General features: G+C 35.8%; 2 protein-coding genes and 1 long non-coding RNA gene across 7 annotated transcripts; 1 reads left to right on the top strand and 2 right to left on the bottom strand.

Annotated features, from left to right (window-relative positions):
* Positions 1-17,975: 17,975 nt before the first annotated feature.
* LOC136218902 (protein ULTRAPETALA 2-like) lies at positions 17,976-24,607 on the bottom strand. Of its 4 annotated transcripts, none has more exons than XM_066006074.1 (8): positions 24,413-24,607; positions 23,208-23,844; positions 20,224-22,133; positions 20,092-20,119; positions 19,807-19,986; positions 18,901-19,122; positions 18,491-18,803; positions 17,976-18,400 (listed from the first exon to the last, which is right to left on the bottom strand). In XM_066006074.1, the coding sequence occupies exons 5-8, from the start codon at positions 19,922-19,924 to the stop codon at positions 18,226-18,228; spliced, it is 828 nt and encodes a 275-aa protein (XP_065862146.1). In that variant the 5' UTR covers positions 19,925-19,986; positions 20,092-20,119; positions 20,224-22,133; positions 23,208-23,844; positions 24,413-24,607; the 3' UTR covers positions 17,976-18,225. The 4 variants fall into 4 exon arrangements, with proteins under 4 accessions (XP_065862146.1, XP_065862145.1, XP_065862144.1 ...); XM_066006073.1 differs by having other exon boundaries at positions 21,997-22,133; XM_066006072.1 differs by lacking the exon at positions 20,092-20,119 and having other exon boundaries at positions 21,997-22,133.
* Positions 24,608-26,521: 1,914 nt separating this feature from the next.
* On the top strand, positions 26,522-29,406 carry LOC136218901 (uncharacterized). 2 transcript variants are annotated; one of them, XM_066006069.1, is made up of 7 exons: positions 26,522-27,087; positions 28,006-28,146; positions 28,231-28,344; positions 28,438-28,611; positions 28,715-28,830; positions 28,968-29,025; positions 29,130-29,406. In XM_066006069.1, exons 1-7 carry the CDS (start codon positions 26,617-26,619, stop codon positions 29,130-29,132), a joined length of 1,077 nt encoding a protein of 358 aa, XP_065862141.1. In that variant the 5' UTR covers positions 26,522-26,616; the 3' UTR covers positions 29,133-29,406. The 2 variants fall into 2 exon arrangements, with proteins under 2 accessions (XP_065862141.1, XP_065862140.1); XM_066006068.1 differs by having other exon boundaries at positions 26,523-27,087; positions 29,127-29,406.
* Positions 29,407-29,706: 300 nt separating this feature from the next.
* Positions 29,707-30,881, bottom strand: LOC136218728 (uncharacterized). Its single transcript, XR_010683914.1, has 3 exons — positions 30,698-30,881; positions 30,322-30,431; positions 29,707-29,808 (listed from the first exon to the last, which is right to left on the bottom strand). It is a non-coding gene; the product is annotated as an uncharacterized lncRNA (long non-coding RNA).
* Between the last annotated feature and the right edge of the window lie 41,208 nt (positions 30,882-72,089).

Below are 72,089 nucleotides of genomic sequence, written 5' to 3'. Positions count from 1 at the left end.
GCAAAGAAAGGAAAGGTTACTATCACAGACCTTGAAAATGACTATTATGTCATTAAATTTACAAGGGCTGAGGATTTCAATGCTGTTGTGAATGGTGGTCCGTATATTATCTCCAATCATGTGTTGGCTCTGAGACCTTGGGTCCCAAATTTTGATCCCCATGATTGCTCTGTTAACAGGATCCTTACTTGGGTTAGGTTCCCGGGCCTACCTCTTGAATACTACAGTGATAGGTTCCTGAACAAGATTGGTAGCCTTGTTCGGAAAGTCCACCATGTTGATAAGACTACCATTGGGGCAGTGAGAGGCAAGTTTGCCAGGGTCTGTATCGATATTGATCTCGCTAAGCCTCTTCTTTCTCAGTTCTGTATTCAAAACAAGGTCTATCATATTGAATATGAAGGTATACACAATATCTGCTATGAATGTGGTATGTTTGGCCATACCCTTGAGGGTTGTCCTAAGAGGAGGAAGGACGTGGAGGAGTTGGTGCAACCTATCATAGGTGAAGCTGAGAAGAGTCAAGGGGAAGTAAGGAGTTTTGGCCCATGGATGCTTGCCAAGAGGCCAGTGAGAAGGAAGCCATGGGCTAATGTTAATTCTAATCATTCACCAGATATCAGTACGAAGATGAATACTCTCCAGATTGCTCCTGAGATCAAGGTCAGACCCCCGGATATTAAGAAGGGGATTGAGACTGGAGTGGACTCAGCTTCGGGTTCCGGGTCAAGGTTCGGTGTTTTGTCTATGGAGGAAGATCAGGACTCGGATCCTTCTGATAAGCAGATTGATTTAAGCATGCCTGGTCTGGAGTCGGTAGAGCATGCCTCTAGTCTGGGTAATTCTATTAATCCTCTCTTTGTCTCTAATGTTTCTGCTAAAGCCAAAGAGATTCCCCAGTCTATCCTGTCAGCTGGGAATGGTTTGAGTAGGGAGGCGAGTATTCTACATCCTCCTGTTGATGCTCCTATTGGTAAAGCTATAGGAGTGAGTAAGTTAAACATGAAGAATCCCAAAGGGAAACCTAAAAAGAACCTTCATGGTTTGAATTCTTGGGGATAAAAGGGGTCCTTCTGGGACTTCCTCTAGGCTCTCCGGAGCCCCGAACAAATACCTGATCTAGGGTTTAGGCATGCGTCTGTAGTCTCCCCCTCTGATGGACTTCTTCGTTTGGAATGTTAGAGGTGCGGCGAGCAAGGCTACCTGCATTCATGTCAATGATCTCATTAAACAGTTTAACCCTTCCTGCTTTGTTCTTCTAGAGACCAAGGTCAGTGGAGCCAAAGCAGATGAGGTGGTTAGAAAGTTTAAGAATTGGAATTGCGTCAGGTCGGAGGCTACTGGCCGGGCAGGGGGGATTTGGCTCTTTTGGAAGCCAGGTCAAGTCAATATTGATATTGTAACTATGGACAGTCAATTCATCCATAGTAAGGTGTGTTACCCGGGTAATAAACCTTTCTTTATTACCTTTGTCTATGTTGATCCTATTTTGACTAACCGAAGAAGGCTGTGGGAGATCCTTCATTCTTTTAGCTCTAACATGGTGGAGGCGTGGTTGGTTGCCGGGGATTTTAATGACATTGCCCTCTTGAGTGATCAGAGAGGAGGGGGTAATCATTATGTGAACCGGTGTCTTAATCATAAGCAAAATATGGATATGTGCGGGCTTTCGGACCTGGGTGCTGCTGGCCACAAATTTACCTGGAAAAGGAATAGTGTGTTTGTTAGGTTGGATAAGGTGTACGCTAATGTTGCAGCGATTTATAGGTTTCCTGAGGTCAAGGTGCTTAATCTCCCTTTCCGTCACTCTGACCATTGCCCTATCCTCATTAATTTGGTCAAAGGGAATCGGCTGAAAGGTAATAGACCTTTTAGGTATCTGGTGGCTTGGGAGTCTCACCCCGAGTTTAAGGATTTCGTTGAAAGCAATTGGCATCCCCACTCTGATGTTCTCCTCGCTACTGAGGAATTCAGGAGGAATGTGGCTGTTTGGAATAAAAATATTTTTGGTCATATTATCAGGAGGAAGAACAAACTCTTGAGGAGAATGGAAGGTGTTCAGCGTTGCTTGGAGGTTCGTTTCGATCATAGCCTAAATGGTCACCTTAGAGCTCTTCAGAACGAGTTGGAAGCTGTGCTTAGACAGGAAGAGCTTCTGTGGTTCTAGAAATCTAGGAAGGCTTGGATTCAAGACGGGGACCGGAATACCAGGTTTTTCCACCTCTCAACGATCATTAGGAGACAACGAAATAGGATCGAGGCTATTAAAGATGCCAGTGGTGAGTGGATTTTTGAGGAGGAGGACATTCGGCGCCTTGCCCTTGATTTCTACAAGGACCTGTTCAGAGAGGAAGCTGTGGACCTAGAGAGTGCCCACTCTGGCATTTCCTTTCCTCGTTTGGGGGAGGATGCTATTACTGATGCTTTCCATCCTATTGAGCTTAAAGAGATTGATATGGCCTTCTCCAGCATCGGTTCCACTAAGGCTCCTGGTATTGATGGTATCCCCGCTAGTTTCTATCATAAACACTGGGACACTGTGAAAGAGGGTATATACAGCTTTGTGTTAGGTGTCTTTGGTGGTTCGAACGATATCAGTTTGGTTAATAAAACCCTCATTGTCTTGATTCCTAAGGTTGCCAAGCCTTCTTCCTTTCTCCAGATGAGACCCATCAGTCTTTGTAATGTCTTGTATAAAGCTATTACTAAGATTGTGGCTAATAGAATCCGGAAGATCCTTCCGGATATTATCAGCCAAAATCAAGGGAGCTTTGTTCCTGGTAGACAATTGATGGATAACGTTGTTATTGCCCAGGAGGTTGTCCATTCTATGAAGATTAAGAAAGGCAAGAAAGGGATCGTGGCTCTCAAGCTGGATCTGGAGAAAGCCTATGATAGGTTGAACTGGAGCTTTCTTCTGGATAGTTTAGCCAAAACTGGTATCCCGGAGAACTGGAGGAATTTGATTGGAAAGTGTATCTCCTCTCCTGTTTTCCAGGTTATGATCAATGGGGATATGTCGGATGAGTTCTCTCCATCCAGGGGTATTCGTCAAGGGGATCCTATGAGCCCCTTCCTTTTTGTTATTGCCATGGAAAGATTGTCTCACCTGATCCAAGAGGCGGTGAGCAAAGGGACTCTCCACCCTGTTTCCATCAACAGACATTGCCCCCCTGTTACCCATTTACTCTTTGCTGATGATGTCATGCTTTTTGTGGAGGGTAATGAGGAACAAATTAAGGCTGTGATGGATATCCTCGACTGCTTTTGTGAGGCTTCTAGCCAGAAGATTAACATCCATAAATCCCGTATGCTTTGCTCCAAGAATATGGATAATAGCTTGTGTAGAAGACTGAGTGAGATGTCTGGCATTCCCCTGACTCAATCGTTTGGGAAATACCTTGGGGTCCCTCTTCATAGTGACAGGGTGTCCAAAGCCTTTTTTAAAGACACTTTGGACAAATCTAACGGTTTGTGTGCTAGCTGGAAAGCTAATTCTCTTTCCCTTGCAGGTCGCCTTACTTTAATCCAGTCTATCAACTGCGCTGCTCCAAATCACATCATGCAAGCCTGTAAGCTCCCTGAGCCGGTCCTCAACGACCTTGATAAAATTAATCGGCGTTTTCTGTGGGAAGAGTCTGGGGATGGGAGGAAGATTCACCTGGTCCTTTGGAAGGAAGCCTGCCAGCCTAAGAGAGCAGGGGGGGTCTTGGTATAAGGCAAGCTAAGGACAATAATAAAGTCCTGTTAATGAAGCTTCTTTGGAGAATGTGGCAATCCCCCTCCTCCCTTTGGGTTCGTCTTCTGTGCGACAAGTATAGGAAAGATAGAATCTTTGGTGGCCCGAAGGATAGGGTTGTCAGCTGTTCCTTCCTCTGGAAAGGGCTTAGTGCTGTTTTTGCTGAGCTATGTACGGGGATTGGCTTGGAGGTGGGTAATGGGAGATCCATTAGTTTCTGGTATGACACCTGGATTGGTGACAAACCGTTGATTGAGGTGTGCATCGCCCCTCCGCCGAATGATCTCCTCTCCTGGAAAATTGCTGATGTGGTGGACTCGGAGGGAGACTGGATCTGGTCTAAGTTCGACTCCTTCCTTAGCCTGGAGACCCTCCTTAATATTAGAGGTGTGAAGATTAGTAATCAGGAGGAGGATAAGGATAGACACTGCTGGGCCTTGACTAATAATGGTTCTTATTCTTGTAAATCGGCCTATGAAGCTTTAACCCCTAATAGGGCTGATCCTCCCTTGGAAATTTGGAAGTCCATTTGGGCCCTCAAAGTCCCTTACCGCATTAGGAGTTTCCTATGGCTGGGAGTCAAAGACAGGCTCCTCACGAATGCAGATAGACACAGAAGGCACTTGGCTGTATCTGGTGCCTGTAGCAGATGCAGCGGCCATGTGGAAACCTTATGCCATGCTTTGAGGGATTGCCCGAATAGTAGAAAGGTTTGGGAAGGGGTCCTTCCTCACCACATCCTTCCTTCCTTTATGGGTTTCTCTGATATTGACTGGTTCTCTGAAGGCGTTAATGGGAATTTGTTGGCCAGTATGGAGCACGGGACTATTCTCTTCGCTATTATTTGTCACCAAATGTGGAAATGGAGGAATGAAGAGTTATTTGCTGAGAAGACTGTCTTTATTCCTGACCTGCGGTTTTACTTCTCGAAAAAACTCTCTGTTATTACAAAGAGTTTTGAAGGAGAGCCCCTGGTTCGCCCTTCCCCGGTTAAAGAGGTCCAGTTAGTTGGTTGGAGTAAGCCCAGAGAAGGGGTTGTCAAGTTGAATACGGATGGCTCCTGCCTTAGTAATGGCAGAATTGCTGCTGGTGGAGTTCTTCGGGATGCTGGTGGCGCCTGGCTGGCTGGGTTTACCCATAACTTGGGTACGGGCTCCTCCTTTTCTGCGGAGCTCTGGGGGATCTTGTCAGGCATTAAACTCGCCATTCGCATGGGTGTTAAAAGGCTTTCGGTGGAGTCTGACAATTTGGAGGCTATCAGCAGGATTTCGGATAGCCAGGCTGTTTGTCTTAAGAGTCAGAATCTCATTAAAGCCATCTTGAGGCTTCGTCCTGCCTTCGATTCACTTGCCTTCTCCCATTTATAGGGAGCAAAACCGCGTGGCGGATCGCTTGGCAGCTGCTGGGCATGGGGGGATGTTAGGTGTTTCTACCCTTTCCGTTCCTCCTTCTTTTCTGTTACCTTCTCTTCTTGAGGATAGGATTGGGGTCAGTCTTCCTAGACTGATCCCGGGTTAGGTTTTTTGTTTGTTTGTTTTTTCTCTTCCCTTCTTACCAAAAAAAAAAAAATCAAAACACTAAGGGGGCGTTTGGTTCACAAGGGGTAAGGGAAAAGGAATCAAGAAAGGGAAACTAAAGAAAAGGAAAGCAATGAGCATTCATACCCCTATATATGTTTGGATATGTTTAGGAAAGGGAATGCAATTGCACCCCATTCCCTTTGTGGATGTTTGGTTCAAATATGGAATCAAAACTATTTTTTTTAATTTCATATATAATAAAAAAAAAATTCAACTCTTTTACTATAGTTTCCATAAAACGTGAAATAACTTCATATATAATCTCAAACAATCCAAAAAAACGTCACTCACTTGCTACCTTTATTGATAATAATATAAAATTCATAAAAGTTAAAATTAATCAAAGAAAATGTATAAATATTATATTTAAAAAGAAAATAATTATTTTAAAATAATTAAAAATAAATATTAAAACTGAATAATATGATAAAAGAAAAAAATTTGGTCAAAATTATTTTTCAGGGTAAAAAGGTAAAATTAAATAATTATAAGGATCAAAAGTGAAATTAATCTAGTGATAAAAAATATAAATAAAAAAATATAAGGATTAAACAAAAATAAAAAAAGTAAAATTTAGTAAAAAAAAATATTTTTTGAGTAAAAAAATTAAAAATATATAACAAAAATGAAATTAATCCAAAGATAAAGAAATGTAAAAATAAAAAAATATAGAGACCAAAATAAAAATAAAAAATAAAATAGAGAGTAAAGTAGAATTTTATAAGGAGTGTAGGTTAGAAAGAGAGGGGAAATGGAATAGAAAACCTTAAAAGGAAGTGGGGAATGAGTTAGAGGAGTTAGGGGTAAACCCAAAACTAAAAAAAGGCAAAGGGAATCATTTAATTAGCAAAACAAACACCAACAAAGGGAATGAAGCCTCCCCTTTCCTGAAACCCCCAAACCAAACACCCCCTAACTCTTTTCTGTATCTTGAAAATAATAGAGAGGAGTGAGAGAAAAATGGAAGAGATGGGTTGAAGGAAGAAGACAATGGTATTTTAGTAATTTTATAAGAAATAAGGTTATATTAGTCATTCCATAAAGCGTGGGTCCCAATTTTTTTTATTTCTACATTGAAAAATACTGACGTGACATAGTTGACCAGCGTTGACCGGTCACAAAAACCGGTTGTACACTTTAGTGGGAGGTTACCTGAAGTTCCTACGGTTTAGTGTGACAAAATTTTGGTTGTACAACAAAGTGTGATTTGGGGTAAAGGTTGTACACCATGTATGTAATTTACCCGCTTAACATGTAAAAAAAATATCAATTTAGACATCGGTAACAGATTGGATACGTCATTCCTATAAGAGTAAGGATATAAAAGTAATTTTGTATATTATTAAACCATCACTTACCTTACCTTTTATCCAAACAAAACAAGTTATTTTATACACTTCAGTTACTTTACCTTACATTACCTTACTTTAATTACACTCCATCCAAACAAGGCCTAAGGTTTTCCATTCCCTTTCCTCTCTTTCTCACTAATTTGAATATCTACTTTCTTTATAAAATTTCATTTTAGTCTCTATTTTACTCCATTTATGTTTTTTTAATTTTTAGATTAATTTCACTTTTATTCCTTATACTTATATATTATTTATTTATTTATTCTTAAAAAATATTTTTGACTAATTTTTTATTTTTATTTTGATTTTTATATTTTTATATTTATATTTTTTATCCCTAGACTAATCTCACTTTTGATCCTTATACTTATTTTTTTTACTTTTTTAGCCTGAAAAATAATTTTGACAAATATTTTTCTTTTATCATATTATTCGGTTTTGGTATTTATTTTTAATTATTTTAAAATAAGTATTTTCTTTTTAAAATAGCATATTTATATATTTTTATTTATTTTATTTCAGTTTCTTCAGTTTCATCGTCTTTTGATTTTAATGGTTGAATAAATTGATTTTCATTCTTATATTTACATGTGATTAATTTATTAATATAGACACATGTATGTAGAGAAATTATTGTTAAAAACACAACTCTAGTTTATTACCTTATTTGAACCAAACAACCACAAAGGGAATAATGGGTATACCATTCTCTTTGTGGAACTGAAACAAACAGAGAATGGAATTCAAGGCCAATCTATTCCTTTCTCTTTGTTTCCCTTTCTTGATTCCATTCTGTTACCCCTGTGCGAACCAAACGCCTCCTAATTATCTTAAATTTATTAGCCCTAGGGATGGCAACGGGGCGGGGCGGGGCGGTTTTGCATCCCCCATTCCGCCCCCAATATTTTCGGTTGCGGTTTCGGGGAATCTCCAAAAAAATGTTCGGGGATTTTTTGACACCCACACCCGCCCGCACGGTTCTATACGGATTTCGGGGAATCCCCAATCCCCACATAAAATTTTAAAAAAAATTCAAATTAAAAAAATTACCCAATCCCCAAATTTAAAATTCATCATGTGTTACTGGTATAAAATATCAGTTTAGATCAGCAATAAAGCGAAATTATAAAATATTTTTAGAGCAAAAATAAAACAAAATTAAATTACTGATATAATAAAAAAAAACTTAACATTCAATATCAGTACTGATATAATAATAAAAACTGAGCATTCAGTATATACCAAGAGTAGCAATAAAATAAAATTAAAGTAGAGCAACCATAAAACTAAATTAAATTGTTGTAGATGTACATAATAGTATTAGTTAACTTATCACAATACTGATTATTTTTTTAATCACATTTAAATACTAATTATCTTAGATATATATATAATATTTTATTTAATTGATTGAGGATTTTGCGGGGATTTTACGGTCGGTTTTTCGGGGGCGGTTTACGGATCCCCACGGTTCGGGGATAGTAATACCCACCCCCGCCCAATTTTAATGTTCGGGGCTAAAATTTCACCCGCCCCCAGCCCCACACCCAAAAATTTCGGTTTTTCCCCGCCCTATCGGTTCGGATCCCCACGGTTTTCGGTTTTTCCCCGCCCCATTGCCACCCCTAATTAGCTCCGACTTTCATGCAATCACCTGTTCCTAACCCTCCATTGCCTCCAATCCAATCGTCGCCACCGCCAAACGACGCTAGTGCTATGGGGTCCCATCTTACGCCACAAGGTTCAAAAAACCGGTCTTATCGCGATATGGTTCAAGATGAATCGATGCAAGAGCAAGTCTAGTCTATCTTCGATTTGTGCTCTTCCGGGAAGGGTCGAATTGGTTGTGTTGATGGTAACCTATTATTTTCGGATATTACGATTGATTCTGAGCTGGTAGAGGAATGGTCTGCCGTATAGACTGATGCCTTAATTGTGAAGATTCTGGGAAGGAATGTCGACTACATCACGCTACGCAATCGTGCAACTGAGTTATGAAAGACGAAAGGGAACTTCACTGTGATTGATTTGGGTCACGGATTTCACCCCGTCACTTTTGACAAACGTTCCCATAGAGATTATGTGCTTCAGGATGGACCTTGGATGGTGCAAAGTCATTACTTGACAGTCATGACGTGGTCACATTCTTTTGTGCCTTCTCATGCTATTGTGGACTCCACCTTGGTGTGGGTGCGGTTTCCCGAGCTACCATTACTGTATTATCAGGAGGAGGCCCTCATGGTGATTAGGAATTCAATTGGTAAAGCGATTCGTGCAGATAAGAATACTGTTGGAAAGGCTCGAGGGACGTTTACCCTTGTTTGTGTGGAAATAGAATTAAATAAACCAGTTGTAGCTTAATTTTTCCTCAACACACTAGTTTACCATCTTGAATATAAGGGTCTGTATGTTGCCTGCACGAAATATGGTCGTTATGGTCATGGTAAGGAGACATGTGTTACCCCCGAGCTTGCTATAGGAAAATATGCATGATGTTCCTAACTCTGATAATTTGCAGAATAGTCTCGTTGGTCCTTAAATTGAAGTGGTTCCCCATGCCCAGGTTAGGGATACTAGTAGTTGTGCTCAATAGTCAGAAGAAGGCTGGCCTATGGAATCTGGTATAAGTGAGCCGTATGGTGAGTGGATGTGCGTGCCAAAGCGGAAGTATACACCCAAAAGTAAGAAATTGGATAACGATAAGATTACAGTAGATACTGGGGTGAAAACTCACATAAGTTCATCTACTCCCATCTAGTCTCAAGAATGCTAGCTCTCCGACTCAAGCTAAGTTAGATCTAATGCCCGGCTGCTTAGATTATCTAGCAGACGCCATTCGAATTCAAATTCCCCCAATGTCTTTGAAAGCTTTCTTAATAACATCTCAGACTCATCTATGGATGTGGAATTTGCTCGGAAGGGTAAAAAAATTCAATTCAAATTGATAAATTCTCAGGTAGAAGTAAATGTAGTCTTCCTGGGATTAGTTTGAAGGAGCCTTTAAGCTTTCAGGATCTTAATGTAGAGTAGGTAATGAATGGTTCATCCATTGTCGCGGGTTCGTAGCATGGGCTTCCCTCCTGGTCTGCTCTTCTTCCACTCACTTAATGATTTTGTCTTGGAATTGCTTTGGAGCCGGCGATAGTGCATTTCACCGGGCTCTTTGTCACGTATTATCACTTTTTAAACCTGACATTCTTGTTCTCTTTGAGACCCGTCTCTCCTCTACTAGGGCTGAAGCTCTCCATCGAAAGCTAAAATTCTCCAATGTTGAGGTTGTTGATACTGAGGGTTTCACTAAAAGGATATGGTTATTTTGGAATATGGCCGCAGTTTCTATTAATGTTATTTCTTAGGATAAACAGCTTATTCATGCTTTTGTGCCTTTGATGAGTGGGGTCGCTTGGGGATGTTCCTTTATTACTACTTTTTTTTATGTTCGGCCTTAAATGACCTTCAAATGCAAGTTTATGACTGATATGCTTGCGCTCCAAAATAGCATTGATTGCCCCTGGGTTCTGATCAGTGATTTTAGCTGTATTAAGTGCTTGGATGAGAAGCAAATAGGGGCCCCTGGAGTTCTGGATTGTTGCCCCATGTTAGCAAGATGGATCAATAAGATTCAGCTAGTTGATTTGGATTATATGGGATCGAACTTCATTTGGTACCGAGGTTGCATAGTCCAAACTAGGGTGGCATATCGTCTTGAACGGGCACTATGTAGTTCATAATTTAGGCTTAATTTCCCCGAGATTGTAATGTAGCACCTCCCTCAGAATCAGTCGGACCATGTGCCAGTCTTGCTTAATTTGAATTTCTAGTCCACTGGTTCGATACAGAAATCGTTCCACTTTGAAGTAACCTGGCTACATCATGCCGATTTTGAGAACTTTCTTGGGTCTATTTAGGACGGGTCGACATTTATCTTGGATGGCTTGATGGAGCTCAACCTAAAGTTGGTTGAGTGGAATAAATGGGTCCTTGGTAATATCCAGTGTTGAAAATAAAGACCATCATAGAATGGAGGGGGTGCATCACAGTCTCCCGGCTCGGGTTACTAGGGGATTGCTCTGGTTGAAGCGTTGTTGGGGTTTTGTGTCCTATAGACAATTGTTGTAGGATATAAACTATTTGTAAATGAATTGTTCATTACCATTTGTTTTATAAGATATAGTAAATTAAACTATATAAAGGCATTAATCTTTTTTCAGAACTAATTAAGTCAAATAAAAGAAATCCCAAGTTTATTTAAGTGATCATAAAGTGATCATACAAGCATGAAGTGAGTCTACACTTTATAATAAGTCAATAAACTTAAAACCAGCCCAAGTCAAGTAATATGTAAAAGGGGTTGACATATTACTGTTGAGACTTGCATGTAACTGTGTTTTCTGTCGAGACAGAGAGCCGATCACACAAGCTTTAGATATGGAGATATCTAGACAGTTACATGGATCCGGTGAAGGAGTTTATTAGGATTGGGACCTAACTTAAGGTAAAAGTATGGATAGATTTATCTAAGTGTCAACTGTTCATCTCATTGGTGTTAGTATGTATAAGTAATCCTCAGACTCAAACAATCATTAATTAGTGATTCTGGATTATGGAGTGTGATGCTTTGATTCTGTGCGAGCACGATCCACTATAGGGGAGGCCCTAGGGTGTGTGTAAGCAGGGTTGGGTATCATATAAAGTAATTGCAGGGTAGTTAAGGTTAGATTGAGCATTCGTCACTCTTGATAAGTAGGAGACATATCCAAAGGGTCACTTGTGGTGAATTGACTGAAATCCTTGCAAGGTGATAGAGTTAAGAGTAGAAATGGAGATTTCACGTAACTTATCTTTCAGAGTTAATTCCACCTGGACAAGTATAACAAACTCTTCATTATATGTAACATGACACGTTTCATGGTGAAGGATATAATTAATGAAGGATCGAATTATACTGGACCTAATATGGAAAGGTAAACGTCAGTATTCAACCTGACTTCTTATCGCACTGGGGAAATGTCTAAGGTTCTGCTAGTAACAGCCCTCAAAGTCATTCTGTTATATATAAGTTGAAAATTAATCAGGTTGAATTAATTCCAATAAATATATACGGCTAGCAGCGATAAGAACCTAATGGGTCGCACATAGGACTTGGAATCGGGGGACGGAATGGTAATTAAGAGAGAGGAAGTATATGAACCGAATTTTATACATTAGGGATGAAATACTTTAATTGATAATTATAATTAGATTATGATTATAATTAAATTATCTGATTATGGGATAATATTAATTAGAGGATTTAATGTGATTATATCTCTAATTAATTAAATCTCTAACATAAATAAATATCTAATTAGGATTAGGATTATTATCTATTTATATTAAGATATAAATAAAGATATATTTATCTAATTAGTAATCCTATTCGGAAAGGATTCTAATTAATTAAATTAAATCCCTAATATAAATAAATATCTCATTAGATTAGGATTATCATTTATTTATCTATATTAAGATATAGATAAAGATAATGGTAATATTTATTTATTTATTTATTTATCTATTAGTAAACCTATTTGGAATATGATTCTAATTAAGTGATTAAACCTAATGTAATTAGGGTTAATATTTGAAGGGATAATTACTAATTTGACCCAATCAAGGACCCCAATTTATATATCTAACCCACCTTGCCTCAAAGTTACCAAATTAGACATTTTCACCCATTTTGGACAAAACTAACCTTAGCTCTATTTGATGAATCGATCTTCTTCTTCTTCTTCTTCTTCTTCCTCCTCCTCCTCCTCCTCCTCCTCCGCTTCATTCGCTTCTTCTTCTTCTTCTTCTTCTTCTTCTTCTTGTTCTTCTCTGTTTCAACTTCTTCTTCAGTTCATCTTCTTCAATTTCTGATACCAATCGTTAGCGATTTTTGAGATTTTTGACAAATTATGTTCAATTTCCCGTACAAATGGTATATTTTTTGCTTATACGCTTGCTTTTCTCGTTGGTTTTGCCTCTTTCTTCATCTTTAATGGTATCGTTTCAATTTCCTCTATTTTCCATAAATTTTTTTTTCATTTTCGTCCATTATTGTCGCATTTGTGACGAAATTGTCGCATTTTGTCACAAATGCGACAAGAACTGTCGCATTTGCGACGAAATGCGACAGTTCTTGTCGCATTTGTGACGAAATGCGACAATTTCGTCACAAATGCGACAACAATGGACGAAAATGAAAAAAAAAATATGGAAAATAGAGGAAATTGAAACGATACCATTAAAGATGAAGAAAGAGGCAAAACCAACGAGAAAAGCAAGCGTATAAGCAAAAAATATACCATTTGTACGGGAAATTGAACATAATATGTCAAAAATCGCTAACGATTGGTATAAGAAATTGAAGAAGATGAAGAAGTTGAAACGAAGAAGGAGAAGAACAACAAGAAGAACAAGAACAAGAAGCGGATGAAGCGGAGGAGGAAGAAGAAGAACAAGAAGCGGATGAAGCGGAGGAGGAGGAAGAAGAAGAAGAAGAAGATCGATTCATCAAATAGAACTAAGGTTAGTTTTGTCCAAAATGGGTGAAAGTGTCTAATTTGGTAACTTTGAGGTAAGGTGGGTTAGATATGTAAATTGGGGTCCTTGATTGGGTCAGATTAGTAATTATCCCATATTTGAAAGACTATAAATAGTCCCTATACCTATGAATTTCGGCTATGGCATATTCAAGAGGCTAAGAATTTCTTCCGACTTCATCTCGTCTTAATTACTTTTTCGTTTACTCTCTCTTTGATCTCGTGTCGATTCTTTTAGAGGCAATCAATATAAATTGCTATTCATTGGTTGATTACCAACCATTTTATTTTTTTATTGATTCCATTATTCATGAAACACGGTTTCGAAGTTGTGGGCACTTCGTTTGTAACAGTAGATTGATCTTCAGAAAATGTACACTTGTTTAATCCCTCTTTGTATGAAATAACAATTAACAGATCTTGGGAAAAAAGAAATAGATAAAATTTTATAATTCTGTTGCGTCTAGGCTTGTCTATTTTCCTTCGGTGTCTTGCTTCATGAGTTAAATGCGGTTCTTCTATAGGAGGAAATGATCTAGTTCCAAAAGTCGCGAGTAAAGTGGCTCAGATATGGGGACATGAATTCCACCTTCTTCTATACGTTGATGATCATTCATGGGCGACGTAATAAAATCGAGTGCCTACGGGATGCGAATGGGGCTTGGGGTTGGGAAACTGTGACCCTTCAACATATGGTAACTACCTTCTATGAGAATTTGTATGCGGAAGAGAATCACTATCGACCTCATCTTTTAACTGTGTGTCAATTTCCCGCATGCTCTTTCGGCTTCCGTCATAGGTTTATATGCAAATCGTTTCTCTAGGGATAATATTCGGGCTGCTCTTTTTGATAGGGGGCAATTCAAGGCGCTAGGGCCCGATGGCTTCCAAGCCATCTTTTACCAACGCTTCTGGTCACTCCTTGGTATGCTATTCACTAACTCAATTTTACAGGCTTTGGTTTTAGGAGTGATTCCCCTAGAGTGGAATAACACATTTCTCATTGTTATCCCTAAGACTGAATCTCCCGAGTCAATTTCTCAATTTCGACCCAGAAGCCTTTGCAATTTTTTTTGTATAAGGTCGTCACCAAGTGTGTTGTGAATTATTTGAAACCTTTCGTCCGATCAATTATTAGTCCTACTCAGAGTAGTTTTCTTCCTAGATAATAGATTTCTGATAATATTATCTTGCTACAAGAGATAATTCACTCTCTTAAAAAGAAGAAAGGCAGTTGTGGGTGTATGGTTTTGAAGCTGGATCTGGAGAAAACTTATGATAAAATTTCTTGGTCTTTTTTGCAAGACACCCTCTAGGTCCTGGGTTGGAGGCGAGCCTTGTTTCTCTAATCATTTCTTATGTCTCAGGTCCTACAATGAGAGTTCTGCAGAATGGGGAGCCACTTAGTCCCTTCTCCCCGTCATATGGACTTTAACAAGGGGACCCTCTTTTCCTGTATCTCTTTGTCATGTGCTTGGAAAGACTTGGGCACATGATTACTGATGCAGTGAGCTGAAGGAGTTGGAAGTCGGTCAAATTGTCTCGAAATGGCCCAACCCTTTCCTATATTTTCTTTGCAGATGACATCGTCCTAATGGTTGAAGCTTCAATGGATCATGCACTCTTGATTCAGGAAATTTTTTGCGATTTCTCTAGCTGCTCGGGGAAAAAGGTTAGTCTTACTAAATCTCTGGTTTTCTTCTCCCCCAATATTGATGATACCGATTGCCAAAGAGTTTATAATATTCTCGGCATTGCGAAATCTCTTGATCTTGGTAGATATTTGGGTATGCATGTAGTTCACCAACAGGCTTCAAAGATAACTTATGGCTATGTGCTGGATCGAGTTCATGCTAAGCGTGCATGTTGGAAGTCTAAATGTCTCAATTTTGCTAGCAAATTGACCCTCGTTAAGTCTGTTACATCAGCTATCCCAAATTTTGCTATGCAAACTGCAATGCTTCCTCGCAGCATTTGTAGTAGGCTAGATTAGCTCAATCGGGGCTTCTAACGGGGATCTTTTTGGGGGGGGGGGGGGTGAGCACAAACTTTTTTCCGACCCTAGTGATGAGCCTATGTTACATTCTTGCTAACAGTTTTGTGTTGCTGAACTTTACACGTCACATTGTGCGGGATACGAGCTAAGACTTGGACCTCGTTTTCTACATTCTTTGGCTTATTCTAATTCATTTTTATCAAAATATTTTTAGATTTAATCTTTCTGGGATTTTAAAGTTCTCGTTTACCACGTTGATCTTCGATCGGCTACCAAGATCCCGATCGGCGACCTTTGACGGTTTTTGGGCAGTGTACAGTTAGTTTTCTTTGCAGTTTTATCCCATTTCCACTACTTAAGTGGAAATAAACCGACAAACGAGGGGGGGAACAGTTTTTAGTTCAAAAAGTAAAAAAAAAAAAGCGAAAAAGAAAAGAAATGGAGTGAAACCTAGTGAAACTAAGTGAAATTGATTGAAAGAAATGAGTTTTTACACAATTATTTACCATTTTAGCCACATTTGAAGGTTCCAACACCCAAATCAAGCATCGTTGCAAACTCATATAGTAGAAAAACACGTTTATCACAGTTGTTTTCACTGTATTTCAATTCCGAAGCCACTAAACTTCTAGAATTGGTCTTTTTGGGTTCATAATCTCTCATTTCATTGGTGAATTTGGGTCCAAGTATGTGAAATCTTATTTTTTGATCTTGTCAAATCACTGTTTTATAGGTCCGGGTTTACGTTTTTTGCAATTTGTTTACGTTTTTTTTTTGCACTTTTTGTGTTCATTTTGCTTTCTGACATGTAAACAGAGAATCTGTCTGTAAGTTAGTCACCGATCAGGGACATAGTCTTCGGTCGACGACCCTTGTTACCGATCGGGCACCTTGTGCCAAATCGGTGACAAGGACAAACAGACAGATTCATGTTTCTGTCCGGGTAGATTAGGTTTATTTCGGTAAATTTATTATTTCTGTTAAATGGCTAAAACCAACTTTGAGATAATAAGGGTATTTTCGTCCATTAAAGATATTAAAGAAGTTAGATGGATGAACTAAGTTTTGGACATAATTGCATGCTATTGCTAGATCTTAGGTTTGAGTGAGTCCTACTTGATCGAGTCTGGTACCGTAGTTAAATCTGAAAGACGGATCGTAATGTCCTACATCTAACGTTTATTATTTTGTAGGTTTAATAGATTTATTTTTTTGGGCTAGAACTGTGAAGAATACAAAATTACTAATAAAGCTCTCCAAATTGAACTCCGTAAAGTTGTTTTGGAGAAAGTCATTTATTATGGAGAATATTTTATTCTCAGAGATAGTACAGTTTTCGTCTCCATCCAGGATAAAGACTTCTCATTTAACTAATAACGAAAAAGGATTCATCATTAGACGAACTCTACAAAAATATATGGGCATAAGTCTTGACCTTTATTTCAAATCTTCAACTTTTAAAACCTGGAAAAAATGGCTAACCTTATAGATCAACGTGTTCTTATAGATAAGATGCAGGGGCCCTATGGAAACAGACAACTAAGTCACCGAAACATAAAGGAGAATTACCTGTGATGTAATCTCCAACATGTATAATTGAAAAAGTTGCTTTTCTTTTGAGTATACGTAGAGATAAGACCTATGTGGCTTACCTTGCTAGGTGTTTGAAAATGTTATCTTATCATCTTACCATTTCAACACTTAAAAAGATAAGATTCCTTACTTACTAGAAAACGGGATTCCAGACACCATTTTTCTGTGTACTTTAATTATTGTATCATTTTTTTCTTTTGAGTTCACAAACAACACTAAAGGCACCAACTTTCTTATATAAAAGTTCTTCATATTCAGAGAGCGAGAGAAAGCATGAAATAAACTTGTGTGGTTTTTTATATTATCTGCAAACTCTTAGACTCATTATAACTTACTTGCATTCTATCACAGTTTGGAGAGAAAAAGTTCATATTGTAAGACCCATAGAAGACTATCAAAGGCGACCGTAACACAAAAAATTCTTCAACCTTTGAGCATAGAAATAATCTATTTTGTTCTATAAGTAGTAAATTGGTATAGAAACATATTGTATATGTTTATATGATCAGTGATTACCCTCATCTTGACTGCTTTCATTTAGATCACAGTATTGGTAAGGATCCAGTAATAAGTAATAGGACTGTTAAATACTATTGAGAAAACTCTTTAGAGACATTCTAAAAGGTTAGAAAATTTGACTCTAAGACAAAGCGGTTTGAAAATTATTTTCTAAAAAAACAGAGCTCCATTAGACTTTGTTGTTAGTTCAAGTTATTTAAACAAGTACCGGAAATCAGAAGAAATTAAGAAGGATAGAGAAAAAACTTCACAAAGTTCTTACATTTCTGAGTGTGTTTTTATTTTCTTATTGTATATTACATTGTAATTTGAATTATGTTTATCCTCTTGAAGCACTTGGTAAGCTAAATGGTATCCAAGCTTTAAGAAAACAGAAATCAATGTGTTATTTACATAAAAAAAAAAATCTGTGAATATATATATGTAGAAGAAATAACAAATTTAAGAGAATAAATTTGGAACAATTGAAAAAAAAAAGGCTTTTTTTGTGGAATATTTGTGGTTTCACAAAAGGTATATATAAAATCAACCAAAAGAGTCCCCCATGTAAAGAAATACTTTGAGAATAAATTGGCTTTGAAATTAACTTTGTAAATAGCACCAATTAAGTCATTAATCCTACAAACAGTCCCAAAAATATGGCCACATATCATTCTTCAAAAAATGGAACAGATGAATTATTATAGTTCAATCCATATTCCATATTCCAGAGTTTCTGCTCAAACAGAGCTTACTGCAATTATGAAACTTGTGCTCATCAACACAAGATTTACGCTCATCAACAAAATCAATACATAAAGTTATCCATAAAAAGCCAAGTTTGAAAGTACATTCTTCAAAAGATGAGAAATACTTCTGCAGATTTCTGGGGAGCTAATTAAGGTTCAGCGTTTTGCATGAAATCAACACAGGTTCGACAGCTGCAGTCGACAAACCTGCACATGAGACAGCCAACACAAACACAAGAGGTGCAGCCCTTGCACGATCCAGTCCGAGGACAGCCTCTGGCCTTCTTCCGGCTAGCTCTCTCTTCCTTATTTTCACAGCTAATTCTGGAACAAACATACAAACATACATTCACATAATTATTCTATAATATATACGAAAGAATGTGATATTAGTTAGGAGATTTCTTAGCTTACTTGTTGTAGGGATGGTCCGCACACTTCCATGCTTTGTTGAGCAAAGCATCATGGTAACTCCTGCATTGGTCGTTGCTGCGGGGACGAAATCTGCGCTGTTTATTGCACCTGAAGCAAGTGATGAACTCATCGCGATGGAATTTTTTTTTGACCGTCCCGCTTGCCCCATTAGCTAGGTGGTTGTAATACTTGAACAATGGTGTCCTCCACAAAGGCACTTTCTTATTCTTCATTAGCACCCAGATATTGCTTTGCCACCTTCTCCTTCCTTCCTTGTCTGAATGCTTCTCGAATTCATGGGGCGTGACATTCTCTGCATTCATTCATTCATTCATTCAATTTTTACTATCATGCATTTTCACTCAATTTCAAGAAAGAGAAATAGAAATACATGAGGAAGAGAAAAATACTCTGTACACAGGCAGAAGTGCAATCACAGAAGAGAAGAAATTGGCCGTTAGCATGAACACGAAGTGTTGCAGTGGTGTCGCCGTACCTTTTGCTGGTGCAACCACACCTAACTTCAATGTAATCGCTTCCTTTAGCGTATCCAACCATCTCTTTTATTTTCTCCTCCGCAAATAATGTTTCACTCCCATTTACTACTCTTTCCCTCCCTCTACTGCTACCTTCTGCATTTGCATTTTTACATATAATATAAATTTGGAATAAGGAGGTTATTTTTGTGCAGGCTAACAAACAAATTAAGCAAAGAAAGATACCAAGTGAAACAGAAACTGCACGTATGCCTACATTGGCATCTATCAATTCATGCAAAGCCCTTCTTAATTTCAATATAAGAAAACTGAAATTAAATACAATGGCTTCCAACTTTCCACTCTATAACTTTCCAGTACGAAGTTTATTTTAGTTTGAAAGAAAAAAAAAAAAAACATTACTTTAAAATTTGGAAAAGAAATCCCATTTCAATACATAAATCTATCCATGTCACCATTGACAATTTGACTAGAAAAAAAAAAGATATAAGCTGATGTAGCAAGAGAGATTATATAATACATCTGCTCTGCATCATGTTTCGCTTGAAAGCAAAAGCATTCAGTTTTTCGAGAAATTTTACAATACTTGCTTCACCATATTTCGCTTAAAAGTAGCGTTAAGTCTTCCCCCAATCAGTACTTTCCACTTTGCAATTTTTGCTTTTAATTAAATCCCCATACCAAGATCCAATTACACCAAAAATGTACTCTAATAGGAATCACTTCAAAAATGTACTCTGCTTTGTAAAATGAAAACGGAGGCAACGTTTTAAACATTAAAAAATCATAAACATGAAAATAAAGTGCAAGCGAACAAACCTGTGTTGGAGAATGTTTCCTGCTGTAATCCTCCCAACTGAGCATGCATTTCATCTTCTTCTCCATGTCGCTCACTGTTTAAATCTAACAGATATTTCGTAGAAGCAGATATCTCCATCGCTGAAGAATTTGGACTTTTTTCAACTTCAAAATTGATTATCTAGGTTACAAACACCTTAGCTGCACAAAAGTTACAAATTCAATCATATTGAAGATTCAACTCATCAATTTACCTGCAAATAAAACTTATAAACAAGTGCCACATTCAAAATTAAACAAACTGACATTTGTGTTTCGACTTCCCTTCAGCCTCCTAAATAAACAAAAAAGAAACAATGAGCACAAGCAAGTAAAAAATTGGCCAAAGGCCCAACCGGGTCCCTAAACTATTAGGAGAAAGTCAATTAAGTCCTCCACCTTTCAAAATCAGCAATCCACCTCCTCACCCCTCCAATCTTCCTCAATGCAGTCCCTCAGTAGATTGGTGTTAGAGAGTGTATCTCACTCCTCCTTACATGAGACTGGAATTCTATTTGGAGCCTTTAAATAATGGTATTGTCTTCTTCAAATTCTTCAATCTCTTAAATATGTATCATGTCTTACGTGTAGGCCTTAATTTCTAACAATCACCTATAATTTCTACATCTTGAACCTGGCATGCCACTTTCTTCAATCTCCCTCACCACTACTGACTTCTAGATTCGAATACATGAGGCTTCAGTTGGTTATTTCACTAAGCCCTTCTGCAAATTGGTTAGGAATCACTTTGGGTTCCAGTTGTCTGTACTTTAATTATTGTATCGTTTTTTTTCTTTTGAGTTCACAAACAACACTAAAGGCACCGACTTTCTTATATAAAAGTTCTTCATATTCAGAGAGTGAGAGGAAGCATGAAATAAACTTGTGTGGTTTTTTATATTCTCTGCAAACTCTTAGACTCATTATAACTTACATTCTATCACAGTCTGGAGAGAAAGAATTCATATTGTAAGACCCATAGAAGACTATCAAAGGCGACCGTAACACATAAAATTCTTCAACCTTTGAGCATAGAAATAAACTATTTTGTTCTATAAGTTGTAAATTGGTATAGAAACATATTGTATATGTTTATATGACCAGTGATTACCCTCATCTTGACTGCTTTCATTTAGATCACGGTGTTGGTAAGGATCCAGTAATAAGTAATAGGACTGTTAAATACTATTGAGAAAACTCTTTAGAGACATATTCTAAAAGGTTAGAAATTTTGACTAAGACCAAGCGGTTTGAAAATTATTTTCTAACCAACAGAGCTCCATTAGACTTTGTTGTTAGTTCAAGTTATTTAAACAAGTATCAGAAATTGGAAGAAATTAAGAAGGATATAGAAGAAACTTCACAAAGTTCTTACATATCTGAGTGTATTTTTATTTTCTTATTGTATATTACGTTGTAATTTGAATTATGTTTATCCTCTTGAAGCACTTGGTAAGATAAATGGTATCCAAGCTTTAAGAAGACATAAATCAATGTGTTATTTAAATAAAAAAATCTGGGAATATATATGTAGAAGAAATAACAAGTTTAAGAGAATAAATTTGTAAGAATTAACATCCACTGTTAAAAGCAAAATTTGAAAGATATTGTACACTTTCAAGGAATAAAGAAAAAAAAATATGGTAAGGTTAATGAGTTAATCTCTGACAGGGACAATTACCAAGTCATCTTGAAAGTTTATACGACAACTATATAAATTTCCCTATTTTTCATATTTGATGTCAGGTCCAGTTCTGAAAAAAAGGCTTTTTTGTGGAATATTTGTGATTTCACAAAAGTTATATATAAAATCAACCAAAAGAGTCCCCCATGTAAATAAATATTTTGAGAATAAATTGGCTTTGAAATTAAATTTGTAAATAGCACCAATTAAGTCATTAATCCTACAAACAGTCACAAAAATATGGCCACATATCATTGTTCAAAAAATGGAACAGATAAATTGTTATAGTTCAATCCATATTCGATATTCCAAATTCAGAGTTTCTGCTCAAACAGAGCATACTGCAATTATGAAACTTGTGCTCATCAACACAAGACTTTGGGTTAATAGTTTAAGGGGTTGGTTAGGCCTTTGACCTAAAAAACTACTCACCAGAAGAAAATATATGAAAAAACAAACAAAAAATTAAAATTTTGGAGAGATCAAACCTGCTTTTGGCGCTCACCAGCACGTTCCAAATATTCTTCTTTGTCGAATTTTTGTTCTGCTGTTAAATTAGAGGATAAAACTTACGCAGTGCAGTCAAGAGGATCAAAGTTAGGCGCTTCTTTGTCGAATTTTTGTTCTGCTGTCAAATTGGAGGATAAAAGTTAGGCAGCGCAGTCGAGAGGATCAAAGTTAGGCAGTGCGTCAAAGTTTGAATTCTTATGAACTCATTTTGGTTCTATGTGATATTTCTAGGGGAGGATGACAAATGATGCTATAGCCTCTCACCTTTCCGCGTCTAAACAAAAGGCGGAAGTCCCAACTAAGAAGGATTGCATTACTTCCTTATGGGATTAGCAATGGCTTAATAAAAAAAAAGGATTCAAAGCATCAAAACGAAAATCTGTTTATATTTCTCCATTTGGAAAGTGGAGAGAATTAGCAAATTTAGGTAGTTGTCAGAGAGATTAATTTTCAGATTTGTAGGATATTAATATTCAGATTTATAGGATATTAATTTAGGTAACTTTCAGATTCATAGGATATTATAGGATATTAATTTAGGTAATTTTCAGATTTGTGGGTATTAATTTTCAGATTTCTTTGAAAATCTCCTACAAAATCACTGGTCTACAGATTCAGAAGAAGTAAATCAATGACAAAAAAAACAGCGACAAGAAATGCACAACGATGAAGCAATACATGCTTACGAAAAGCATTCATAGTGACATACATCACAATTAAATACCACAATATTTTCTTTCCATTTTAATTAGACAAAGGGTGACTGCCTAATAAACTGAATCCTTTCAGAACATATACCATCAGTGATTTCTATTTAAGGTCAAGTATTCTTCAAATTCAACCAGCAAAGGAAACCATTACTATTTTAGTACAAACGATTCAATGCATTTTGAAAATGAAATTCATAACATCTAGATTCAAAATTAAGATAATAACGACCTAACAGTAATGCAAAAGGGTTGATGCTTAACTAGTAGAAGAGTATATATATTTTGGTAATAAGTGTGTTTTTTTGGTTTATGCTTAACTAGTAGAAGAGTGTATATATATATTTTTATTTTATTTTATGCGCCTCGCCTTGAGCCTTGAGCCTAGGCTCCAGGAACCCTTGGCGCCTTAGCGCGCCTTGCACCTTTAACAACTATGTGAAGGACACAAAAGAAAAAAGAAAAAAAGTTCATACTGTTACCTCAACTGTTCTACACACGTTTTAAGCAGCTCTTGATGATTCCCCAGCTTTTCTCCTCATAGGAGGTGTTGATGATTCCCATGCTTTATCAAGTAATGCTAAGTAATCCAATAAATTGCTTCTGTTTGATATCCATAAACATTGGACTGCCACTTCCCCCTTTCTCGTTTAAATAATAAAACCCATAGTTCCAGTCCAAGGTTAGCCGCTCGCACTTGAATACTTCCTCCACTTTTTCTCATTAATAAGATACATAACCTGAATATCATCATCCTCATCATTCCTATCATCCTTAATACCCCTGCAATTGAAAACTCGAAAGCTAATTTCACCAAAGACGACATCTTTCAAGTCAAATACTGTCACAACAGTCCGATTGATTTTACGGGACAGGAGATCCAATACAACGAACCGTTAACACAAACCGGGTGATCAATGGAAGTGGAGAAAGGTCCAGGATGAGCAATAATCTTCCAACAAATGTGTTGGAGAGAGTAGAGCTCAGCCTGATTTATTTGATTAATCATCAAAACCTTAATCAGAGATTTTATCCACAAAGCGAAAACTAAAAGATAAAATCGTCCTGGATAGAGTTGGATTTCTGAATGGAAGCAATTTCATCTCCATGACCGTCCATCTGTGTAATGAAACAAATAAACAAACGTATTATATATCATACTAGTAACTTACTGATTTAAAAGTAGTATATTTAGAAAGTTGTTATAAATATTAAAGCTTGTGGAAGTAGAATTGCATAATATCATCTCTCTTTGGGCATATAATGTTTGATAAGAAAAACAAAGATGAAGATATTCATCCAATCATCTTATTTGGATACAGCAGCACTCATGGAAATTAAGATTACAAAATCCTTGAAAAGTCACTCACTTAAAGTCAATTGTGTGTGAAAAAGATGATGTTCCCCTTACTCTATTTATGATCGACACCCTCAGCATATGTAGAAAAGTTTCAGTTGCTTGAAATTAACTAGTAATACCAACATGCAAACCCAACTATTTAGAGCAGAAAGAAACCCTATCTCTCATGTTCAAAAGGAAGAAACCACCCTTTTTAATCTAGAGCAACTTAATACATAAATTACAGGAAAATTCAGTCAAAAAATTGGGGAAAATTCGAAATAGGGTTGATACAAATTGCATTTTTAGAAGCTGAGAAATTTCAGTACCATTACTAAACTTCCCTACCTGTCAATTTCATCCTAGATCAGCTTCAAACTTGACCTGATAGTTATAATCTTCACTGTGGAGAAGAGACGCAACGGAATCTTCATTGTCGGACCAGAGATAATCTTCAAGTTGCCATTTTTTTTATTCTTAGGTTTTCTCTTCTTTTCTCTTGCTTTTTTTTTTTTTTTTTACAAATGAAGTTACAAAAAACGAAAACAAGAAAAGGAACGGAAACAAATCTTAGGTTTCCGACCATGTTAAATATATTCGCTTCTTATCTATTATTTTATTATTATTATTATTATATTAGCAATTATTATTATTATTATATTAGCAATAATGTAAGAGGAGAGACTCATCAATAATAAATTATTAATAAAAAATGAAGTTATGAGTCATTAAGAGATGGAGATATGCTCTATATTAATAGAGAGGATTGTGAAGCTCTTAGTGATTTGAGGAGCCACTAAGAGACTGTTGGAACTGATTTTTTATTCTTCATTCTCAAATTTTAGCTTAAGAGCCAATTTAAGAAACCGTTGTAGATGCTCTAATACACTAGATCATCTCAAAGTTCATAGCCACAACCATAGTACTTTTTTAATAAATTTTATTTTGTTATGGTCTAATGCTACTCCAGGTTAAGGTCCAAATTGATCATTTTACCCCACAACTCATCGAATATCTTATTTACTCCCTTAACTCCATAAAAGTGGTATTTCTCACCCCTTCAACTTGTCCAATTACCCCCCAACTTATCGAATGTTTTATTTATCCCATTAACTCCATAAAACTGGTATTTCTCACCCATCCATTTTCATTCTCGAAGGTTAGAATTGACCGGTGTAAATGTGTTTGAAGTCTGACTTCTCAAATGCCACGTGTCAAATTCGGTCAATAGCATACTTTCATATTAGTCATTTCACCATAATAACATACCTTATCGCTTGTCATGACAGGATTTGGAGCCGAAATTTCCAAATTAATGGAAAAGATTCGAATTGCAAATGAAGAACAAAACACTTAACTAATAAATCGAGTAATGAATGAGATAAAACGGGAATGGAGAAGATTATGTTCAACAGGAATAAAGAAGAAAAAAGAGGAATCATGAAGGAAATAGGAATTAGAGATTTGGATGTTAGATTTTAGGGATTTTTATATAAAAAATTGTTATCGTTAGTACCTAATTTTCCACACCCACGCACTTCATGCCTTTGTAGCATAAACACACAAACAGTTACTGCCACGTAGGATCACAAGGGGTGAGATAAGACCAAATTTACTCTTAATATTATTAATTTTATTGGAAAAATACTGATATAATTTTAATGTAAGAAATGTAAAACTTTGTCCGTATTTTAATTTATAGTAATTTTTTTACCTAGATAATTTATAGTAATTTTAGATAAAATAATAAAACATGGATTAATTTTGACCAAATAACGGTATATAGAACATACAAAGCTTCTTATTTTTATGCTTATTCATAAATTTAGATTCATTATCTATTGTATTTAAGAGATTTCAAACGTATAATGTAACATGCCATCTATTCGCTAGAACAATAGTTTGATTATACATAGTATATTAATACCCTAGATTTTAAAATATGCAATGTACCATCAAATTATCAATGTACATAATATCATACTAAAATTTCTTGTTATATTTTACTATTTTATTAAGCTTGACTGGAAACATATGTCTTGATTTATTTTATCTTTCTCAAAGGATTTAATTTATATTTTTCATAATTAATTTTGTAAGGACATATTTAAAATTTATATAATCTATTTTTTCAAACAAATCTCTTGGTTCCCACCTTTCCTTACAGAACATCGACATGATGAAAAATAAAAACAAGTTGTTTTCGAATTTCATTGAAATTTATGGCTGAGGTTAGTTACGATGTTCTAATTTTGTGGACTGGATTCGTTATCTTAACACACTTAAGACAACATACAATGCTACCACTTGCTTTTGGACCAATCAGAGCTGAATATACATCCCACATGAAAACGTCATCTTCACCGTCAATCCAGAATTATACAGCAAACCTAGTATACTTACAGTAGTCAGGAGCACACTCGAACACAAACTTTCAATATACATCCAGAATTCTCTCACAAGTTCCGACTCGGAGAAACGACTAGTTAGTTTTGATTGATAACTCGGTCAACTAAACTCAGTTCCTCCCAACCTCAACTTAGAAGCCTACCATGGCTTCTCTCCACACCATTTCTCCCCATAGTCTCCTTCCTCTACCCAAATCCATAAAATCCACTTCAAAAATCCTTCCCAATTCCCAATTCATTGGCTCAAAGTTAACCCATGGCATGAATTTATCGAGAAAAAAACAGAGAACTGATAGCTGGGTCTTGAACTCTGTTGTTCAAGAAGAGCTTGATTTTATCCCAGTACAGAGTGAAGACTTCACAGACCAGCAAGAAGAGGTGGTTATGAGCCAGATAGAGATTGAAGGGACCGAATTGGCGACTCAGGTGGGCCAATTGTCTTTTGAAGGGTTTTCTTCCGCTTCTAGTTCGGGTATTGAAGACGATGGAGAAGCAAGACAGAGAGAAGTAGAAATGGATAGGTTAATTGATAGGACTATAAATGCAATGATTGTTCTGGCTGCGGGTTCTTATGCCATTACCAAGTTGCTAACGATAGATCATGATTACTGGCATGTAAGCATAAATGCATCTCCTTTGTGTGTGTCTTTTTACATTGCAAAAGTAGGCTTTGATTTATGATGTCTTATGCTCTAATTTTTACTGTTGGGACAGCGTGTAATTCTAACCTGCTTGAATCTTACCATTTTTATCATTTTTTTTTTTTTAATTTAGAGTTGTTTTTGTTGTAGAAGACTTGTGCATAAGCTTTGAAAATTTTCACTTTAGGTACTATGTGGTATAGGTTTATGAACATTCTTTCTTTGCCTTTGCTTATTCTAGTTCACTTGATATATGAATTGAGTATTGAGTAGGTTCTTTTGTTGTATTTTTCCACTGGATGCCTAACTTTTGGTTCTTCACATGTGTATGTAAGATGTATAATTGGTAAGGAGATACTTCAAACTTCTGATGATCCAGAATTTTTATGTAGTATATGATCATATGTAGTAAGAGGTGGAATATGGCTTAATTGAATAGGTTTGATTAAAAAGGTCAGTTACAATGTTTCTGAGGTTGATTCGGCATGCAAATGAGGTAGAGAACTTAGGTTTATCAATGGGAATTCAGTTACAAGAGGAGGACTAATAAGATTTTAAACAAGTGTTGATGTGCAGTAAAGAACTAATGCCATGGAAGTTGAAACTTTTTTATAGGAGACTTGAACTGCTGAAAACATGGTTGATTCTGAATTTGCGATAACGAAATCAAAGACTTATGGGTTAATAATGCCAGTTTATATGGACCATATGGTGGTTAAGAAACTTCATTAGATGCTGTTGTTTATGTTTTGGAAATTTGATGGATACATATATGACTATTACCACAGAAAGAAGCATTGCAGAATGAGGATGTGATTGGTTTGTTGTTGAATTGATCGAATGCTCTTATCTATTAGTTTTATGTCTCACATCTTTGCTTTTGTCTTATCAGGGTTGGACCCTTTTTGAGATAGTGCGATATGCACCTCAACACAATTGGTCTGCTTATGAAGAAGCTCTCAAGACGAATCCAGTTTTAGCAAAAATGATGATTAGTGGAGTGGTTTATTCAGTAGGGGATTGGATTGCACAGGTTCGAAAATGTTTTGAGATATAAAAGTTTCCTTTTTATCTTGTTGATTGTTCTTTTTACTTATTTATTTTGGATTTTCTACAGTGCTTTGAAGGTAAACCGATCTTTGAATTTGACCGTACACGAATGTTTAGATCAGGTCTTGTTGGCTTTACATTGCATGGTTCCCTTTCACATTATTATTACCAGTTCTGCGAGGTAATTCTGGCATTTTTTATGTTCTTCATTCGTTTAGCAACTCATTGAATGTAATTCTGAAATTGAAACGAACTATTTCCTTATTCATTTCAGGAGCTTTTCCCGTTCCAAGATTGGTGGGTGGTTCCTGTTAAAGTGGCCTTTGACCAGACAGCATGGGCAGCACTTTGGAACAGCATCTATTTTATAGCATTAGGAATCCTCCGTCTCGAATCCCCCTTCACCATTTTTAGTGAATTGAAGGCTACTTTCTTCCCTATGCTGACAGTAAGACAACCTTCTGCCATTTCCCCCCACATTTAGTAGTTATATTGGCTGTTTAATGCCTATCATTCAAAGGCTTAAAGCATTCATTGATATGATTTTACAGGCAGGCTGGAAGCTTTGGCCATTCGCACATTTGATTACATATGGTGTGATCCCAGTGGAACAAAGGCTTCTTTGGGTTGACTGTGTAGAACTCATTTGGGTTACCATACTCTCAACGTAAGCACTGTTTCGAATTTTCCTCAACTTCCATACATTTAGCATAGAAATATTTATTTTTGTTTATGCATCTTCTTGCTACTTGATATTGCGCTTGCTCTAACTAGGTCTTAACATTGCAATGTTTTCTTGACCAGATACTCGAATGAGAAATCAGAAGCAAGAATAACCGAGGCAGCAGAAGCCAGTTCTGAGGTATATTTATGTTTACATTACAAGGTCTTACTAGATGATTGTAGATGCAGAAATAGCATTTCCAAACATCTGCTAATTCATCCTATTACATTCATTTACAGCAGTAGACTGTTCAAAATGATCAGAAGCCAAGACTAAAACATGATGAGTTGGCCGTAAAGCGTTGGGAGTTGAATCATCAATGCAATTCTAAATACTACTCTCCTGTACTATAAATTGTATTCATACTGTGTAAAGTAGGGCTGAGAAGTTCCTGGTTCATGCTAAACTGTAAAGATGACATAGCATGCTACTTTTGAGATTTCTATAGAATCTTCATGTAGCGATCATTGTTTTACTTCGTTGGAAGTAAAAAGAGAAATTGAAAAATGCTCCTAACAATCATTGGTCTTAGCTAACACTGTTTTCCTAATGATTAACCAGAAGTACAAGCCTTAAACTGGTAGATGATGTCCAATTTAACAACTCATACAAATATTCAATTTAATCAGTTACCAGCCTGAGCAAAAAAGATAGCATTTCTAGACTTCGCTAAACATTGCAAGCAAGCAAGCACACAGATGACAATTTTAGACTCCATACGAACATATGTTTTTAGAGTTGAAAGAAAAACATTCAAATTTCTAGTTATGGTCTAACCAGCATATAGCCATATATGTCTTGCTCACAAAATATCAAAATGTGTTCATCTGTAGTAACAATTGAATACAGCAGCTTTACGTTAGATTCTTTTCGGCAACCAAAAGGACTTTAATCAACACTTACAGCATCGGTATTCCTATCCTACAAATATTAATAAAAGAGAGAAAATGATTAGATAATAGTTAAGATTTTGCTAATAGATCAGCAATATGAAGAATTTTATCTAGCCAGAGACCAGCAGGTAGATATCAAAAGATCATCATATCAGTTTTGGTCATAATTATCAATAAGCTATACATGTTTTGGTCATCAATGGATTTCCAAAACTACTTGTATGTTTTCGAGCCTGGGTTTACACTTGACAACATGAAAAATAAGCTCGGTTCTTGCAACCCAAATATATAGTATATATATAACTGATTGAGAAAAATTACCAACTCCAAGATTATTTAGGTCTTATTGTCCAACAAGTGATTCATGATATGTTTCAAGCTAATCCCAAGATTGATGCATTACCATCACATAAACGAAATTATAGAAACCAGAGAGTGCATAAGAAAACAACTTCATTGCCAAAGGTGAATAAAAAGGATGTTTGTTAAAGCAGAGCCATTACTCACAGAACCAAACATCACTCAAATATTAAACGGATACCTTCATTGCTCTGCACTATTCGCATGCTTTGAATATTTCCAATCATCAGCTTCACTTTCCATTTCTTGATCCCCAGCTTCACCTTTGTTTTGTTTCTCGAGTAGAAGAGGCTATGCACATGTTTAAATAGAAAAAATAAGATTTTATAGTTTAATATCCTCCAGGAATTCGAATTGAGTGAGTAGATCTCAGCACTGAAATTGTGAATATAGTTTATCACTAAAATTTTATAATCCTGGTTAACCAAAACCCGTAAGCCGTCCTGTTGCTAGAAGGCTCGAGAATCTGGATCTAAGAAGTGATATAAAATGTCGAATTGAAGGGTTAAAGAGGAGAAACTTCTCCTCAAATAGATGATGAAAGAGACAGACTATACCGTTGCAAGAGCAGGCGACTCTAAAGCTAGAAATGAGATCGGCAGAGAGACGGAGTATCTTAGACTCGAACTCATCTTGATTGTTTTTATTTTTTTTTTATGAACTCATCTTCATTGTTTAAAAACAATAAGTGGCTATTACTGTCATATTCATTAAATTCGTGATAAACAAAACTTTGAGTATTTTTAGTGACAAGGGTTTGCTGGAGATGGCTTGAAATGAAATTAGGGCTTCTAATAAGGGAGTACAATGATTTGCAGACGCAACTGCATCTGATGATGGAGTCTATGGGCATCCTCAATAATATCTCTGCAACTATATCTGCTACAAAATCCCACATTCTCGCCTTTTCCCCCCTCTGTTTTCAAACTCAAAAAGAAAAAGATAAGCCTAGGTTTTATTAACAACATCCGTTCCGATTGCGTCACGTGACAGCAACATATGATGCAATTGAAGTGTGTTACGACCGTTATTCCGATTGCGTCATTGTGACGCAACACATGACGCAATCGGAGCGGGTGTTAGGCAAATGTTGTTTCGAATGCGTTATGTGATGCAACACATGACGTAATCGAAGCAGGGTGCGAGTGAATTGTTGTTTCGATTGCGTCATGTGATGCAGAACATGATGTAATTGAAATGAGGTATTAATCAAACGTGTTTCTAGTTTCAAAATTACTTAAATTTACTTTTTCTTCTTGTTACTTTTTATTTATTTATTTATTTAATTTTATTTGCTTTCATCCATGTACATCAAATTTGTAAAAAAAAAATTAGATTAGATTCTTAAACGAATCAATTCGTGCCTACAAAAAAAAACTTTTTTTTTTGCGTAATTAATAATTTAACTATTAATCTTTATCTAATATTTATTATATATATTTGTTGTTATTGGTTGGGTTTTCGTAACTTTTATCCACTTTCAGTAATTACACGCATGGCCTCTAAATTTTCTCTTATTTTAATTATGAATCCTGAAATTCAAAATCAAATATTATGACCGATGTCCACGTTACATGATATGGACTTTTGTGGAACTCACATTTATAGGGAAAACAACCGTGTAGCGGATTCGTTGACCCGATATGGCTTAGCTGCAGACAATGGCGGAGCCGGGACTCATACATCGGGGGGAGGGGGAGAGGGAGGGGGGGGATCCCCTGTAGGTAGAATTTTTTTTTCAATAATTTGATTTCTGCTGAAAATGTGTATTTATATACAAAAGTTTTTTTGGAATTTTTTTTTCCCGATATGTTCACTGTTCACTAGCAATTGCTTGAGCTAAAATCTAAAAATACCTAAATTAATAGTATTTTATTTGATTTTTTTTACCGCATTTAGTTATAATGAGATTCTTAGTTTAATTTATAGTTTAAGTTTATCATATTTAGTTATAATATGATTTTATTTAGTTAAATTCAAAACTCCCTAAATATCACAATATCAATTCAGTTAATAATCCCCAATATAATAAATAAATCATAATTTAAATTAAAGTAAATAGAAATATTTTAATTATACCCTAAATTAAAATTTCCTAAATTAATTATAATTACTAAAAAAATCTCTATGCAAACAACATATTACTATAAATTAGAAATCTCACAAAACAAACCCCAATTTAATAATCTCTAATTTATAAATTATAAAACTAAATCTAGAATTAAAATAAACAATGAAAAAAAATTATTTGAAGGTTGGAAGTTGAATGAGAATAAAAAATAGTTAGGCAATTGAAATTTCAAAAAAAAAATGTGGAGTAATTTGGAAATTTTTTCCCAAATCCATCTCTAATTTGTGTAGAAGACAAAGGAAAAGGGAGAAAGAAATTAAAGATGGAAAGGGGGCAAAATTGCCCTTTCCATCTTTAATTTGTTTTAAGTTAACCTACACAAAACGACGACGTTTTATGTAGGTTAACTTAAAAAAAATTAAGGATGGAAAGGGCAATTTTGCCCTTTCCATTCTATCTATAGAGATGGAAGAAAAAGAGGAGTCTTCTTCTTCTTTTAGCCGCTATGGCTGGAAGGGCTCCAGCCATGGCAGCATCTGGCAGAGCCAAGGTTGAAACCCCTTCCCAGAGGTTTTTAGGTGGGGTCGGAGGGTCGGCCGACCCTCCCCGCTCGCCTGGCTCCGCCCCTAGTTGCAGACTCGACTCTTTGTTAGGATTATTTTCCTAGTTTATTTATGATCATTATTCTAACATTCGCTAGTATAGATTTGCTTTATTTTGTTTTCGTTTCATTTATTCTTGTATTCTTGTCTTCTTTTTCATTAATAATATTTAGACCACATACGGGTTAAAGGTTCTTGAGGGTGCCAATATAGTTGGGAGATCTGGGCCCATTTTCTCTCACCGGCTTTCAATTTTTAAACAAAAAAACATTACTAAATATGTATGATTTATAATTTTATTTCTTGTCACTTTCATTGTAACGTCCGTGTCTAAAATTATAATCTTCGATATAGATTATCATATAATTTTTATAGTGTTAATTAATTACGAATTTAAATATACTATTGGGTTTAATTTATTGGTTTTTAAAGTTTTAGGTAGGTTTTATAACATTTAATAATTAAAGAGGACCTTTTTATTAATAATTAATATTAATTTAATTAAAAAAACGAGTTGACTATATAAATTACTAAAAGAACTTAATTGAGTTATATTGAGTTATCAAAACATACATTTGGGGGAAATGAAGAAGGTTACAATTATTATATAATTGTTAGTGGAAGTCACAATAAATATATATTTAATTATTAATTTCACGTGGGTTTTCTTACTAAAAAAAAATAATAAAAAAAATATGATGTTAATTAGAATAGGAAATTATACTATTTATTTGTAGAGAGGTTGTGTTGTCAAAAAGATGTATACGTGGCAATGTATTTAAAAGTATAAAACATGTATAAAACATGTGTACACCACTTGTCTAAAGGTTATCATACACCATCTATTATAAATTAATTAGCTATGGTTTATAAAGGAGTTCTTTAGGGATATAAAAAAAGAGAGTGTTTTTAGTTTGGGTATTGGGGAAGATACGAAACTTAATTAAGATACATAAGGATGGTAAGGAAAAGAGAGAGGTTCGTTGTTTGGTTGTTAACGGATTACGTCGATTAATAATCGGTGATTGACGACGAGGTTTTGGATCAACTGTCAGCGGATTACACTGATTCATTTTCTCGGTGACCGACGGCGACATTTTGGTAACGAAATTTTATACCCAAATTATCTTTAAAATATTACAGGTATGATTTTAAGTTAGTTTGATTTTGATAGTTTCGTCAAATTTTAATAGATTTACGATTAATAATTTAGCGTCTGATAACATTGAGATATTATCCCGAGGACTAAGGGAGATATTCACCTAAGGAAACGCCGCGTATTGACGAGATCCGACTGGCGGATCACCGGATCTCCAAGGACCCATTAAAAGAGACCCGCCGGCGAACCTATGAGGCGAATCTCCTGGGACACTCATTCGCCATTATAACGGCTAGGCCGACCTGGCCATAAAGACCATTAATGAGCTATCAATTAGCTAACCGCCAGCTTAAGGATAACTTGTAACCACCATTAATGGAACATTAATGGAGACTTTCTAGTTACTGAAGGTTACAACTTTCTAGCTATATATAGCCTACGTCTCAGGCTATCCAGGTACACACATTCCCTTACCCTTTGTCAATTTAGTTTGCCCTTTTATTCATCCTTACTGACTTTGGCATCGGAGCTTCCTCCCGTCGAACCCAACGACGCCCCCACAGGGACGGAAGTTGATCAGAATTTCTCTACTTGTCATCAATTGGTGCGGTGATCGTGGAATCCTTAAACAAATAAAGGGTTTTCATTCACGGTTATAAGAAATATGACAAATGGAGATCATAACCCCTCATCAGGGGTTGAAACACCGCCAATAACTAGTGTTGGCCGCACTGATTCGAATGTTCCCACAACACAAGCTGAAAGTAGTATGTCCCCGGACGCATTCATCAACATGTGTGCAGAAGCTATAGGGGAAAAGTTTGGCTCTGAAACAGGTGACTGCCTACGGTCGTTCATGACCATTCCTCCGGTTTGGAGCTTAGCGCCTTCATCTACGATATCTTCTTGGCCCCAGATGAATCTAGGACCAAACGCCCACAATTCTTCGTTTCTCCAAGCCCACAATACAGAATCTATAGTAACTACCACGGCGGCGTTGGGAGAACGACCGATCGATCGAGAGTTATTCCCTGCTGGCGCAGGAGGAAGTCAAAGGAACAATCAAACTGTTGCTGGCGGATCTACTAGCCATGGGATCAATCTGGGCGGATCAGGTATCCCAAGGCGACCACGGTCAAATCTCTACTTGGGTGGATCGGAAGGGCGAAAACACAAAAAGCGTAGAAAAGAGAAAAGTAGGCGGTCCGAATCGCCCTCGCCCCGAAGACCGAGATCCTCCCGTAAGGGCAGATCACCCCCACCTACTGGGCGTAGACAGAGCAAAAGGCCAGTAGACGCGCCACATCCAAGCGAGCCACCACCACCACCACCACACCATAGGAATGATGGACACATTCCTTCAGGAGGCTCTGGAGGGGGTAACGGTCAGGCTCCCCCGGGTGGAGGAGGTGGAGGTGGAGGAAGTGGCGGACGTGGAAACGGAGGCGGACGTGGCGGACGATCACCTTCAGATCCATCTTCGGGATCTAGTTCATCATCTTCTCCAAGCAGATCTCCACGGAGGGGTCGCCCAAGGGCGGATCCGGAGAATTTTGACGACAGAGTTCGAGCTGTAGTGCTTCACATGAATGAGGAGAATGCCAGGCATAATCCGTTCGCCAATCGAGATTCGCCCTTCACGGCTTGGATTGAAGCAGAGAAAACGGATAGGCATTTTAAAATACCAAATCTCGCCATATACACGGGTGTTGACAACCTAGAGGCCCATGTCCGAAAATACCGAATATTGCTTCACCTCAACCATGCAATTGAACCAGTGCTGTGCAAAATTTTTGTCACCACGTTAGGAGGTCCCGCTTATGGCTGGTTCCAATCATTACCACCTGGCTTGATAGATAGTTGGGACCAACTAAGCAGAGAGTTTTGTGCTAAATTCGCTGGCTGTATCCCTCCAGTGGTCAAATCCAGGAAGCTCTTCAAATTAAAGCAGAAGGCGAATGAATCCCTTCGAGATTATATAAACTCCTTCAACAAATTGTGTATACAAATTGTGGATGTAGATATCTCCATGGCAGTGGAATCTCTGGTAAAAAATACCACTTGTAAGAGTTTACAGGAGGATCTAATTCGCAAGAAGCCTACCAGCATGTCAGAACTAATAGAGCGCTACAAGGACTTTATGGAGGTAGATGACATTCACCGTGAATCAGCATCTCCGCCTAGGAGGGACAAAAGCGAATCTCGTCATCGAGATAGGGAAAAGGACAAACATCAGGATTCCTCCTCTCGAGGTAGGCGAAGAGGTTCTAAAAACAAATCGGTATTTGTCACCTCCTTCACACCTCTCAATGCTTCTAAAAGTGAAGTGCTTATGTGGATTGAGAACAGTCAACACAAGCGGAGCATTTCATACCCCGAACCAAAAGGGGGGGGAGTATACCAATACTGGTAAAAATCCTAAAAATTAGGAAAAATGGCCATGACACAGATGCATGTTGGGAGTTAGCTCGAGAAATAGAGCGTCTCATTGAGAGAGACAAATTGGATCGGTTCATCCAAAATGATGGCAAAAAAGGGCGATGGTGATAGATCCAAGGATGACCCAAAGAAGAAAGGAAAGGGGACCATCAATGTCATAGCAGGCGGACCTGGGTATCAACCAGTACTGAAAAAGAGAAGAACCACTGCTCTTGACAGGACATCGCTGAATCGCCCATTTGCGGATTCAGGACCAGAGATCTCTCCTCATGCAGATGCCTTGGTCATTACTATAATGATGGAAGGCTGGGAGATGAAAAGGTTGATGATTGATACTGGGAGCTCATGCAATGTCATCATAATAGGAGCTTTCGCCAAACTTAAGGTTGATCCGGTCTAAGTAGAACCAATTGTAGTGGATATCCTGGGGGTAACAGGACACACCATTCAAACAAAAGGCCAAGTAACGTTAGATTGTGAGTTGGCAGATGAAGATCAAATCTGGAGAGGTGATCTAGAATTTTCTATCTTGGACGGTCAGTTAGCCTATAATATTATCCTCGGACGGCCCTTTATCTCTGAGGCAGCTGCCCTCATCTCCATACGCCACTTAACTCTTTACATCCCTACGACCAAGGGAGGTGTAATGATCAGAGGGAGCCAAAAGATGGCTCAGGAGACATATTCGGCATCACTAATGATCCGCCCCCAATCTAAGGACGAAGATGAAGAGGAACTCGTCACAATGGCCTTGGGCGAGACTGAAATGTACCTCATGGCGGACGAAAAGCAGGTCCGAATGGCTAAAGGGCTCAAAGGTGAAGTTAAAGAAGCAATCACCAAAGTTCTCCATGAAGCGGAGGACGTCTTTGCATGGAAAGATGAGATCCTCCCAGGGATCAGTCCAGACGTGATCACTCACAAACTTAACATCGACAAAGATGCAGTTCCCGTAGCTCAGAAACGGAGAAACCATGGCCTTGAAAGGCAGAAGGTGATAGAGGAAGAGATCACCAAGCTCCAACGAGCGGACACCATTGAAGAGGTCCTATATACACAATGGTTGGCGAACGTCGTTTTGGTGAAGAAGGCAGGCGGATCCTACCGCATGTGCATCGACTTTACGGATCTCAACAAAGCTTGTCCCAAAGATAATTATCCTTTGCCGTGTATTGCCATACTCGTAGATGGAACCGCTGGACATGCTATGTATTCCTTCACAGACGTGAAGTCGAGTTATCATCAAATCCCCATGGAGCCTTCGGATAGAATCAAGACCTCGTTCGTGACTCACCAAGCCACTTATTGCTTCAAGGTCATGCCCTTTGGGCTTAAGAACGCAGGCGCCACCTATCAGCGGATGATGAACAAAATATTCGCAGAAAGCAAAGGTGATAACTACTCTGTCTATGTAGATGACATGATCATCAAAAGCACCACAATGGAAAAGCATGCTGATGATGTAAGGGAGGTACTGGCCATACTCCGACGCCACAATATTGAGCTAAACCTGGAAAAATGTACTTTTGGTGCAACATATGGAAAGTTCCTGGGATTCATGATTAGCGAAAAAGGAGTGAGCCCAAATCCCGACAAAGTTAAGGCCGTTCTGGAAATGCAGGCACCACGGAACATCAGGGAAGTGCAACGCCTCAACGGGCGGATCGTGGCCTTGGGCAGGTTTATTTCCTGTTCAGCTCGTAGGTGTCAGCCCTTTTATGAAGTCATCAAGAAGCAAAAGGCATTCGAGTGGAATGAGGATTGTGAAAGGGCTTTCGAGGGGATCAAACGGTTTCTCACGAAACCGCCCATGATGAGCTAACCTCTAAAAGGTGAAAATCTCTACATGTATGTCTCAGTTACAGAGAAAGCTGTGTGCACAGTCATGATAAGAGAAGAGGATGGCCAGCAGTATCCTATCTATTATGTGAGCAAAGTATTGAAGGATGCTGAAACTAGGTATTCTAAACTTGATAAAATGGCTCTGGCCGTCGTCACCACGGCAATCCGCCTTAGGTCATACTTCCAGGCCCACACTGTCATAGTTCGTACGAATATACCCATGAGAAAGGTATTGCAAAAGCCGGACACTTCAGGGAGATTGATGGAATGGGCAATTCGCCTCGGAGGATTTGATGTGCGATATGAGAGCAGGACCGCCTTAAAAAGTCAGGTCTTGGCAGACTTTGTGAATGAATTCACAGAAGAAGGGGTGAATCTCCCTAAATCTCAAGTAGAGGAGTGGACGATGTACACAGACGGGGCTTCCTCTACAGATGGAGCTGGCATAGGTATCGTGATCAAAGGCCCCCAATACATAAAATTACGGTACGCAGCAAAGTTGGATTTCCATGCCACCAACAATGCCGCAGAATATGAGGCTCTAATATTAGGGTTACGCCTGCTTAAGGAAATCACTCCCGAGCGGATCGTGATCTATAGTGACTCCAAGTTGATGGTCAATCGAGTGATAAAAAATTATGAGGTGAAGGATGACGTTCTGGCCAAATACGTTGCCGAGGTCAAAAAGTTGCTGGACCACCTCGAAGCTAAAGAAACCAAATGGGAATTGCTCCATGTGCCCCGAGAATCAAACATTGAAGCCGACCACCTAGCAAAAATGGCTTCCAGTGAGGAAAGCTGGACAGATCCGCAGTGTCCCTTTGAGGTTAAAGCAGCTCCGGCATTCATCTCCGAAGAAGTATCCTTACTCACAACAGTAGAAGATGATTGGCGAACAGCCCTTCGCCAGTATTTGTCAGATGGAGCTCTACCCATCGATAAGGAGGAGGCTCGACGGATCGTTAGAAAAGCAGCCTATTTCTCCATGATCAATGATTGCCTCTATAGAAAGTCATTTAGCCATCCATGGTTAAAATGCATTCTGCCAGAAGAGGGACAATAGGTCCTCAAGGAGCTGCACGAGGGATCATGTGGGGCCCATGAGGCATCCGCCACTATCGTAAAAAAATCCAGGTTAGCAGGGTTTTATTGGCCCACGGCCGAGCTGGATGCACAAAAATTGGTGGAATCATGCCATAGTTGTCAGATTCATGCGAATGAATCACACACGGCCAAACATCTCCAGAGGCCTATCATTGAAGGGCGACCCTTTTCCATCTGGGGAATTGACATCGTTGGACCGTTTTCTCCAACTCGTAGACAGAGGAAATATGTGGTAGTGGCAGTAGATCACTTCACCAAGTGGGTAGAGGCCGAAGCTGTCTCCTCCATCACGGCCGAACGAATGGTGGAATTTGTCAAGGACAATATCGTGGGAAGATATGGCGTACCCCACACCATCATCACTGATAACGGAACACAGTTCAACTGTGACGAATTCAAAACTTTCTGTGAGAAATTGGGCATTTTGAACAGATTCGCCTCCGTTTATTATCCTCAATCCAACGGTATGACTGAAGTTACGAATCAGACGATCGTAAAAGGAATAAAGAAAAGATTGGGGGAACATGATAAGAAGTGGGCGGATCAGTTGACAAGCGTCTTATGGGTGTATCGCACCACTCCTAGAACGGCCACAGGAGAAACACCATTTGCCCTTTCTCATGGCGTGGAAGCTGTGATCCCGGTTGAAATACTAGTCCCAAGTGATAGAGTTGCATTTTATTGCAAAGAGGCAAACAACCACAGACTAACAGAGAGTCTTGATCAAGTGGAGGAGCGAAGAGACAAGGCTTATGTACGTATGGCGGCGTACAAGCAGCGGATCGCTGCTTACCATGACAAAAATGCTAGACCTATAGACCTGAATGTGGGAGACCTCGTGCTCCGCAAGGCGGACAAAATCCAGTCTCGAGAAGGGAAGGGCAAGCTAGGGCTCACCTGGACGGGACCATATCAAATAGTGATAAGATTGGGTTCGCCACATTTAAGATTCAAGACATGGAGGGGAACACATTACCACGCACGTGGAACCTCCAAAATCTCCGCAAATACTTTGTCAGAAAATAAGATGTACATATGGTCTTGAGTACTCTTTTTCCTTTAGTAAGCTTTTTTCCCATGTGGTTTTTCTTATTAAAGGTTTTAACGAGGCTCACATGTAAGACCTGCTTGCTGTAATAAGGCATTTCTCCTATCAATAAACATCAATTGTTCTATTGTCTATGTTCTTTTTAAATTTTTTATTGCAGCAATATAAATATTTCAGTCTTAAAAAGAAAGGGGCATCCAACGCTCTCCATATTGAGAAAGTACTGCTATTTTATAGCTACTTTTTCTCCTCAAAGATAAGAGGACAAGTCTCATGGGCGGATCCATGTCTAAAGGATCCCCATTCGAGATAGGGTTAAAACGATCCTTAGACGCAAGGTCTTTACACTCTCTTACTCCCTTTCCAAAGAAGGGTTTACAAAGTCCTCTAGGAGAATCACTTCACCTCAAAGATAGGTCGCAAGATGATCCCTGAAGGCAGCTTTACTTCCTCTAAAGGAATAAAACAGCTTCAAACCTTCACAAAGGTTCGCACAATGGAGTGTGGCTGGCCACCTACTCCAAAATAAATCCTAGACGCTTATATATTTACTTACGCAAATGTAAAGGTAAAACAAATAGCTACCATGAGGATTAAACAAATTGTAGTTAACAAGTTTTACAAAATAAAAAAGACATCAAGTAATCACAGGAGCATCCTCCTTAACATTCTTCTCGCCAGAAGCACCCGCTTGAGAAGCACCTGTTTGAGAGGCTTCCTTCTCGACAGCCTCGGATACGCTCGCCAAGGGGACTTCCTTTTCCACAGAAAGTGTTTCCCCAGGAAGAACGGTGCCATCGGTTATCAGCTCCTCACCAGACTTCGGGGGCACTTCTTCAAGATCCACTAGCTGGACGGTGGTGGCAGGTTTGCTTTCTTCAATGGGTCCCTTCATCCATTTCCGAACATAGTCTCGGAGGTATTCCTTGATGTCAGGAATTTTGTTAAATTTAAGAACATCTTCTGGCTCTGGAACGGCGAACTGTGGATCTGTGAAATCGATCTCAGGATGCGCCAGCGAGACATACGCCATGATCAGTTCGCCGTAAAAGAAAGCTTGCTCGCCAGCCATGTACTCAGCTTCCCCTACAGCATTCTCGAGCTCCTTGGCATCAGCCTCAATCTTCTCCTTCAGCTTCTTTATCTCGGCATCCTTGAGGGCCATGGCAGTCGTGGCAGATGCTATATTCGCCCTGGCATTGGCTATTTCCTTCTCCAGCCTATCTATGGTAGCCTTATCCGCCACACCTTGGAGGAGCTCCGCCTCCATAGCACGAATGCGAGTGTACATCTGTCAAAGGCAAACCCTTTCGTCAAGAATGAAAGAACAAAGGTATAACTTTTTCTGACAAAGTTCCTTTCTAATAAGGGGACCTACCGTAAGAAGCTCAGACTTCCCCTTTTGCGCATGAATCGATCCGGGAATCTGATTCTGATTTCTTTGCACTTCGCCCAACTGGCCCAGAGCCTCATCCAAGTCATTGATAACAGACTCATTCTCTAAGGATCCCTCGGCCCCATACTTAGCGGACCAGTATTTGCCTAGGTCAGGCTTCGCCGTCTACACAAAGAAGCAAGGATCAAAACTTAAATTCTAAACATAACGAATGGGAAAAAGTTAAAGGCGACCTACTTGTTCCATCTCCCCCGCAGGCATGGCGGATCTCATGGCGTCCGCCATAAATTTGGAACCACCAGAAGCTGCAGGCTTCCTCCTTTTCAGAGGCGGATCGACCGTTGCATCCGCCAGATGTTTCCCTGTGTCCTTTTGAGGATTCGCCACTTGAGCTTTCTTACGGGCCTCATCCTCCAACAACTTCCTACGCTTCTCTACAAGAGCATGATTGGCCTTAGATAAACCCCTGCCAAAGAAAACAATAAAGTAATCAAGGTTCAAGAAGAAAACAAAGTTACCTTGATCAAACTGTGTAATCTTCGAGTAAATGAACTTGTCCCCATCTTTATGAATTAGGGGAATATCGCTCATCATGAAGGCTAAAGCATCCGCATATGTCCAGGCGTCCGTCTTGACACTCTTCATGAGGTCCGCCACTACCTCATCACTCGCCGTCAATATTCGCATATCACTCGCCATATGCAGAGGTTTGGGATTCCAGAATGTTGGAAAACCCAGTGATTCGCCCTCGTTTATCTTCACGTAGAAGAATTTCTCATCCCAACAGTGGACATTGGACATTTTTCCACTGAATGGCGAATACACTCCAAATTTTGCAAAAGTAAGAAATGACTCTGACTTTTGCTTCGACGGTTTGTGAAAAGCTCTAAAGATCCGCCCAGTGTATACTACCCCTAAGTTCGAGGCTAGATAGCAATCTAAAGCAATATCCAACCAGCCATTAGGGTGTAGTTGGCTGGCGGTGATATCAAAATAGGAAAGGATGTCCGCCATCATCTTGGGAAGAGGAAGTCGGAATACTCTCTCCACGTGACTACAATACACAGTTAAAAAGCCACTTGGCGGACAGGAGGGACGTTGATGAGCCGCCGCTAATTGAGTCTCATAATTATTAATCCATGGGAAGCGAATCGCTAGATCCGTCAGATCCGCGGCACTCATGCGAGACGAAGTGGACTCCGCTCGGGGATTCTTTTTCCTAGGTTGGGAAGAGGAAGAGGCCATTGTTCCCAGAAAATTCCTAAAGTCTACGGCCGGCACGGCACCGGTGGCCGAAGTAGAAAGAATTTGACTCTTAGTGGAACGAGTTTGATAGCGATTACACGCCGAGTTACGCAACTCGGTTAAATCGGAACAAGCTGTGTCCTCGGAGGAAGATGAATTTTCCGATGACGACGTAGTCCAACTAAAACTAACCACAATTTCGGGAGGAGGGGTCAAATTAAAAAGCTCGGAGGTTGATCTAGAAGAGGACGAAGAACTCCTAAACATTCAGAAAAAATAGAATGGGAAAAGATGGACTTACATGTAAGAAAGCTTTGAAGGAACTCTGAAACTCCCAGGAAAAGCTTCGAAGCAGTGAAAAGGCAAATGAAAACGAAATAGGGAAGAAAGAGAAAGAGAAAGTAGAAGAAGGCGTCTTCTCTTTCCTTGGACAGGGCGCTTGTTACACGTGTCACTCTGCGATTGGCATCGAACAGAGTGCTCATTAATGCAGGTAGTCATGACGGCGCGTAGAAGCTCAAAAGCCCTAAAGGACTTTAAAGGAACTTAGGGGGGCTTTTGATAACATTGAGATATTATCCCGAGGACTAAGGGAGATATTCACCTAAGGAAACGCCGCGTATTGACGAGATCCGACTGGCGGATCACCGGATCTTCAAGGACCCATTAAAAGAGACCCGCCGGCGAACCTATGAGGCGAATCTCCTGGGACACTCATTCGCCATTATAACGGCTAGGCCGACCTGGCCATAAAGACCATTAATGAGCTATCAATTAGCTAACCGCCAGCTTAAGGATAACTTATAACCACCATTAATGGAACATTAATGGAGACTTTCTAGTTACTGAAGGTTACAACTTTCTAGCTATATATAGCCTACGTCTCAGGCTATCCAGGTACACACATTCCCTTACCCTTTGTCAATTCAGCTTGCCCTTTTGTTCGTCCTTACTGACTTTGGCATCGGAGCTTCCTCCCGTCGAACCCAACGACGCCCCCACAGGGACGGAAGTTGATCAGAATTTCTCTACTTGTCATCAGCGTCTATCAATTACTAATAAAAATATAAATTTTAGACTAGTTGTCCTTTAGATTTATCTAAGTGAAATTCCGTATTACGACTTTTAGCTGTGTAACGAGTTTAAAAGTATAATCAGTCCAAACTAACTACGTCAGTTTAAAATAACTATACCGGTTTGAGTTACACCGTACTATTCCGGTGATAACCGAAAATAATCCGTTAAGAATATTTCGATTATTTAAATTCTATTAATAAAATATTTTAAGTAACTTTAATTGTTAGAGTTAAATTATAGAAGGACTAATATTGATATTTATCAAATAGAGTTGGTATTGATATTTACCAATTAAAGTCGGAAGAAAGTATAATATAAAATTAGTACGAATAAGACGTCTAGTAATTTAACGAGTCTAACCGTATCAACCGTTCCAATTAACTATACCGGTTTAATATTATCCGTAATTAATCCGTTGACAGATAAAAATAAGTCTCAGCAAAGTATTTGGTTTAAAATTCATTTTAATGTATTTTAGTGATATTTTTAGTTTTAATTGTTATTTAAACTATTTGAATACTCTCGATTTTGATTAGAGATTAATTATTTGAATAATGATTATTTATGATTGTGATACTTTAAAAATTGGATCGAGCAAATGATTTTGATAATGTTGATGATTTTATGCGAATTGTTTTTGGATTGAGAAAGCGGATGCAGTTGTTGTTAATATTTATGTGATTTGGATCGAAATCCAAATATGATTTTTATGTTGTGATATTTGAAAGATATATAAAATGGTTTTGTCCATCTAGGATTACCCGGGGTAGGGTTAATAGTTGTAAGACCATACTTAAGGGCGGTATGGTCAGAGTGCACGGCTGGTAGTCCTAACGTTAGACAAGGCGAGATATGAATGAGATATCTCGATTATTGATATGATTGATGTTATGATAAGCTACACGGGTGGAATTCGAGGATGGACACATACGAAAGTTTAGTATTATGTTTTGAAAATGTTTGATGATTTGAAATATAATTTTACGTTTATTTGATTACGGATTCGGTTTGATGAGACGTTGTTCAATTTGATTCGTTTTGAAAAGACGTTGTTCGATTTGATTCGTTTTGAAAAGACGTTCGATTTGATTCGTTTTGATAAAATGATTTATATATATAAAGATTATAACAACGTGAAATATACAATTAAAGTATTAGCGTGTTATTCAAAGTGTCAATAAGTTAAAACGAGATAATAAGTTAAGTGAACTACCTATTAGAACTACCTAAAATAGGTAGAACTACGTGGCTTTGATTCCCGATTTAAAGATTAAAAGATGTTCGGGATATGTAGGAAGCTCGATAGAATTATCGAGTCCAAGCCAAATAATTAAATAAATTTTAGGGAGTCCGAATAAATTTTTATATATTAGAATATCGGGTTTCAGGCTGTCCGAAGTTTGTTATCCTATATTCCGTTCATACCCGATGCCATTTTGGATCGGGTGTGACAATTTTGGTATCAGAGATCTATGTTATTTTCTTCGGACCTAGTGTGGGTGGTGATTAGGAATATGAAAATTTGGAGATAGAAATTCCGAGGTTTATATAGTTTGATAATGAGATAAAAAAAATCATAATTAAGTAATTGTAACGATTAATTGTACTGAGTAAAAATCGATATGAATTTCGAGGACAATTTTTTTTTAAGGTGGGTAGAATTGTAACGTCCGTGTCTAAAATTATAATCTTCGATATAGATTATAATATAATTTTTATAGTGTTAATTAATTATGAATTTAAATATACTATTGGGTTTAATTTATTGGTTTTTAAAGTTTTGAGTAAGTTTTATAAAATTTAATAATTAAAGAGGACCTTTTTATTAATAATTAATATTAATTTAATTAAAAAAACGAGTTGACTATATAAATTACTAAAAGAACTTAATTGAGTTATATTGAGTTATCAAAACATACATTTGGGGGGAAATGAAGAAGGTTACAATTATTATATAATTGTTAGTGGAACTCGCAATAAATATATATTTAATTATTAATTTCACGTGGCTTTGCTTACTAAAAAAAATAATAAAAAAATATGATGTTAATTAGAATAGGAAATTATACTATTTATTTGTAGAGAGGTTGTGTTGTCAAAAAAAATGTATACGTGGCAATGTATTTGAAAGTATAAAACATGTACACCACTTGTCGAAAGGTTATCATACACCATCTATCTATAAAAAAATTAATGACAGAGATACAATATACTAAATCAGTAAAAAAATTAATGACAGTGTTCTCCTCTCAGTATCACTGATGCTGACATGTCTTTCCCTCAATTTGTAGAAATCTTATTCTGCTTCCCTTCTCCCAGCGGTTCCTCATTTTCTACCAAACTACAACATGATACGGATTCAATTTGCAGTTGTAACCGCAACATCAGTTCTACAAAACTGCAAATTTAAACTGTCCATTCATCTCCCACCACAATAGAAAATCACGATTTGATCTCTGGTGTCATCAGAAGAAAATCACGATTTGATCTGCGGTGTCATTTGCTTCAGTCCAACTCTGATCTACTTTTTATGGTAAGATTTCTCACTCTCTTGGTTTGTTTGATTTCTCAATCTAACTCTGATCTACCGTGTTTTCAGAGAAAATTGTCGTCCCGCCATTCTCTCTCAAACGCCCTCTTCAGTTCTTCTCGACTCAGCCATCTTCGGCCTAACCAAGATTGGGTATTACATTGTCTCTAAACTCATACCAATCATCCTAATAATTCTGAATCCAATTACTCTCTGGTACGTTTGCTTTCTCTTTCGGCAAATAATTTTCAAAATTTTGTTTTTCATTCAACATTGACTCGATTTTGAGCATGGAGGGTTTCATTCTCTCACAATTTGAGTTATGGATTCAAGAAACATATATTTTCTTTGTTAAGATTTTCGGTTTCCTTTGCCTATTGTCCTTGTGATTCGTATTGTACCACATGCATGTAGGTAATAATTTGTTCTAATTTCCTATTTCCTTTTGCCTGTGGTTATAATTGGGGAGTAAAATTTTGCTAATTTTTGTTCTGTTCCTTCACATTTAGCAGTTTATCATTTAGAAAGACTTTTAAATTGTAGGATAAAAATAACATATGGAATTAGTTGTTCAGTTCTGATTTCATACAAAGTGAAGATGCTGAAAAATTGGTCACAATATAACCTATTAAACGTGTCATTCTCATGCAATTTCTGAAGTAACCATTCTTAGCTTAACCAGTTAAGTTTGGTAGAAGCAGTGAATCGGCATAAAATTACAGGCTAAATAACCTCATTTTGAATTGCGTTAGCTACAACTTGTGTGCCATTTAGGAGTTTATGAATTGAAATGATGTGAGTTTATGAATTGAAATGATGTGGTAATCTATACCTTTCTACAAGGTTAGTGCATTTCATTTGATTTTCTTTGCAGCGATTTTGAGATCGATGAAGGCGCTCGGAATTCGACCGGGTTCAACCAATAGGAGAAACGGCGAAACGGTAACTGATTATCATTGGCTCAAATTGGGTGTTAAGGTTTCAGAATCGCACTTATTTTGTGTGTATTATAGTCTGGATGTAAGCTATTGTTTCAAATTTTCTTATTTTGAAAAGATAAAAAAAATTCCTGGGTTGTTTACGGAGTTTTGGATTGTTTTTTGGGGCTTTAAACATGTAGATTTTAAAGTGCAAATTTCATGAATCGATTTTGTGCAAATGAAGAATTATGATACTATGAAATGTGATTGAATGTTAATGATGCCTGTGGAATTCGGTTGCATTTGAACAGAGTGATGGACTGTTATCGTTTCTTTCCCTTTTATCAATTTCTTCTTCTCCATCTTTATTGTATAGATTAAATTTCAAGTTTGATTTGATTTGTTTCTTTTAATGAATTTTTGACACTTACTATCTGTGTATCAAGCTCTCCGCCATTAATGAATTCGTTAAGACTATGATCTTGATTGCAGACGGTTTCTATAAGGATTCCAATTGCAAAAACGAGCAGTTCCATTTATTTTCGTCTTCTCCTTGATTTTTGGTAAATATATTTCACCTATATGGGAGTTGTTTCTTTAACATGGCATTATTGTACTTCCAATCTGGTCCAACCATGGTGTTTATGGTTGCATAAATGCAGTTGCCATTAAATAATTATATCTTTTTTATCTTACGTGTTATTTTTCATGGTTCACTTTATTTTTACTCCATTTTACATTTGTTTCAAGTCTTTATTTCTTATGTATTTGTGATTGTTTGTGTAAATTGATTTTTACTCGGGTTTTACATTTGTTTCAAGTCTTCAGAATTCAAGTATTTTTTTGGCATTTTCACTATGGTTTTGCAAAATGAACCTCATCTTTGTGCTCAGAGTTTTTGGCAGGTTTTAAATTCCTCCTCACTTTGCAATCTTCCCATGTGCAGGTGTTATGGAAGAGGCATATACCTATTCTCCCAATTGTAAGTAATTAATGCAGACTTAGTTTATGAATTTTGGATGTGAAATCATTTCCTTGAAGTAGTTTAGACTCATTACACACTCTGTATAGATGGATGTTTGAACCTTTTCTGATTATTCTTATTGTACATTGACTGGAATGGCCTTCATAATATGCTAGATGTGGCAGGGATGTTGTTGAATTTGGATATAAACCATGTTAACTGTATAATGAATATGGGATTAGTTTCTATCTATGATATATTTTGTTTACTGTGCTCTGCTATTTGATAACTACATGATATTTGGTGGATTCACATGTATTGTTTCTTTGTGAGAATTCTATATTTAGGCACTCCGCTTCATGTTTCAACGAAGAATGTCATTATCTTTGGCATGTCTCTCGAAGTTGCAGGCAATGAAATTCATAGCATTCCATGGGCGCCAGGAATTCTTGAAATGGTACAGTCACCAGGTTATAACTTTATGGGGTCAAGGACCTCTCTACTTAGCGCGGGTGGTGAAGGAGAATTATTTGAATCCAACCTCAACTAGAGGTGTCATTGTGAAGGAGAATTATTTGAATCCAACCTCAACTAGAGGTGTCAAAATGGTTAAAAAGATTGACCCAACCTATTTAATAAATGGGTTGACCCAATACAACCCATTTAATAAATGGATTGTAATAACCTATTTGTATAGAGGTCAAAATAATCCAACCCATTTATTAAATGGGTTACATGGGTTGATCCATTTAACCCATTTAACTAAATCTAATTAAAAATTTGTTCATTTGAATTTCAATTAACATACACGTAAAAAACTATTAGTCCAAATAATGTAATGTTCTATAAAATCAAACAACAATGTAGTAATCATCCAAATCATCAGGAATTTTTAAAATTTCAGAATTTTCAAAATTCCAGAATTTACGGAATTTCTGAATTTTTGAAATTTCAGAATTTTTGATATTCCAGATTCTGAAATTTCAGATTTTGGAATTTCAGAATTTTCAAAATTTTTGAATTTTTGAAATTCTAGAATTCTTCAGATTCTGGAATTCTAGAATTTTTCAAAATTCTAAAATTTCTGAAATTTCAGAATATCTGGAATTTATGAATTTTTGAAATTCCAGAATTTTCAGATTCTAGAATTTCTAGAATTTTAAATTCTAGAATTTTAGAATTTCTGAAATTCCAGAATTTTCATATTCTGGAATTTCAGAATTTTCGAAATTCTAGATTTTCCAGATTTTGGAATTCTTTAGATTCTGGAATTCCAGAATTTTTGAAATTCCAGAATTTTTGAAATTTTAGAAATCTGAAATTTCAAAAATTTCAGAGCTCTGAAATTCCAGAAAATTCTAGAATTTTGGAATTTTAAATTCTAGAAACTTATGGAATTTTAGAATTTCTGATCTATGAAAACATGAAACCATGTGTTTTTTTAAATTAACCATTAATTTTATAAGTTTTCTTTTGAGAATATATAATTTAATATTTCATGGAATTAGAGAATATTATTTTTTGTTTTAGACGTTTTGTATGAGAAATAAAAAAAATATATTTATTAATTATTAAATAAATGAATGTTTTGACGAAATTATTTATTGGGTTGTCGTCACAGCCCCACATCCTCACATTTTATAAATAAATAAATATATTATTTCAAAGGAAACTATATATAATGAATTGAAAAATCTACTAATATTAAAGAATAAGTATGAAAAGAATAATATGAAGAGAATATTTCTGATTTAGTGGATGAATAATTCAAATTTCATTCAATAATTCAAATTTACTAATATTAAAGAATAAGTATTTGTGGTTGTTTTAAGATGAATAAGAAACTAATGGGTTATTGGATTGACCCTGTCAAAAACCTATTCAACCCTTTTATTATATAGGTTAAATGGTTCAATCTTTTTATGACCCAATCCATAAAAAGGTCAACCCTAACCTATTTAAATAATGGATTAAATGGGTCAATAAATAGGTTAGGACTCATTTTGACAGCTCTAACCTCAACATAGGAGTGTTTGTGTTTCCGATCTCCTCCTGGATTCCATGCTACTGGTCTAGACACTCTAGCAGCGCTGTTTTCGGTACTCAAATTCTTAAAGAATACCTTTTAAGTTTTTTTGGGTTCAATTCTTCCAAGTTCTATCACCGTACTTGGGAATCATCATGACTTAGTCAACAAGGACTAAGTGTGTTGTTAATGTTAATGTGATATTCAATTTTCTTTTAATACTGTCTTTGTATATTGTAATGTTCCAAGTTGTAATGTTCCAAGCTCTTAAACAGTATCACTTATGTTTCTTGAGAATAAAGAGAAAATATAAAAAGTTTAGGATATCATTAAAAAAGAAAATATAATTACAGAGAAAGTTTGCAATATTATTAAAAAAGAAAATATAATATTAAAAAAGAAAATATAATTGTTGAGAAATTTTATTATATTATTAAAAAATAAAATATAATCAATAGTCTCACTCATAGAGGTGCAAACTATCTGCGAAAGTGAATAGCCACTGCTATCGGTGGTGGTGCAAACTATCTGCGAAAGTGAATAGCCACTGCTATCGGTGGTGGATACACTTACAAACCAAACAATAAAAAAAAAATATAATGATTAGTCTGTTAATGTATTAGCATAAGCTTTTAAGCCAATCAAATTAAACTTGGGATGACCTTCTTATAATGTATTATGAGGTTTTATAATGTCCATAGTTCAGCAAGGACAATTATTTATTTTATAGTGAAAATTTTATGATTATACTAAATTAGAGATTAACTCTAAAGTTTAATATGATTTGATGTTAAAAAAAAAAATGTTTGGTAATTATAGATTAACTGTAACACATAAACCTTATAATATAAAATTTTAGATTTAAATTTAGAGCTAAAGTATATAGATCTAACAAGTTAAGACAATATTACTCCAAGTATTTAAATAATTTAACTCAAATTAAGGGCATGTTCGGTTTGTATTGAAAGATAGTTAGAACTAGAACTTAAAAAAAAAAAAAAGCTACAAAAAATGAGAATTAAATGGGCTATAAATCTACAAAAAAAAGCAAAAAAAAAAAAAAAAAAACTATAAAAAAGTTTTGTAGAATATTGAAAATATGCTTTCACGTTTTAACCATGGCAATTGAACGTGTAGTTTCTAAAGTTAAAAGAAAAAATTGACTTGAATTTTTTGATTTTGTAAAACAAAAAAACAATACACATAATTATACTCAAAATATACTAAGAAATTTTTAATAAAATAGAGTAAATTACGTTATTAATTTTTTTATTTAATTTAATTTACCAATAGTGTATGTATATGTTTCACAACTAATGAATGGAACAATAATTTCATATAAGTTACAAAAAGCAGCTTTTTCCTAAAATTTGTCATTAATTTATTACTACATTTTTTTTAGTTTCAGTTTCTTATTTTTAATGAAAAATTACTACAATGCAATCAATATATGATATTAATGTATAATGTAAAAAAAGCCCGTGCAAAGCACGGGTCTACAACTAGTCTATTATAAATTAATTAGCTATGGTTTATAAAGGAGTTCTTTAGGGATATAAAAAAAGAGAGAGTTTTTAGTTTGGGTATTGGGGAAGATATGAAACTTAATTAAGATACATAAGGATGGTAAGGAAAAGAGAGAGGTTCGTTGTTTGGTTGTAAACGGATTACGTTGATTAATAATCGGTGATTGACGACGAGGTTTTGGATCAACTGTCAGCGGATTACAGTGATTCATTTTCTCGGTGACCGACGGCGACATTTTGGTAACGAAATTTTATACCCAAATTATCTTTAAAATATTATAGGTATGATTTTAAGCTAGTTTGATTTTGATAGTTTCGTCAAATTTTAATAGATTTACGATTAATAATTTAGCGTCTATCAATTACTAATAAAAATATAAATTTTAGACTAGTTGTCCTTTAGATTTATCGAAGTGAAATTCCGTATTACGACTTTTAGCTGTGTAACGAGTTTAAAAGTATAATCAGTCCAAACTAACTACGTCGGTTTAAAATAACTATACCGGTTTGAGTTACACCATACTATTCCGGTGATAACCGAAAATAATCCGTTAAGAATATTTCGATTATTTAAATTCTATAAATAAAATATTTTAAGTAACTTTAATTGTTAGAGTTAAATTATAGAAGGACTAATATTGATATTTATCAAATACAGTTGGTATTGATATTTACCAATTAAAGTCGGAAGAAAGTATAATATAAAATTAGTACAAATAAGACGTCTAGTAATTTAACGAGTCTAACCATATCATCCGTTCCAATTAACTATACCGGTTTAATATTATCCGTAATTAATCCGTTGACAGATAAAAATAAGTCTCAGCAAAGTATTTGGTTTAAAATTCATTTTAATGTATTTTAGTGATATTTTTAGTTTTAATTGTTATTTAAACTATTTGAATACTCTCGATTTTGATTAGAGATTAATTATTTGAAGAATGATTATTTATGATTGTGATACTTTAAAAATTGGATCGAGCAAATGATTTTGATAATGTTGATGATTTTATGCGAATTGTTTTTGGATTGAGAAAGCGGATGCAGTTGTTGTTAATATTTATGTGATTTGGATCGAAATCCAAATATGATTTTTATGTTGTGATATTTGAAAGATATATAAAATGGTTTTGTCCATCTAGGATTGCCCGGGGTAGGGTTAATAGTTGTAAGACCATACCTAAGGGCGGTATGGCCAGAGTGCACAGCTGGTAGTCCTAACGTTAGGCAAGGCGAGATATGAATAAGATATCTCGATTATTGATATGATTGATGTTATGATAAGCTACACGGGTGGAATTCGAGGGTGGATACACACGAAAGTTTAGTATTATGTTTTGAAAATGTTTGATGATTTGAAATATAATTTTACGTTTATTTGATTACGAATTTGGTTTGATGAAACGTTGTTCAATTTGATTCGTTTTGAAAAGACGTTGTTCGATTTGATTCGTTTTGAAAAGACGTTGTTTGATTTGACTCGTTTTGATAAAACGTTGTTCGATTTGATTCGTTTTGATAAAATAACATCTTTCGATTAATCCTCGATTTATCAATAAGGGTTCGGTCCGCCAGACTAACGCGGAACGTTTATTTTTAAGAAGCCTGGAATTATTACTAGGTGGTTAAGCAATTTAATCCTAACATTATTATTATTATGAAGTTTTGATTAGATTATTTAGAAAAAAAATCTAAGTTAGGCATCCAATTATGCCAGTGAATAAGTTGGGTTCTTTCATACTCATTTTGAAAGAATTAATTTACAACTAAATACTACAAATTATCAATACAATAAAATATAAAACAAAGAAGAAAAGAAGAAGTGCAGGTGTCATTTCATTATGAAATTATCACTTTCATTATCATGTGAGCTGGCATTTAATAGAAGACTTAATCTATCTACAAAGCTGCTTCTTTCTTCCCTGCCCTCTTGCTCTCTCTTTGTCGAATATGGCAAGGAATCCAGGAGCTCGGCTCCCATTCTTTTCCATTGGCCATGACTGCCGGTTGAAATGAGTCTGATTATTCCGTTTTAGAAGGATTCGGTTCCGGTCTGCGGCGGTCTCCTTTAGTTCAGTTACTTCGAATGGTTCCTCCTAGTTTTTTTTTACAGATTCAGTCTCTCCTTGGTTGGATCTTAACATGCAGTTAAAGAGGGAAGATATTCTGTCTTTTACAGTAAATCGTCATTGTCGGTACCTTTCTATGCACGATTTCCCCTTTTATGAATTTTTGCTTATAGTTGCGTGTGGTGTTGTTTATTTTCTGAAATTTTTAACTGAGAACACGTGTCTATGGTTGTTCGTTGGGGTCAAGATTGAAATAGAAAGGAGGAAGATGAATTCTGGGGACGGATTTTCTAGGGTTTTATTGCAGACTAGATTAGAGTGGTTTTTGTTTGCTGGATGATTTTTCTGGTAAAAAGTCATTTAGGACCTTGGGTTGGATCGATTTGATAAAAATAACTCGTTTGGTAAAAATGGTTTGTTTAATAAAAATAGTCGTGTTAAATGTTAAATTGGGTCTTGAGTAAAAGAGACATTTTAGACTTAGACATTTAAGTGGATTCGTTTGGTAATTACACATTTTGGACTTGAGTTGAACTCGTATGATAAATCGAGTTGTTTAGACTTTTGAAGTTGAATTTCTTAAGTAAAAAGAGACAATTTAGGAATTTGAGTTGAGTTCATATGGTAAAAAGAGTCATTTAGAAGTTAATTTGAATTTGTTCGTTGTTACTTTCTTGTGCGTGTCTGTTGATTCTTAAACAAGTTCAAGTGATGAATTTCAAGGTTCCCATTAAGCATAAAATCTATACCTCGTTTATAAATTAATGAAGTTCTTGCATATTAATTTAGTACACAGGCAATTTTGTGACATTTCAAAACATTGTTGATCAAAATAATGTCACAACTAATTGTATCAAATCCTTACTTGCTGTAAAATACTCAAAATAATGATGAAGATAACATCAGATATTTTTCTTTCGGTAATGTGCAGAACTACGTGGCTTTGATTCCCAGCTTAAATTATCGAGATACGTAGGAAGTTTGATAATGATTATTATCAAGTCCAAGCCAATTAAGTAGGTTAGATAAATATTTGTCAGGAGTTTATTGGACTATTGGATTAGCTAGTATAGAAAATTCAAAAGCATTTATTCGTGAAGTGTAGGAATTAAGTGACAGAAATATAGAATTGATATTACTGTTGAGTGAATTTGTTTTTTTAGAACAGTTTGGAGACTATAGATCATTGGAAATAATTTTTTTTTTATTAATTGTAATGCCTAAGTGCAGGTTTTACAGTATTGAGTATTGAGGTGATTTTGTTAAATTAATGGTGATAAAGTTATAAATGCTTACCTAATAAGTTAATGGCTATTTTCTTAGAAATGAGAAATGTACTTCTAAACCATAGGCATTCATATTCGATGCCCTTTAAGGTCAGGTGTGACATGCATTATATTTGATGTCAGCTCAATTGGGTGACATGAATTATAAATAAATGGATATGAATATTATTATGAAATATATTTTATAAAAAATAGTGGATTTCTCTTAAAAAAAGGTGTGTTTAATATTTTAAAATATATTGAGTATTTACCATAAAATTTTGTAAATATTAATTTATAGTTTGATTTTCTTGTCTTAATAATTACTACTCGTTGTCTTATTTGTATATTTATGGTATATATTGCCTGTCTTAATGTTTATGGTGGGATAAACTAAGTATTTAAATTTTATCAAATATTAGGGATTTATAGTGGGACCTCTCTCCGGACCCTCGCTCAGCGGGGACGCGTAGTGCACCGGGCCACCCTTTTATTAGGGATTTATAGTGTGTTCCAAAAAAAAAACAGAGAGACTAAATAGTATAATGCGTATAAACTCCGGGACTAATAAATTATTTACCCTTATATGTTAAGTGCATATTTTAATAGTCTATACACGCGTTACGTTACGTTGCATTAAGTTACATTTAGTTCTATTACATAACTTTACGCATAACGTGATGGGACGGGACGGGACGTAACGTAAATTCACGTAACATAACATATCATAGCTAACTTAACTTAACGTAATGTTACGCAACGTAACGTAACCTACCGTAACGTAACGTAAAGTAAATTCACATGACGTAACATAATGTAATGTAAATTCATGTAATATAACGTAACATAACATATCATAGCTAACTTAAGTTAACATAACATAACCTAACATAATGTAACCTAAAGTAAATTCACATGATGTAACGTAATGTAACGTAAATTAACGTAATGTAACGTAACGTGAATTCAAATAACATAATATACCATAGCTAACTTACTTAACGTAACGTAACGTAGTATAATGTAAATTCACGTAACATAACGTAAATTCCTGTAACATAAATTGACGTAACGTAAGGTAACGTAACGTAAGGAAGGTAACATAACGTAACGTAATATAACGTAATGTAACGTAAATTCCCGTAATATAATGTAACGTAAACTCCCGTAACATAATGTAGCATAACGTAAATTCATGTAACGTAACGTAACCTAATGTAACGTAACGTAACGTAATGTAAATTCACATTACATAACATAATGTAACGTGACGTAACGTTACGTAATGTGACGTGACGTGACGTGACGTGACGTAACATGACGTAACGTCACGTAACATAATGTAGTATAACATAAATTCACGTAACGTAACGGAACATAACGTAAGATAACATAACATAACATAAATTTAAATAACTCAGCTTAATATGATGTAACATAACGTAAATTTAGATAACATAACGTAACTTGACGTAACATAACTTAACGTAAATTAGTGAAACGTTATATACTAAGTACAGCAAATAAAATATTTAAAATGGATATAATTTTATTTATTTATATATATATATTAAGAAATATATATCAATGTATAAGTAGAACTGCTCTCATAATAGTTTAACCCTATGTCTATCAATATGTTATATAATAAATTAAATATTATAACACGTGTTGGACTATAACAATAAAGAGAAATTTGTGCAATATGAATCTTTGAAAATTTCATTAGCCACTCTCCATTTTTATTTAGTTCACAATTAATATATCTCACCACAATCCATATTAAAATAGAAGTCCATTATCTTTCCATCACGTCTCCCATCACTCATAGTTGCTTGTTTTACTTCTTCCTATTAAATAAAACTTTCGAATTTCATTTCCAATTGGAGGGAAATCAATATTTTTACAGAAACTAATCCTGCTTTTTTCTTCCAACCACAAATGTCTACTGCTCTTTTTAAGCAGAAGAATATGTTCATTGAGCATTAGCATTTCTGGTAAAAACATATGCCTTATCAATATTATATATCTTTTGCTTCAAGATTGTACTTCATCATCTGAAATTATTGCAAACTACATGGAGGTATGTTGATTTTGTGTTTTACTTTGACATATGGGAACATCTTAGAAATGAATGCTATTTTTATGCTATTAGAGAAGACTAGTTTACTCATTTGAAAGATCATAGTACTGTCAATTTTAATTATATACATGTTCTAATAATTCAACTTTAAAGTTTGATGAATTGAGTTTAGTTCATAGTTCATATGCTTATTTTTAATATTTCTCACAAAACTATTATTGCAAATGATGAAAGATGTTGGAGAGGATTTAATGGATGTGAAGTACTTCCTTTATTTGTTTAGAGGTTGTAATTTGTATTGTAATTTTACAATTGTAATGAACTTTTTGAACAATTTGTATTTGGAATTCGTTGTATTTAAATTCCTTATTTATGGATATGTTATTTAGTAATTACTTTTTATTTTTTTGGATGTTATTCATATTATTATTAATTTGATATAATATTTAATTCCAAAGATAACTAGCATAATTGTTTTGTCATAAATACAGTTTGGTTTGTAGCTACCTTAATAAATCAAATTCACCGTAACACAACATACATTTAATTTAAAATTTAAGGCTATAAATTTAACATTTTTTCTTTAATTCGATTTGATTTTTTAGCAATTAAAATCATGTTTTAGCTATGAATTTTTTAACTTTATTTATAAATAAATTTTACGTTCCTTGGCCACTTAATTTGTGGCAAATAATTTATATTTTTAGTTATAAATAGTATTATAGGTAGATAAAGCTAATAATTACAACTACAATTTTCTTTTGAAGGTGATTATACCAATTATTTGCTACAAAGTTATGATTTCATAGTAAAAAACAATAATAATGATATAATTATATTTTCAATACTTATGTAGCTATATAGATCAATTTTTAGCTATAAATGACTTAACTTAAGTAGCTAAAGTATTAGCTTCGCCACTTTTTGCTACGCAAGCTATAAATTATTATTTTCGTAGCTATATGATTTTGCTATAAAATTTTTTTTTGATTTAGCAACAATTTTTTTGGTGGCTGTAGATGTTATTTGTTGTAGTGCTATCATCCTTACTGATGAATAATTGTTTTCCAATATATAACATACAAAGTCTATGCTAGATATGTGTATGTGACACACGACATGACGCAATCAGATCAGGGTGTTAGTCAATTGTTGTTATGATTGCGTCATGTGACATAATACATGACGTAATCAGAGCGGGTGTTAGCCAACTGTTGTTTCTACCAACTGTTGTTTCTATTGCGTCATGTGACGCAACACATGACGTAATCAGATCGGGGTGTTAGCCAACTGTCATTACTATTTAAAATCGCTTAAATTTACTTTTTCTTCACCATTGTTACTTTTTCTTTATTTGTTTTTTTATTGTATTTTCTTTCATTTACGAATATCAAATTTGCTAAAAAAAAGCTTAGATTCTTAAACGAATCAATTCGTGCTTATAAAAACATTTTATTTGTGTAATTAATAACTACTAATATTTATCTAATATTTATTATATTCATTCACTTGAGAATAAATCACACCCATGGCTTCTAAAATAACCCATTATATGAGACTCCGATCTCCATAAAATGACTTTGAATAACAGCTATTGATGATTCCCCAAATTCCTTCACACTCAACACTTGAAATTTAGCATCTACAACAGATTGGGGTAATATAAACTGATGAAAAATCTCATCCTTTACATCAAACACCATTATTAAATTATTCTCAGTCGCAACCCAATGTAACCTACCATTCACAAAAGCCGTTGATTCGCTCATCGGAGATGAAATCTTGGGGAGAGATGCATAGATATCCCTGCAGGAATTCGAATTGAGTGAGTAGATCTCAGCAGTGAAATTGTGAATATAGTTTATCACTAAGATTTTATAATCCTGGTTTCTATCATCAAAACTAAAACCCGTAAGCCATCCTGTTGCTGGAAGGCTCGAGAATCTGGATCTAGGAAGTGGTATAGAATGTCTAATTGAAGGGTTAAAGAGGAGAAACTTCTCTTAAGATAGATGATGAAAGAGACAGATTATACCATTGCAAGAGCTGGCGACTCTAAAGCTAGAAATGAGATCGGCAGGGAGACAAAGTCTCTTAGACTGGACTCATCTTGATTGTTTAAAAACAATAAAGGGCTATTACTGCCATATTCATTAAATTCGTGATAATCTAAAGTTTGAGTATTTTTAGTGACAAGGGTTTGCTGGAGATGGCTTGAAATGAAATCACGGCTTCTAATAAGGGAGTACCATGATTTGCAGACGCAACTGCATTTGATAATGGAGTCTATGGCATCCTCAATAATATCTCTGCAACTATATCTGCTACAAAATCTGACATTCTCGGCTTTCCCCCCTCTATTTTCAAACTCAAAAAGAAAAATATAAGCTTAGGTTTTATTAACAACACCCGTTCCGATTGTGTCAAGTAACAACAACATATGATGCAATTGGAGTGTGTTATGATTGTTGTTCCGATTGCGTCATTGTGACGCAACACATGACGCAATCAGAGCGAGGTTTTGGGCAAATGTTGTTCCGATTGCGTTATATGATGGAAAGGGAGGCAAAATTGCCCTTTCCATCTTAAATTTTTTTAAGTTAATCTACACAAAACGACGTGGTTTTATCTAGGTTAACTTAAAAAAATTGAGGATGGAAAGGGCAATTTTGCCAATTCCATTCCATCTACAGAGATGGAAGAAGAAGAAGAGTCTTCTTCTTCTTCCAACCGCTATGGCTGGAGGGGCTCCAGCCATGGCGGCCCCCGGCAGAGCCATGGTTGAAACCCCCTCCCAGGGGGTTTCCAGTGGGGCGAACGGTCGACCGACCGTCCCCGCTCCCCTGGCTCCGCCCCTAGCTGCAAACTCGACTCTTTGTTAGGGTTCTTTTCCTAGTTTATTTATGATCATTATTCTAACATTTGCTAGTGTATATTTGCTTTATTTTGTTTTCGTTTCATTTATTCTTGTATTCTTCTCTTCTTTTTCATTAATAATATTTAGACCACATATGGGTTAAGGTTCTTGAAGGTGCCAATATAGTTGGGAGATTTGAGCCCATTTTCTCTCACTGGCTTTCTATTTTTAAACAAAAAAACATTACTAAATATGTATGATTTATAATTTTATTTCTTGTCACTTTCATTTTTAAATTTATGTAGAAAATAATTATTGACATTTATCTTATCTTTTTTCAGAATCTTCTTTTGTAACGAACATCATTCTATCATCATATATCATCCTTACTGCTGAATAATTATTTTCCAATATAAAATATGCAAAGTCTATGCTAGATATGTGTATCTGACTTTATAATGTTCTTTTTATATTATTATTTCTGTATTGTATAAATTTTAATTTTGATTTACATTTTAGTTATATATGCATATTTGAAAATAGGATATACAAATTTGAGGACCAAACTTAAGAACAATATTATGTTACGAGAGAGAAAGTAACTAATAATCTTAATCATTCTAATAAAAAGTAATCCTCGATTGTAAAACTAATAAAAAAAATAATTTTAAAGCAAAAAAAATATTTTTAACAACTTTAATGTTTGAGATTTTTAGTTTTGAGCTCATTGGAGTTTTGTGTTATGAGAGAGAACATAACTATTTAGAGTGTTCCGATAAAAATGTTTTGAAATATAAAAAACGTGATTCTATAACAAAGGTGATTTTAAATAACTTTAATTATTTTTTAGATTTTTTAATTAATCATTTTAAGTAACTTTAAGTTTAATTCTATTCTAATTTTGTCCTTAATTCCATTGCTCCATAGTATATGTGCAACTAAATCTCCTAAAAAATTCAAGATTCCCGGCTCGCCCCTCCCTTTGTTTTTAAGAACACCAACTAGAAACAAAAACTAAACCTTTGTTGGTGTAAATTAGGAGGTTTTATTAGCAAAATCTCATGTGTTGTTGCTAACACTCAGTTCCAATTGAGTCATGTGACACGACATGACGCAATCAGATCAGGGTGTTAGTCAATTGTTGTTGTGATTGCGTCATGTGACACAATACATGACATAATCAGAGCGGGTGTTAGCCAACTGTTGTTTCTATTGCGTCATGTGATGCAACACATGACGTAATTAGATCGGGGTGTTAGCCAACTGTCGTTACTATTTAAAATTGCTTAAATTTACTTTTTCTTCACCGTTGTTACTTTTTCTTTATTTGTTTTTTATTTTATTTTCTTTCATCTACGAATATCAAATTTGAAAAAAAATGCTTAGATTCTTAAACGAATCAATTCGTGCCTATAAAAAACATTTTATTTGTGTAATTAACAACTACTAATCTTTATCTAATCTTTATTATATATCTTCATTGTTTTTTGTTGGGTTTGTGCAACTTTCATCCACTTTCATTAACTTGAGAATAAATCACACCTATGACTTCTAAAATAACCCATATATGAGACTCCGATCTCCATAAAATGACTTTGAATAACAGTTATTGATGATTCCCCAAATTCCTTCACACTCAACTCTTGAAATTTAGCATCTACGATAGATTGGGGCAATATAAACTGATGAAAAATCTCATCCTTTACATCAAACACCATTATTAAATTATTCTCAGTCGCAACCCAATGTAACCTACCATTCACAAAAGCCGTTAATTTTCTCATCGGAGATGAAATCTTGGGGAGAGATGCAGAGATATCCCTTCAGGAATTCGAATTGAGTGAGTAGATCTCAGCAGTGAAATTGTGGATATAGTTTATCACTAAGATTTTATAATCCTGCTTTCTATCATCAAAACTAAAACCCGTAAGCCATCCTGTTGCTGGAAGGCTCGAGAATCTGGATCTAGGAAGTGATATAGAATGTCTAATTGAAAGAGGAGAAATTTCTCTTAAGATAGATGATGAAAGAGACATATTATACCATTGCAAGAGCCGACGACTCTAAAGCTAAAAATGAGATCGGCAGGGAGATAGAGTCTCTTAGACTGTACTCATCTTGATTGTTTAAAAACAATAAGTGGCTATTACTGCAATATTCATTAAATTCGTAATAAACAAAACTTTGAGTATTTTTAGTGACAAGGGTTTGGTGGATATGACTTGAAATGAAATCACGGCTTCTAATAAGAGAGTACCATGATTTGCAGACGCAACTGCATCCTGATAATGGAGTCTATGGGCATCCTCAATAATATCTCTGCAACTATATCTGCTATAAAATCTGACATTCTCGGCTTTCCCCCTCTATTTTCAAACTCAAAAAGAAAAATATAAGCCTAGGTTTTATTAACAACACCCGTTCCGATTGTGTCACGTGACAGCAACATATGATGCAATTAGAGTGTGTTACGACTGTTGTTCCGATTGCATCATTGTGACGCAACACATGACGCAATCAGAGCGGGGTGTTAGGAAAATGTTGTTTTGATTGCGTTATATGATGCAACACATGACGTAATCGAAACAGCGTGCGAGTGAGTTGTTGTTTCGATTGCATAATGTGATGTAGAACATGATGTAATTGAAATGGGGCATTAATCAAACGTTGTTAGTTTCAAAATTACTTAAATTTACTTTTTCTTCTTGTTACTTTTTATTTATTTATTTTATTTGCTTTCATCCATGTACATCAAATTTGTGAAGAAAAGAATTAGATTAGATTCTTAAACGAATCAAGTCGTGCCTACAATTTTTTTTTGCGTAATTAATAATTTAACTATTAATCTTTATCTAATATTTATTATATATCTTTATTGTTATTGGTTAGGTTTTCGCAAATTTTATCCACTTTCCGTAATTACACACAAAATCTTTATCTAAATATGTGTATGATTTATAATTTTATTTATAATTTAATTTCTTGTCACTTTTATTTTTAAATTTGTGTAGAAAATAATTATTGACATTTATCTTATCTTTTTTCAGAATCTTTATTTGTGACGGATGATCATCCTATCATCATTATTAATGAATAATTGTTTTCCAATATAAAACATACAAAGTCTTTATTGTGTTTGGACTGTTCAATGGCTTCTCGATGTTATCATATTTCGTATTTATTTAAATTGATTTTGGAGTTGAAGATTTGATTTTTATTTCTTTTGTAAATTAGGGTTCCAGTGGAGATGGAGATGGTTTTGAAGTTACAAAATTTCAACATGGTCGTGTTGCACTGATTGGATTTCCAATGTCTCCCAACTTTATGATTTGTAAATATTGCCTTTATTTGTGACTACTCTAATGTATTCTCACACTCATGCAAGCCAAGGAAATGGGTAATGGGATATGTTTTCCTTTCAGGTTATTGCTTTCAGACATAGTTTTGATGGTTCGTGATGCCTCAAAAGTAAGAACCTATGTAGCTTGTATGGTGTTTTTGGTTTTTTTGTTACTACTTTCATCTTTTGCAAAATGCATTTTAAGTTTTCCCTCATTTGGCTTTTTCGGTTATAAAATGCCCTGCTTTTGGAATTGCATTCATCTTAGTACATGAATAATTGACAACTTCTCCGAAAATCAATCTAAAATATAACAATCTACCAACTTAGTTGAGGCTGAAATCAATAACCATATAACAAATGATAAATTAAATTTTTTTTTTGTTACAATGGTAAATATTTGATTGGTTGAAATGGAGTGAAGTATAATAATTTTCATAACGCGTCATTTCTTTTTGTTACAAAAACATAATGAGTCATTAGTTTCCATTTTTTTTATTGTTTTAATGGTACTCTTAAAAATCAAATATGTTTTCTGTGCTTGAGACTTTCTTTATGTGAGATTGCAAACTAGAAGCAAATGAATGGTTGGAAACCATCTATGTTCCTTCGCTTTTAGCTTCTTAGGTTTGCTTTTCTCAACTTGAAGGTGTTGGCGATATTTTCGAAATATCCCAATTTTCAACCTTGATACGCGTTTGTGGGGATTAAAAATGTAAAGATAATGCGGGCGTGCCAGAGAAGCTAGTTCTTAAAGGGTAAAATGGTAATTAAATGAAGTTAATAAATAAAATGCGCCTAAATTACTTGAATTCTAAACGAAAAGCGATTGACGACCGTTACAAGGACTGAAAATAAAAACAACGGTCTTGGGCCCCGACGTTACTTGACAGGTCGGTCGGAAAAACAATTTTTAAGATAAGTACTAAAGATAAAAACAATAAAACAACACAAAGATATAAATTTTTTAATTTTCTTTTATATTTTTATTGATTTTGTAAATATTTTTCAATATTTTTTGTATTACAAATAATAATAAATCATGAAAATTACAACTTAAAAAGAAATAATAACTTTAAAGCTAGAAATGTAAATAAGTCACAAAAACAAATATGTACGGGATGAAATAAAATTAACCGATCACTTTGATGTCGTTGGGATGCGTGAAATTGAGGATTGGACCTCCAGAAAATCGGCTCGGGGGCTGTTGTGTTGTCCGGGTCGTGCTGGGCGAATTTGAAGTAATTTGGAGAGTTCAGGGACTTGAGCAGAAATTTACCACTAAGTCAACAGCAAAATGGGACTAAATTGATGCTTTTGTAGGACTTTCGGGCTCAATTTCGGGAGCTGTAGAGGTCGGATTATAGCAAAACGAAGGCTAGTATTTAAAGTTAATGTGCGAAGGAATGGGTTAGAGTTGGAATTTCAGAAAAAGATCGAGTAAATGAGTCGGAATAAATTATTGAAAATTGGGCGACAGAATAATTGTTTGATGGTTGAAAAAACCAAAAGCTTGATTCTGTTTCGTGGAGGTACTTTAGGGGCGATTTAGAAGGCTATAGGATGTCGTTTTTTACGAAATAAAAATTGAGAGTTCTAGAATTGATGTCAATAAAGAAATTAAAATTAATTTGGGCTAAAACGATAAGCTAACGAACTCTAAATAAAATTTGGAAAACGGCTCACCAGAAAGGTTGTTTGATGAATTTTTCAATGATGAAAAACTCAAAAGCTTGTTTCTGGGTCTTTTTAATTGATTAAGATCAATAAAAAGTTCCCAAATATGATTTGGAATAGGTGTGTAAACTAAGAATGACTCGAAAATGGGGTTTCGGTGATCTTGGTTTCACGAAAAATGCTTGAAGCTTTGAAGAACTTAACAACGGCGAAATTTGGTTTAGACTAAGAAAGCTTGGACCGAGGATTGGGTAATGATTTTACCGACTTAACTAAGAGATTGCAAAAAACGATTTGAGAATTGGTTGATTAAACTAAGAGAATTTCGGATTTGAAGTTTCTGAGAATTGAAAGCTTTTTTGAGGAACTGAAGATTAAAGAACTAATTCTGGGAATTGAGACCTTGTTTAGACTAAATAGATGCTAGAGAGCGATTTCTACGAATCTAAGGATTGATAAAGAGGCCGATTTTGGCAGAGAATTTGAGAGAAAAATTGGATTGTTGTATTTGATTGATTTTGATTGATTTTTGAGTGGGGTTTGGAATGAAAGGATTATGCTCTATTTATAGGATTTTGGGTAACAATTTCCAAGTTAGTGGCCCTTATTTTTCTCAAACACGATCCCACTACCTTCCCATTAGTTGAAGAAAGAAAGTGGGTGAGTGGGGAGTTGGAAGAATGGAGATAATGCGTTGAATATGTCCTGGATGTGTTGGAAATGTTCAAACCCGTTTTTCAGCACCACTTCCCTTTGAAAAATTCTAACGGTTTCGTTTTAACTCCGTTTTGCTCCGTTTTTTACATTCCGGAAAGCTAACATCCCGAGCTTTCTGAAAAAAATAATAGCTGTCTGATATCTTGCTGTTTCTGGGTTCGTTTTCATCGTCGAAGTTGCTGAACGGGTTACTGAAAAAATGGTGCAAATTTGCCCCTGATTTTTATTATTTCTTTTTCTTTTCATTTTTATAATCATCTTTTGATATTTTCTATTTTTTGTCAAATTTTTATTTGATTGCAAAATGAATTTAATTAAAATAAAATAACTATAGACTAAAAATTATAACCTATGCTAAAAATACAAAAATTTAATTAGCCCCCAACAATTGCCCCCCTATTTTATGTGTAAAAGATTTGAAAATGAATTTTGCACATAAAATAAGTCTTTTATTTATTTTTATTTTTCTTTACCCGTCAGTATCGATTTGTTGAAGCTGAAATTTGTTTAACTCCGTCTATGAATTCGCGACTTCACTTCCGTTGTTAATAAACTTCTTTGAGCTACTGACTGGCGGAAATAAATTGAATTGTCACTTCTTTTTTACAAGAATCATGATTGGGTAATATCCGTCTTGAACCTCTTGAGCTTGGAGTTGAGAATCCATTTGATGATATGGATATATCGTACATGACGGAACCTGCCCCCCGACGTCTTCGAGCTTGGATGCTATCGGTGTTGCACATGTTATTGTCTCGTATTTGATGGGACAAAACTGAGCGAGTGGACGGCGGATCAGGTGGAAAAGGCTACACCGAGCTTCTTTGTAGCGATTGCTTTTTTTTTTTATCTCTCACAACTTTTTTTATTCTTTTTTTTGACATGTAAATGGACTTTTATTGTTTTTCTTTATTTTTCTTTTTCTTTTCGTTTATGTCTTTTGTCATTTCATTTTTTTACGCTTCTTTTTTTTTTTTTTAGAATACCTTATTATCTCTAAGCATGCTAAAAAATATCAATGATGCTAATTAACAGCTTAAAAGAAAAACTAAAATGTAAAATGATGCAAAAATGAAACAAAACAAAAAATAAAAGGCACCTCGTACCTTATCGCATCCTTATATTTTCTATAGCGGCTGATGCCACCGCTTTGTCCTTCGGTTGTGACAAAATCATTGAACCTTTTCGATGAGAGGCTCATTGCCAATCGGCCTACGGTAAGGCACAATGGTGTTTGACTTTTTCTTGCCTTTAGTCTTGATTTTGATTGGACCAATGCTATCTTCGTATAATCGAGACTCCACCATATCCGAATGTGTCTCAAATGGTTTTTCGTTTGCCTTAATCACCTCAACGTCATCCCCTTTCCAAAGTAGTAAAAGTTGGTGCAAAGATGACGGAATGCATGAGTTAGAGTGAATCCAATCTCGACCGAGCAAAGCTTGATAACTTGCTGTAGAGTTCACCACAAAAAATTCCACCGTAGTGGTTTGGGTACCAATGGTAAGTTGCACAGGTAAAACCCCATATGTTTTAGCAACTTCACCGGTAAAAGCTGAAACAGAAATTTCTGAGGTCATTATGTCGCCTACGGATTTCCCGAGAGCTAGTGCCATCTTTAATGGCATAATATTAACGGCTGATCCGTTATCAACTAGAACTCTTGATAAAGGCTTGCCATCAACGTGTGCTTTGACGTATAATGGCTTAATGTGTCGTGTTATCTTTAGAGTGGGTTTGTCAAAATAAACCCGCTTCATCCGATCTTCCGATGAAGCTTTTGTTGTAACGCCACTTCGCCGGTCTTCTTGAATCTCGTGTACCTCCTCGTTTGGATCTTTATTTCTAAAATTTATTGGTAAAATTAAAGAAGTAGCAACACACCCAGCTTGGATAATGAAATCTCCAACGCGAATTTTCACATTTTTCTTTTCTTTTATTTTTTCTTTCGAAACGTTGCTAGAATCGACACTAGACAACTCTATTTCACTTTTCCTTCTTTTTTCTTCCTCTCTCTTTCTCATTCTTCTTTTTGCATTTTTTGAGAGAGGTTGTGGAAATTTTTTATGTCGGTTGACGAACCATTTTTCGAGGGGAACTTGCGCTGGTGGAGTGACGAAACGCGACTGGCCTTGGTTTGTGCTATTTTTATCCTTCGGCTTTTGTTTTCTCCAAGGCTTTTCTTCCTTCTCGTCGATGGGTTGAAAGGTGCCTTTTGGTACCCAAATTTGTTTTTTTCTTTAGATGGTCGGGGCGCCCTTTTCTCTGACTCGAGGTGTTGCTATGGACATTACGTTTAGGAGGTGGCATCTCGATGGACGTTGCATTTATCATTGTAGCGGCTGGAAATGGATCCTCATCAATCAACATGCTCTCTTTCTTTTCAGGAAATTTAAGCACGCCTTTGTTTATTCTATCCTGCACCGCATTCTTAAAAACAAAGTAAGATTGTATGTCGTGGCTCCAACTATCATGATATTTACAATAAGTTTTTCCACTGGTGTCATCTCTCGATGGAATGATGTGTCCATGTGGTAAGGTGATAAAACCTTCCTTTAACAAATAGTCAAAAAGTTCCTCGGTTTTAGAAACATCAAATGTGTATTGCACATTTGTATTTCGTCTAACCACTTCGGGAGCTTTTGGAATTTTTGCTAGCATTGGACAAACGCGGGATCCTGTTCTAGTTAGTTCGGCTATAGCTACCTCATGTGCCTCATTGGTTTCTATATCCTGATGGTAACTACCTACAGATTTTTCTTCCTACGATTATCCTCACGCATTAATTCTCCATATTCTGACACTTTAGCAACAAGTTCGTAATAATCACAAAAATCAATGCCCTGGAATTTCTTCCTATTTTCAAACTTTAAACCACGTTGAGCAATTTTAACAAATTCTATTTCAGGAATATTAACTCGACGTCTATGCCTCATTTTCTTGAAACGATTAATAAAACTTTCAACGGACTCACCTGAGCGCTGAACCATACGAGATAGTTCGGCGACACATACCTCGGATCAGTTCGATAGAACTGAGCATGAAATAATTGTTCCATGCGACCCCAACTTCTGACGGATTCAGGTTGTAATGTCGTATACCATGTGAAAGCTGGTCCAGTTAGTGATCCGGGGAATAAACGCAAACGAAGCATATTGAAGTCTTGCTCCGCACTAATCCCGCTGCATTGGAATGAAAATCGGGCAACGTGCTCGATGGTAGATTGTCCATTTTCACCTGAAAATAAAGAAAAATCTGGAATTCTAAAATGGTGAGGAAATGGGTATCGTTGGTCGTATTCCCTTGGGTATGCTTTCTGAAACTCCGGGCGGTACACCTCACGGACTGTAGGTTCATAAATTTCTTGCACGATGTTCCGAATACGTTGTCTATCCTCTGCTTCATTACATATTTCGCTCCTCACACCTGAAACACGAGATAAGTTATTATTATCACGAGAGTTCTCACGCATATTTTCACGAGTATATTCGCGGGTATGATCACGGTCTTGGTTTCTCCACGTGCCCCCCGAACCACGGGCGTTGTTGTCACCATAGTGCTCCGAGTGGGTATTAGGTCCGGTGTTTGACCTGAAATGAGGTGCATTTGGGGGTATTAAAAATTGTTCCGAGGTTCTTCGATCTCCCCGCTCATTGAATCTCATGTTTTCCTCCCGACTAGACGGTGGCCTATATCGGTCGCCTTGGGGAGTGCCTTCCCTTGTGTTATCTGAAACATTGTGAGAATTCAAATTTTTAGCATAAATTTCAGCACACCTAGCCGAGATTTTATTTATCTCATCAGTGAGATTATTAATCCTGTTTTCCAAATTGGGTTGTCTCCAAGCTTGCATCATCTCGGTTTGAGCTTTAACATTTTGCGACATCTCGACTACAAGCTTTTCTATGTTGCGCATATGAGCCTCTTGTCGCGCAAAGAATGCATCGAAATCTGGTTGTCGCGTTGATGTCCGATGAACATCTTCCAAATGGCTCACGGTCTCGGCAACATAGCCTTCGGGTATATTCGTGTCCACGTTTGTATCTTCATTCCTCTTCTGATTTTCATTAGACTCCAGAACGTGTAATTCTCGACTTGTATTTTTCTTGGGTGGCATTGTAAACAACAAATAATATTTACGAAAGTTTGGAAATAGAACACTAAAGTAGAATATCACGGCAATAAAATACCACATAAATACACTACCAAAATAATTAACTTTTGGTTAAATAATTTAGTAATGGAAAAAAAAAATTTAAGCCTAAAAATAGGAAAAAATTTGGTGAAAAAATTTCGGTACTAGAAAAAAAATGTTTCGAGTCCCGCTGGGCGTGCCAAAAATTGTTGGCGTTAGCTAACAAATTTTGGTGATAGTGAAGTGAGGCGAAAAAATGAGTGCGACACAAATAAAAATTGTTAGGAAAAAAAAGTTTTAAAATTTTTGGCAAAGATTAAGAAACTGTCGTTTTAGTATTAATAAAAAAAAATGTTTTTAGGTCCCACTGGGCGTGCCAAAAATTGTTGGCGATATTTTCGAAATATCCCAATTTTCAACCTTGATACGCGTTTGCGGGGATTAAAAATGTAAAGATAATGCGGGCGTGCCAGAGAAGCTAGTTCTCAAAGGGAAAAATGGTAATTAAATGAAGTTAATAAATAAAATGCGCCTAAATTACTTGAATTCTAAACGAAAAGCGATTGACGACCGTTACAAGGACTGAAAATAAAAACAACGGTCTTGGGCCCCGACGTTACTTGACAGGTCGGTCGGAAAAACAATTTTTAAGATAAGTACTAAAGATAAAAACAATAAAACAACACAAAGATATAAATTTTTTAATTTTCTTTTATATTTTTATTGATTTTGTAAATATTTTTCAATATTTTTTGTATTACAAATAATAATAAAGCATGGAAATTACAACTTAAAAAGAAATAATAACTTTAAAGCTAGAAATGTAAATAAGTCACAAAAACAAATATGTACGGGATGAAATAAAATTAACCGATCACTTTGATGTCGTTGGGATGCATGAAATTGAGGATTGGACCTCCAGAAAATCGGCTCGGGGGCTGTTGTGTTGTCCGGGTCGTGCTGGGCGAATTTGAAGTAATTTGGAGAGTTCAGGGACTTGAGCAGAAATTTACCACCAAGTCAACAGCAAAATGAGATTAAATTGATGCTTTTGTGGGACTTTCGGGCTCAATTTCGGGAGCTGTAGAGGTCGGATTATAGCAAAACGAAGGCTAGTATTTAAAGTTAGTGTGCGAAGGAAGGGTTTAGAGCTAGAATTTCAGAAAAAGATCGAGTAAATGAGTCGGAATAAATTATTGAAAATTGGGCGACAGAATAATTGTTTGATGGTTGAAAAAACCAAAAGCTTGATTCTGTTTCGTGGAGGTACTTTAGGGGCGATTTAGAAGGCTATAGGATGTCGTTTTTTACGAAATAAAAATTGAGAGTTCTAGAATTGATGTCAATAAAGAAATTAAAATTAATTTGGGCTAAAACGATAAGCTAACGAACTCTAAATAAAATTTGGAAAACGGCTCACCAGAAAGGTTGTTTGATGAATTTTTCAATGATGAAAAACTCAAAAGCTTGTTTCTGGGTCTTTTTAATTGATTAAGATCAATAAAAAGTTCCCAAATATGATTTGGAATATGTGTGTAAACTAAGAATGACTCGAAAATGGGGTTTCGGTGATCTTGGTTTCACGGAAAATGCTTGAAGCTTTGAAGAACTTAACAATGGCGAAATTTGGTTTAGACTAAGAAAGCTTGGACCGAGGATTGGGTAATGATTTTACTGACTTAACTAAGAGATTGCAAAAAACGATTTGAGAATTGGTTGATTAAACTAAGAGAATTTCGGATTTGAAGTTTCTGAGAATTGAAAGCTTTTTTGAGGAACTGAAGATTAAAGAACTAATTCTGGGAATTGAGACCTTGTTTAGACTAAATAGCTAAGAGCTTCATATAACTCTAAAATTAAAATTAGATAAAATTCAAACTCTAAAGAGTTCATATAACTCTTATTATACACTTTCAA

Source organism: Euphorbia lathyris, chromosome 2, assembly GCF_963576675.1.
Source record: "Euphorbia lathyris chromosome 2, ddEupLath1.1, whole genome shotgun sequence".
NCBI lineage: Eukaryota > Viridiplantae > Streptophyta > Magnoliopsida > Malpighiales > Euphorbiaceae > Euphorbia > Euphorbia lathyris.
This window is presented reverse-complemented; position numbering and strand designations above follow the sequence as displayed.

Bases quoted from the DNA above. Each gene is read 5' to 3' on its own strand.
- LOC136218902 (XM_066006070.1), bottom strand. From the start codon at position 19,924: ATGGAGATATCTGCTTCTACGAAATATCTGTTAGATTTAAACAGTGAG. The intron at 19,123-19,806 runs GTTTGTTCGCTT...ATGCAAATGCAG, and splicing joins GGAAACATTCTCCAACACAG to AAGGTAGCAGTAGAGGGAGG. The intron at 18,804-18,900 runs GTATTTTTCTCT...GAATGAATGCAG, and splicing joins CACTTCTGCCTGTGTACAGA to AGAATGTCACGCCCCATGAA.
- LOC136218901 (XM_066006068.1), top strand. From the start codon at position 26,617: ATGGCTTCTCTCCACACCATTTCTCCCCATAGTCTCCTTCCTCTACCC. The intron at 28,147-28,230 runs GTTCGAAAATGT...GATTTTCTACAG, and splicing joins TAGGGGATTGGATTGCACAG to TGCTTTGAAGGTAAACCGAT. The intron at 28,345-28,437 runs GTAATTCTGGCA...TATTCATTTCAG, and splicing joins ATTATTACCAGTTCTGCGAG to GAGCTTTTCCCGTTCCAAGA.